This window comes from Chenopodium album, chromosome 11, assembly GCF_948465745.1.
Source record: "Chenopodium album chromosome 11, dcCheAlbu1.1, whole genome shotgun sequence".
NCBI classification, from domain to species: Eukaryota; Viridiplantae; Streptophyta; class Magnoliopsida; order Caryophyllales; family Amaranthaceae; genus Chenopodium; species Chenopodium album.
The window spans coordinates 8,389,649-8,461,251 of NC_137844.1; the positions used below are offsets into that span (position 1 = coordinate 8,389,649).

Consider the following 71,603-nt stretch of genomic DNA (forward strand, 5'->3'; position numbering starts at 1 on the left):
CAGTTAAGGAAGTATGTGCCTAGTGAAACCCATGTTTTGCAACCGGAGACAATTTAACTAGATGAGTCCCTAACTTATGAAGAAAGACCAGTTAAGATACTAGATCACAAGGTGCGGAGTACTAGAACCAAAGATGTGAAGATAGTGAAAGTCCTTTGGTCGAACTAAGAATACGAAGAGGCTACTTGGGAAGCCGAGGAAGAGATGAGGACCAAGTATCCGGAGTTATTTGACGAGGTGAGTTACGAGGGCGTAACTCTTTTCTTTTGAGGGGGGTAGAATGCGATGTGATTTCGCGTTTTTACCTCAATTATACCATTTATTTCTTGATTTTGCATGTTTTTGATTATTATTATGCATTAGTATTGCGTTTACACACAATAAAAGTATGTAAACTTTGGCCAAATATGAGTTTACTGAGTACAAAGTTCAGTTTGTTGAGTATACATGTTGAGGATCAAGCAATTTACAGCAATACAAAACACAAAAAGTTTGAATGATTTTGGAAAATTATGGTTTTTGGGTTAAGTTTCGAGGGCGAAACATCTTTTAAGAGGGGTAGATTGTAATCCCCCATAATTATGTGAATACAAAAAAAAAATTATATTTATTTGAATACTTAACTATGATTATTTATTAATATGATTTATTCTACCATTTCAAAAAAAAAATATTATTATTATTAGATGATTATTTATTTTACTATTTTAAAAGTTGATAAAACTATTTCATAAAAATTATTTCATTACTTATATTTTAATTATTATACAAGTCCAACCCGTTGTTCATTAAGCCTATTTTTTTTAAAAAAAAACTCACTCACTTTAAGCCCAAGTATCAATCCTAGTTTTATTAGAACTAGGAAACTAAACCACTCTAATAATAAAACCCCTCAAGCTTTCCCCTCCTCCAATTAAACGACCAAAAAAAAAAAAAAAAGAGAAAGAGGCTGCCGCCAGCCAGCACCACCGCCGCCTGCTGTCGTTCGCCCCTCTTCTCCCTCTCTTCCTTTATTTTTTTTATTGCTTTATTATCTTAATTAAAATTGTTTAAAGTTTCAACCTTTAATTAAAATTTTGTTCTAAATTTTATTATTATGATTTGATAATATGTTTGGATTCTAAAAGATTATAAATTTATAAGTTTTGACATGTTTAATTTATTAAATAAAATTTCAGATTATGTATTTTGTATATTTTAGGGTTTAAAGCATTGATTTTTCATGTTTTAGGGCTTGATAACGTGTTAATCAAACTATCTAATCATATTATGTTTAAATTACATTAAAGTATAATTATTTTAATCATATATAAATTTTCAGATTTATTAAAGTTTCAATTTTTATGAACAAGTAGTGTTAATTTCATGTTTTTAGGCTTCTAAACCTATAAAATAATTATGGTGAGTATTTTGTGATTGAAAAAGCTTTGAACTTTACATTCTAACTTTAAAAATAATTTTCAGATTTCATACCTTTTATTTTGAAGCCTCTAATTGCATTGAATTGATATATTTTTGGGTTTTTAACACACTAACATGCTATATAATGACTATTTCAAGTAATTATGCTTATGGGGTTATTTTATATACTTAAAACAAATTTCCAGATTTATTTACCCACTTTAAAGTTGCTGTAATTTGATATAAAAACATTATATTTTCATAAATCTAACATATAAACTTGAAGTTGGGATGTTATATTACTAACTTTGATTTTGGGGACAATTTAAAGGCTTTATTTTGATGATTTAAGAGGTTTTAAAGTAGTTTAGTATTGCTGTAATTTTAATTGCTTTGGTATTGATTTATTTCTAATTGTTTGGTTTAGGAGAGGACTTTGTAGAAGGCGACTTCTAGTTTTAAAGTGGCCAATCGAATTGTTTACTCAAGGTACGTACAAGTTACGAAACCTTGCTTGTAGGTGCATGTTTAAGGACGGATCGAGAACTTAGTATCATGTATAGGATTGACTGGGTTAAATTGTCTGGTTATACATTGCGAATTTCAAATGATGTGCACTAGTTTATAATGCAAGCATTATTTGTGCTCTAATTATGCAAGGTGCGCTTAAAGGCAAAGGTATGTGATTGGTGTAAAGATCAAATTATTACTCATTTATGATTATGTAAACAGGATGAGTAAAGGAGAAACTCGAGTCTTGTAAGATAAGGTTAAGGTTTTGGGGTGCCTTATGCACTCAAGGTGTTTATACACCGAGGTAGTAATGGAATAATTAATAAATGTTGTTTATCACTAATAAATCAAGAATCTAAATTGAGAATTTGCCATGTTTGATTGAATTGTTTGGGATGTTTGTATTGAAATGTATATGAGTCATCACCAAGTCTAAACCTGTAAATCACGTAAAGTGTAAGATGGATGAGCAATAAAACTCTGGAATGGTGCACATTTGGAGTAATGACAATCAGGGGTTGGGGTACATGGGGTATTAGCCGTGTACTTTTATCGAGGCCGTCTGATCTACGAGTCTCCTCTTTCAAATATTATTTTTCTAAAACTAGGAGTTAGGTGAGATCTCATACTAACTACGGTCACGGAGTCGCACCCGTGGTCGTTGGATGTTTATTGATGTTTCCGAAAGGATGCATGAGGTTTTTCTTTATTGATGTTCCAAATGGGACATGGGTTGGACAACCTTGTCTATTGCTAAATCCAATGAACTAATTAAATGAGTCAGTCAGTATCCATTAGTGAGGTCTTAATAAATTTAATAGTCGATTCATGAATTGAGTCTATATTTAATGATGCTTGTGCTTGATTATTAGTAGCATGTTAGGTATTTTCTTAATTTGATTTCGCAGCTTGTATGTACTCAGCTTTGCTGACTGCGTGCTTTTGTGTGTGTCCTTCTTTGGTCATGGCCTTCGCCTTTCAATGACCCTGTGACGATCCAATTTTTACACTTGTAATATTGGGGAGCAGAATAACCAGAGGTTCTTACACATGCAGCATTCATCAGGGTTGTGGGATCTTGAGTGGAGAGTTGGTTTGCATTTTATTTCTTTGGCAAGTTTGAATTTATTTTAATTCGATTTTATTTGACACTAATTCTTTTGGGTTTGAATTTATTTGAACACTGAATTTAATCACTGACTACTTTTATTGGGTTTTAAATAAGGGCCTTAATGGTTCCAACTTGTAATACTTATTTTGATTTAATTCCTTTGTTTTGAGGTTTATTTAAAACTGTTTTGGTTTTCCGCTGCTAATTTCTGAGATAGCCTTAACGTTTGAACACGTGGCGGTAGCACGCCAGTAATTCTCTTGAAATTGTTCAGGTTATGTACAGGTTTCTCACAGGTTTTTAAGAGAGAATTATTGGGGTGTTACACTGGCAGACCAGTATCCTTCTCTTTGGGAACTTGTACTTGATACTCACCCTTGATGTAGGTAGAATCGTGTGGTGAGTGGACTTGATCAACTTTGGCATCAACATAGGCGTTTTCCTTTTCATTCACGAATGACGACTTGTTTTGATTGGTTTCATCATCCTCAACATCACTCGAAGACGGCTTCGAGTGGGAGACCACTGCTTCCCTCAAACTAAGTTTGTGGGGGGTCTCCATCATGATATGATTTTTCGGGGTTAAGGTACGCACCTTCATCAAAGACATAAAATGTGGTTGGTAGAGCCACAACTCTTTCCCTTGCCTCAATTTATGTAAGTCTGTACGGGCAATTTTCAAACAAGAAGATGATTTTTTTCGATTGACAAAAGCCACCTTAGCCTCTGGAGAGCTCGAACAACATCTAAGATTCAATCCTTTCAAGTTATCAACATCCATGGGGACTCCATCGTCCTTCATATAAGACCCCTGGCCACTACTTAGCAAATCATTGGAAGCTTCTAGCTTAGAAGCAGTAGACTCCAACATATTCTTCTCCACCTTGAACCCATCAAGCCTAGAGCCACAGTCTATTACTATTTCATTGACCTAGCTTCTTTGATCTTCACCCATTTAAAGACGCATACTCTCCTCAATCTTTGTCTCATTACTAATAACAACAAGTTCTCTGAACATAACTTTCCTCAATCTTATCATTTCTCTCCCAATTTCCTTGTTATTAGGTTCAACCTCATTAGCTGATTTCAAATCATCATAAGCCTTATCCAAAGACCCCAACTTCTCCAATGCTACTCCTCTTCTAAACAAAGCCTTCACATTTCTCTTATTAGACTCCAAAATCAAAGAGCAAGAATTAATAGCATCATTAAACTTGTTGAGCTTAATTGCGCTACCGCAATATTCAAATGCAGACTAAAAGCTAATTCCTTCAACTCGAGGCTAACCTCACACATCTGAGTATCATCACTAACGGCACACATAATAACACACAAGCATTTGATACTCTTATTGTACAACACAAAGGCAATATTAAAATCTCTTAATTTGAACAGGGCATTTGCTTCTTCCTTAAGAGCAGCCACATACGAGATAGCCCCTTTCGGACTGCTGGTTTTCGTAAACATTTCCTCAACATCAGAATCATCCTCCCTCAAATGGTCTAGATGGTGCAACATGATAGGACCTAAGCTAAAAGAATTTTTCCCCATCCCATGAAAACCACCCAAAAAGCAAGATCCAATAAACTACTAAACAAACACCGCACAAAACACTAGCAACAACCCAAGTAAAATGAAGAAGCAGACCAAAGACAAGAAGAGCTAGAACTTGTTAAATGAAGGAGACTTACAACTTGAGCCGAAACGCCCCCGAAAGAAACCCACGAATCTTCCAATTTCCACAAATTAATTGAGATAACGGCGAAATGGCTCTTTTAGGGAAGCTCGTCGGCGACCATAGGAAGGGAAATGGCCGCCGGCGAGCTTGGTAGCGTTAGGAAGACAGTGAGTTAGGGGAGAGAGAAGTTGCGGAGTTTACAAAGTACTAGAATGAGATAATATTTAGATTTGTCTAATTAAGTTTGACTAAGTTTATAAGATTTGTGAAATACAAGGGTTGATTCCTATTCCATTATATATATCAATTTTATTTTATTTTATTTTTTTAAAAGGGTAAGACGAAGGATCCTACTGAACCGACACCTCTCACAGGTTTAACCAGCCCAACTTCGTAGGTCAGCGCTTAAGAGTAGAGGGGGGAAGGTAAGGGAATCCCCTTACTCCCAAGCAATTTGTAGTTAGTGGGGCACCTCTCACATTATATGTGTATCAATTGCCTAATAGCCTTATGGGAGACTTAGATTTAGTATAGACTTGTACAATATACGGTACATCAGACCATCAGTTGTAAAACTGCAATTAATACTAACCTTGGAACAGTTTAAATTAAAGGTGTGTGGTAATGTAGCCAACTATTTTTCTCAAAATTCATATCCCTATTGTAATTATGTATATAATACATCACTTTCTCCCTCTTCAAATTATTGTCATCACAAGTTTGGACGTACATATTAAGAGTAAATAGAGGATAATGTACATTTATTTATAGTTATACTGTTATAGTTAAGTGTAAAATAAGTAGGAGGACCTCACATCGATCACATGAAATACAAAGAGAGTGAGAGTGAGAGTGAGAGTGAGATAGTTAATGGTAGATGGAGTTCACATCACATGAGATAGATGAGTTGGTAAGATAAAATTTTCATTTAAATCCTGTTTGGTTTAATGTAAAATGTTTTCATAAAAAATTATTTTCAATTTATTTTATTTTGCTTGGTTGTAAAGGGGTGGTTAACAATCAGCAGAAAACATTTTTCTAACTAAATAAAAGAAGTCATATTTTCCTCCTTCCTCCTTATCTCCATTGTATTTTCTTCTCATCCATCCTTATATTATTTCCATATTCCTATTTTTAAGTTCTCTTAACTCTCCTTGTAAAAACCAAACAAAGGAAAACTGATTTACAAATGTGGTTTTTCTCGAAAATATGTTTTCTATGAAATCTAATTTTTCAATGAAAATGTTTTACATCTAATCATTTAGGGCATAAATCATAAGGTAAGGTTAAATATAGTTATTTCAGGATTGAGTAAAATACTTCGCAACTCACAAGACACTTATTTGAGGATGGAGGGACTAATTAGTAGACTAATTAACTTTTGGCAATATTTGGTGTTGCTGAATGCACATGTTCTATTGCGTCTCTCACACAAAAGCTCTTTGGGCTTGAATTGTGAAAATACTACTCTCATATGAATGCAACATGAGACTCCTTACACATAGCACCATATATTCCACTTATAAAGAAGAGTCACAAGGGCTAATAATGAAAATTAATCTCATAATCAAATCTTCTAAGGCCCCGTTCTTTAGAGCTGCTCTGCTCTGCTTTGCTCTGTTCTGCTCTGCTGAGCCCTGCTCTGCTCTATTCAAATCAAATCTGCTCTGCGCTGCTCTACTTAAAAGAAATTTGCTCTGCTCTGCTCTGCACTGCTTTGCTCTGCTCTACTCTATTTTCAAATAATAATTAATAATAACAATAATAATAATTAATATTCAATAATAATAATTAATATTGTATTGATGATAATAATTTATTATTTTGAATAATTATAATAATTATTAATAAAATAATTTTAATAATTATTAATATTAATGATAATTAATATTTATTAATCATAATAATAATTAATAATGACAGTTATCATTATTAATATTTAATAATTCAAACTATTAAGAATTAATATTTAATAATATTATTAATTAATAATTTCTAATAATTATAACAATTCTTTCAAAAAAACAAATAATAATAATAACAATTAATAACAATTTCTTTTATAAACATTTGATATTAGAATCACAATGTGTAGAAACATTATATGTATGTGGGTATTGATTGTTAGTTCATTGAGTTGAATTATTTTTCAAATCTTTCCATACAATTTAAGAATTAAAAAAAAGAGGTTGTTTTCAAGTAGTACGTTGTATATCATTATTATATTTGGGGTATAAAATATATAATTAAGACAAATTTATAAGTAAAATCATTATTACTCATTAAATCATTTTATTTTAAAATTTTTGTGAAATAAATATAAGTAAACCGTTGTCTTTTATCTTTCTACTATTAACATATGTTAAATATGGTATACATATATTTATGCTTTCACTCACCTAAATCAATGGTATATGCACTTAGTAATAGTAATAATAATAATAACATTAATAATAATAACATTAATAATAGTATTAATAATAATAATAATAATAACAACATTAATAATAATAACATTAATAATAATATTAATAATAGTAATAATAATAATAGTAATAATAATAATAATAGTAATAATAATAATAATAATAACAACAACAACAACATTAATAATAATAACATTAATAATAGTATTAATAATAATGTTGAAATCTGCTCTGCTTGGCTCGGCTCTGTTCTGCTCTGCTATCCTGAAATCTGCTCTGCTCCACTGACCCCTGCTCTGCTCTGTCCAGAAGCTCAAAAGAACAGGGTCTGAAATCGGAAAGAAAACTCTTACCGATAAAATTATACATCACTCAAATTATGTCAACTATTCATTTATCCCGATACCTAAATGGATAGAATATAGTCTTTCCATAGGTGCAATTGCATCAACAAAAGGACGACACGCAATGCAAAATAAGAAATGATCTTAAAGAAGAATTTGATTTTGCAATACTATCCTTAAAATCTTTTTACAAAGGAAAAATAGAAAAAATCTAAAAAAAAATCTAAGGAAATAATAGATCTAGAAATGACGTGGCCAGCCCCCTATCTCCAATAGACTATCCTATTTTCATATTGTCCCTTTTTCCTTCACTTTTCTTTCCTCCGTGTCCTTTCTCTTTCATCCACGTCCTTCTACTTTGCTAAAATGCGCCTTTCACCCTTTCACTTCAATCTATTATATAAATTCTAAATTAATCTTAATCGTCCACGTACCCCATTATACTTGTAAGCATCACCCACTTGACCATTAAATAAATTTTGTACTGCAAATTGAAAATTAATTAGGCTATGTTCTTTTCGCATTATTTAATAATAAAAACTTATTCTTATTAAGATTAAGTAAGTACAGAAAAGTTCTTACAAGTATTAATATAAATATCGAGGTATATGAGTTCGGGTAAATATAACATAATATTAACTCGTTTATGTTTATTTTTAAGTAAGATTTCACATACTTTAACTATATTATTATTTTAACTATATCAAATTTTATGTTCATAGTCCTGTTTATTCCTTGATGTTTGCTATCAATACCTGGATCAATTGGACAAGGTTGTATTGCAATTAGGGTGTTGATTTAGCTCGATCATAGTCCAAAAATACGATAACAGGCGAACAACTACACAAAATGAATTTAAACATCATTTTGTGCTCAACTAAAAGTAAAAAATTTTAGGAGTAACATTCAATATTTACCTAATGGCTGCAATTAAAAAAAAATACAAATTACGTCATGACTAGTTCAATTTTTTTGGCTTCATTAAACAAAATTAATTTTATTTAAATGTAAATAAATTGTAAAACACAAATATATGTTAATACAATAAAAATACACACTTGCGTTACATATTACCTCCGTTTCATATTAATTATAATAATTTGATAAAAATATAAATTAAATTATCTATTAGTTGCAAATAATATGAGACGGAGTTAGTCGAAACAAAGTAATTGTCGAGTTGTCGTAATATAATTGGACGCCAATAGACAATTTACTTTATTTATTTATTTATTTATTTTTGACACGAGGATACTCTATTTGAACTTGATAATTGGAGAAGAAAGAGAAAAAAAAAGCGAAAAAAGAAAAATTGTTTGGTCGGGGAGAGGGCCCCACAACCTACTAACATACGCCGTGTAGGTCCCACTATCTCTCAATCTAGCCGTCCATTCTCCATTGAACCTCAATCTCAACCGTTCAATTTTGTTTGTTCTCAAATATCATGATTGATATTTATTTACCCTCTTCTTTCTCTCTCTCCTGAAAAACTCTGGAGAATTAGGTGATGATGAAAATGGCGTCTTCAATTAAAATCTTCACCGTTCCACTTTCTCTCTCCTCTGCTTTTAGCAATTCTGCTGCTCTAATGGAAGTTCTATAGTTATGAATTAATTTCTTATTAGTTCTCAAAATCAATTGAAATTTTCTTCCATTTTATGGCGAAAATCATGAGATAACAAAATTAGGGATTTTATTTTTCGATTTTTGATTTTAGGGTTTTATTTTTTGGGGAAAATGGAGATTGATGAAGTTGGGCCTAGTAACGTGAAGAATACTACTGATCAGTTTATTGATCGAAGCAAAGTTAGGATTTTGTTGTGTGATAATGATTCGAAAAGCTCTCAAGAGGTTTTCTCTCTTCTTTGCAAGTGTTCTTATCAGGGTAATTTTATTTAATTTCATTTAATTTCATGTTTTCAGTGTTGTTTAAATCTTTTAATTGCTCTTTTTATTTAATTAGTTGTACTTTTATTGTGGAAATATCTGTTAGATATTTATGTTGGATATTTTTCTATGATATTTTTAGTACTTTAAGATTGTCTAATTTACATATAGTACTATACTATTCTAGTTATAGAAATATTTCTTATATTGTTCCGACCCGTCATAATTAAGGATTAGCAATGATTTCGATTTCTATGAAATCCTGTAGTAAACTATAATTGTACCTTGTCTAAAAAAAAAACTATAATTGTACCTTTGAGATCTTTTTGAAGTAGTTTTTTTGGATGTTAGGAGATATACGGAGTAATTTTTTTTACGGACATCTTAAAATAGTATATGTAACTATAATTTCTGGACGGATGTAGTACTTTTTACAGAAATTAGAGTACTGACATGAAAAAGGATATGTTAATGTTTGGTTAGGCAAAAAATGCTGTTGTGGGATTAGCTGTACTTTAAACTGATATTTTGATGATAAGAGTATTGAGAAGTTATGCTGAATGTTGGAAATTCGAGTTTGTGGAGTAATGTAAAGGTGATACACGATGTGATTAGATGAGATTGAGTTTAGGGATAGGAAGGGTACTTCTATGATTGAAGGGTTGCAATAAGGTTTTGGGTTCCCATTTAGTTGGTGGTTTTTGCGGATTTGAATTTTAAATATTGAAAGATGCTCGATGGATAAGAGATATGCTGAATGTTGGAAAACCGAGCTTGTGGAGTAATGTAAAGGTTATCAATTATGTGGTTAGATGAGACTGAATTTGGTGATAGGAGGGTACTTCATATGATTGAGGGGTTGCAAAGGTGGTTATTGGTTCTAAGTTTCCTATTTAGTTTGTGGTTTGTGCGGATTTGAGTTTTTACTATTGAAAGATGCTTGATGGATTGGAGATAGTTAAGGCTGTCAAGCTTCTCCTTAATCATGGTACTAAAAGTGTGTTCATACTTCATAGTTGGTTTAGCTGCATGTTTGTTTTTTTGGAAAGCTATATCATCTCACTCCTTGGGCTACTTAATGTTTGCACCTGACATGACCAAAAATTTCAATGATTCGGTGAGATATAAAGAAAGTTTATGCTGGGACTATCGGATAACTTGGTTCTTGTAATACCAAAATAAATTACTGATGAGAGACTAAGGTGAGTGATGGTTTTTTTTTTTTTTTTTTTTTTTTTTTTTTTTTTTTTTTTTGGTCATACTTTGTGTCCTTGTATGCAACTCACTAAATTCAGGGGAGGTTCTGTTTTGCACTGTAATTATCTGTTTGTCCTCTATATGATGTATTGTTTTTGGAACACTTGTCATGTTTTTAGTTGATTATTAATGTTATGAATAGCCAACCAGCTTTGGTCCTTCATGGATCTGCCACTGACTTGTGACTAATTTGACAAATTGTGGAGGTGATATTTTTAGTAAAATGTCGCACTGTCTCTTAAGGCCTGTTCACTTCAGCTTCAGCTTTGGTCCTTCATGGATCTGCGTCTGACTTGTGACTAATTTGACAAATTGTGGAGGTGATATTTTTAGTAAAACGTTGTGTTCTAACTGTCTCTTAGGGCCTGTTCACTTCAGCTTTTTCAGTTCAGTTTAGCTCAGCTCCAATTAGTTCAGTTCAGCTCCTAATTTCCTTCTCTCATAAAATATTCATTTCAGCTCTATTCAGTTTAGTTCAGCTCAGCTCCAATCAGCTCAGTTCAGTTAATGTGAACAGGCCCTTACTCTCTCTTATTGCCATCTCCCATCCATCTAGCTTCCAAGCCACCTTTTCTACATCCAATTCCTAAAACCATTCCTTTAGACTATCCCTTAACGGTAGGTCTAAGTAAGTAAAGGATAAATTAAGGATGATGCACCTTGCAATCGAAGAAAGCTTATTTATAATATTTGGATGGTCATTAATACCAGTAATACGAGACTAAGACTTAAGAGTCCTATTAACAAATGTGGATTGCCTTTGTATGTGCTGACATGTCAAGTATCATCTGACAGAATTTGATAACTTGTCAAGCTACATGCCAATTCAGTATATTTATCTCTTCGTTTTACTTTTAATTAATTATTGTGAGGTAATGGTCTTGCATTTTTGCACTTTTTCCTTTTAATTTGTGTGGCTTCCATTCTTTAATGGAAGTAATTGTGTAGATGTGACCCATGTGGGGAGGCCTAGTTTTCTTGTTTGCATATATTTAACGATCTTCTAGCCTTTCACTAATGAATTTACTTGTTCCTATGTGTGTTTGTATGCTACAGTGACATCAGTCAAGTCTGCTAGGCAGGTTGTTGATGCACTTAATGCAGAGAGTTCTGACATTGATATTATACTTTCTGAGGTTGATCTTCCTACAAAAAAGGGGTTCAAGCTGTTAAAGTACATAATGCGGGACAAACAGTTGCAACGAATACCTGTGATTAGTATGTTTGCTGCTATTTCCAATTTTTTTGTTTGTAACTTAATTGTAAATTTGTTATTTATTTTTATTCTTCATATTTTTGTTAGTGATGTCAACACAAGACGAAGTTACTCTTGTTGTGAAGTGCTTGAGGCTGGGAGCAGCAGACTTCCTTGTGAAGCCATTACGGACGAATGAACTGTTAAACTTGTGGACTCACATGTGGAGGAGACGACGAATGGTAAGTGTCAAGTAGTTTACATGCCAAATTGCTTGTTAGTGATTTTGTGTGATCCTATGTATATACACCCTACAAATATATTTGAGGTGAAATAATTGTTCTTTGCTTGTGAAATTTAGAAACCTCAGTCTGCTCATGCTTCATTTTCCAACTAAGGAATATTTTTTATCAGTAAGAGACATCTAATTATTTGGGCTCCTTACTATATTGGCAGCTTGGCCTTGCGGAGAAGAATATAGTGAGTTATGACCTCGAAATAGCTGCATCAGATCCCAGTGATGCTAATACTAACAGCACAACACTGTTCTCCGATGACACAGATGATAAGTCCCGGAGAAGTGTTAATCCAGAAATGAGCATTGCAATACAACAGGAGGAGGAGGTCAGTGTGTAGGCAGGCATAACATTTCCCCTGAGATTTTTTTTATTTGTGTGTTAAGAGGATTTTTACATATACTCCTCTGCTTTTGTCCTTCATCAGTGCAAGCCATTTTTATCAGTTTGAGCTTTTCTTTATTTGTGCTTTGCTTTTGTTTAAAAATTGTCCTATTAATTCTCAGTGCCTATAGAATATTTGCTTGCATGAAGTGTGAATTCCTAGCATACAATAAAAACTAGTGATTGAGAAGCCTGGGGGAGTCTCATTGGATAAATTTGTTTGGCATGTCCAATAATGTCAACTGTCAATAACAAATTATAATGTTGTATATGTGAGAAACACAAATGCACAATGCAAGCTACTATTTGCAGCCTTTTAGTTTGTTTTTATTTGGAGGATGGGGAGGATTATTGGGAACAACTGATTTTATGGCCTCTATCTTGCTATTATGAAATGATTGTTGTGCTACCTTTCTGTAATGCATTAGATATAAATTGTTTTGCGAGGTACAAATTTAGTCTGTCCCCTCTCCTAACAAAATTTAAAAAAAAAAAAAAACAACCATGCTTGAAATTGCAAATCACTTTACTAGTGTAACAAAACTATTTACTGAGTACCAAGCTACATCCTTTAGTGATTTTATGTACAAAAATGTATGTTGTTTTACTATAACACTGGATTAGAAGGAGAGGCCGAGAGGGGAGAATATGTACTGGGCATGAGACCTTGTGTGTGTAAATTTGAAGGGGGTTTGGTTTTTGGGGTTTGTGACTTAAATTTGGTGGGTGAGGAAATGGACTTGGTCACTCATATTGGAACTTCGATTTCTTTGGCACATAGTGAAGAAACAAGTTATGAACTTTAGTGGAATGGATCAGATATTTACCTTGGTTACTGACAAAGGTGGATGGTCACAATCCTGGATTTTACACTTTACATGAGAATCTTGTAAAATGATGAAACTGACTGTTTATGGGTTCTTGATTGTTTATATGAAGTATATTAATAATTTCTGATCAAAATAAAAATTCTGATCTAAGTGTTTGTGTAAGGGGGCTTTTCAATTTTCAAGTGGAGTTCATATATATATATATTGTAATTTCTTGTATAAACGCAAAAGTTACTGCCTAATATAACTCTTTAATTGTGTCAATTCATCTTGCCAAGTGAAAACACTTTATTCTTTTTGTGTTTTACACTTTTACATGTTCGGGGGTAGAGAGGATGGAAGCTGTCTATGTTTGCATTGTGACATGACTCAATTTTTGTTTTATATTTTATTTGACACTCTGAGAATGGTGTGAATTAAATGTCTCCTCTTTAAATGAGAAAAATATTTTAGCATCAGGCTTGCGGGGCTATGTTTTTTAAATTTTTAGGGGGGGGGGGGGGGGAGGTTGTTATGGATATTTAGGAATGACATAATATTTAGATGCTGTACTCTCTCTCGGGGATTAAACTCCCTCCATTTTATAATGTTAACTCACATGAAGTACTAGATCTCCTCTTTGTAATTATTCTCTGTCTATTTCATAATTTTGACTCACTAATAGTAGACTCTTAGCTCCTAGAAAATTTGGAAATAGTAAGTGGGTTTAAGTTAAAGTGTTAATAGCAAGAGAGTTGGAGTAACAAGGAGGGTTAATGTAAGAAAAAGTTGGCAACAGTAGGAGAAAGTGAAGTGAGTGGAAATGTGTAAATATTTTGGGATAGAGGAGGGGGGGGGGGGGGGGGGGGGGGGGAGAGTAAAAGTGAGATGAACTTTCTACAACACAGCAAAACAGAATGTGAGTTGAACATTATGTAACGAAGGGTGTTAAGGAGTATGATATGCTTTTATTTTACCCTTGAAGATCACATCTTGCCTCACTGCTTCCTTCTCCAGTTTACTGCTCCTATTTTCCTCATTTTTTTCTTCTTCCTGTTTTTGCAGTGTAACAAAGCCACTTCTGATGCTGTGCCTGCAAATTTATATGACTGTCGGTCTGCTATATCAGCTCCAAGTGACCGCCGGACAGGCAAGCTGCTTTGCATTTATAATTCTTTCTTTCTTTCTTATGGTTATTTATAAGCTTTGTTTCCAATCTGGTTTTAGTTTAATTGTGCTGCCATTCTAAGTCTTGTAATTACTGTCATTGAAATATGACTCCAGAACATATATAGAATCCCATGTGACTCGATTAAAACTTACTTCTTAGGTTTTTGTTTTTTTTCCCTTTCAGTGAACAGTGCTGTAGTTTCTGAATTACAGATATGCTGTTGGTCGTTCAAGTGAGTATTGTTTAATATAAAGGGGTTGAGAATTTGAAAACTAAATCAGTTTTGTTACAGATGTACAATTTTTTTCTTTTTTTATTTGGGTCAAGTGTGCAAGTCTTTTTTGTCATTTGTCTGTGGTGATCATTTTGAGAATCTTTATGTTTGGTCAGGTTTTGTGCCATTTTCCAAAAAGAGTGAGCCATTTTTGAGAAAGAGTGACCTTTTTCCTAAGAAGAGTGAACTGAAGATCGGTGAATGTTCTGCTTTCTTCACTTACGTCAAATCCGGCGCAGTTGAGAGCAATTGTCGAACAATTGTTGATGTTGAAGCTAATGCTGCTCAACCTTCCAGACCAGATGATAAAACAGATACTTGGAATGGGCATGTAATCAATGGCAATATGAGATGTGAAAATGTTGACGTGTGGGAAAATAACTCACATGGAGAAGACTTCCCCAGCAGTACCAGTGTACCTGATTCCACTTCCATGGAAAGGTCGTGCACCCCTCCTGTAACTATGGAATTAATGCGAAATAAATCTAATGATGAAGGCTTGTCCGAGGTGCACATGCAGCCGAAAAATGGGATGCAGTTTGATACCTCAACTTTGGCAGCACATACTGCTTATCCTTACTTCATGTCCGGAGTCATGAACCAGTTTATGATGCCATCATCAGCACATACTCAACAGAAGGATCTTCAAAATCATGGGCAATCAACTATGATGCCTCATTATAATCACCTTTCACATTGTCCATCGCATGTACCTGGGATGACACCATTTTCTTATTACCCAATGGGTGTATGCTTGCCACAGGGTCAGTCACCTGCTAACCACCTAGTGACATCATTCGGTAATTTACCTTCTAGTGAAACAAAATTAAGCAAAGTTGACAGGAGAGAGGCAGCTCTGATCAAATTTAGGCAGAAAAGGAAGGAGAGGTGTTTTGATAAAAAAATAAGGTATGTGAATCGCAAAAAACTTGCTGAGAGAAGGCCACGTGTACGTGGGCAGTTTGTGAGGAATGTGAATGGCATGACTGTAGATCTTAATGGAGATCCATCTCCTGACCTTTATGAGGAAGATGAAGAGGATCCTAATTCATCTCCAGAAGATGACACTTCTTGACTACATATTTGAAGAAAACCATTTTTCTGATGGATCACTGCTGTTGCCGCCATAATTGTTTTTTTCCAAATCTGTCTGAGCTCCATTTTTCATGTCCTTTACGAAAAAATATGGCATGGATTTGTTATTGCTCTCTAGAGCTTGCAGGCCTGTACCTTTGACTTTGTAAGCATCTCTGTTGTGGGGTGATTTATGCAATCATGGGAAATTTTCATCTCCAACATCTGCAGTCCCATGAAGCTCCTTTTAGAGGGAGCTGCCTGAAGCTTTCATCTGGATGTGGGTGGTTCACATGGCATTTATATGGATCATCTTTATCCTTCATTCTGCAAGTGCCTGCCGCGTGAAGTTGGGAATCCAACTTTATTGGTTAAATGAAGGGTTTTTCTTTATTTATTTTTCCTTCATGTTTTACCCATTATTGTAAAGAGGCGCATAGTGATCAGATGTATCTATAGAAAAGCTGAAGAATTTAACTTCATTCTTATCTTGTTATAATTGTTGTGAAACCTGTTTATTTCAGTCTATGTTTATACTTAAATCAGGTGGTGGCTTCTTGATGTGCATCTTACTTGTGCTGGGCGTGGCCTGCCAGAGAACTTGGAGATCTGCTTGACTCTATTTAGTTGGTTTGTAATTGCACTCAACCACATTTGTATATCCTTTTTCTCTTTTCAGGCTAGTTGAAATGCACACCATTATCTACCATCTTTAATTAACCGTCTTGGTTTCCTATTTTCAAGACTTCAACCATGTCCATGTATGATGAGAGTATGAGTTCAGTACATCTTCAAGGTCTCGAAACAGGACCTGTGGAAAAGTACTCGAAATAGGACCTGTGGAAGTTATCCTCTATATTTGATAAGCTTGCCTTTGGGCAAATTCTTACCCTTGCCTAGCACAACATATACCGTCTATGTTCGATAAAGTATAGTTAGTTTTTATTTCTGATTTTGACAGGAAAATTATAGTCTTGGTTAAAATAGTAGTCTTTTAATTTAAGCTTCTGAAATTAATAGATATTAACTGAAAAAGTTTTATTAGCTCCCTTTCTTTGATGAGTTATACGTAGTACATGACAAAGAAATAAGATTAACACGTTGATTTAGGCTATCTTGATATTAAGGAAATTTTAGATTTTAACACCACACAAAAACCCGAAAATGGTTTTTAACACTCTTATAAAAAAAAAAAAATTATTTTATCACCAGATAAATTTTCAAAAAATGGGTATTACCACCATTTAACTGATTTCGTTTAGGAATTTGTTAAGTAGGGCCATATAGACACGTGTTGCTTTATTATTGGCCAAAAAAAGAAAAAAAATAAAAAAAGAAAAATTTAAAAATTAAAAAACCTAAAACTACCCCAACCACCCCAGCCCCACCACACCGCCACCACTGCCCTCCCCTAACCCACCCCCTGCCGGCGTCCAACATCCCAAAGAAACGCCCGGTGCCGGCAACCCCATCCCAACCACCCTTTCCCCCCACCTACGCACCCCAGCCCCTCCCTTTCCCCATTTTCGTTTTCCGACCACCACTCCCAAAACCACCCTAAACGGGTTTTAGGGTTTCGTTTGGGGTGGAAGGAATCGATTAAGGGAGGGGGAAAGGAGAGGGAGGGCGTTTCCGGGGGAGGAGGAAGGGGAGGAGGGGCGTTTTCGGGGGAGGGGGGTGTTTAGGGGGTGGTTTTGGGGTGGGGGTCGGGAAACGAAAGTGAGGAAAGGGAGGGGGTGGGGTGCATAGGTAAGGGAAAGGGGTGTAGGGGTGGGGTCGCCGGCACCGACCGATTCTCTTGGCCGCCGGACACTAGCAGGGGGAGGGCGGTGGTGAGGCTGGGGTAGTTTTAGGTTTTTTTTTTTAATTTTTTTAAAACAAATAAAATAGTGACACGTGTCACTGTGGACCACACTGAACAGAATTTTTAGACGGAAACCATTAAGTGGTGGTAATACCCATTTTTTGGAAATTTGTGTAGTGTTAAAATAAATTTTTTTATTTTTTATTTTTTATTTTTTATTTTTAGGGGGGTGTTAAAAACCATTTTTGGATATTTTTCAAGTGTTAAAATCTAAAATTTCCTGATATTAATTCTTAAAGTTGTTAACAGAACCATATTAGCTCAAATGTCAAGAGTACAGGGAATTCAGTATTTCTGTGAAAAAAAACACACCTCTTTGTAATTTTTCACATGTTCTTCGCCCATATCATTTTTAAGCAGCATGTTAATTTCAGTTGACACACAATGACACGAAGTATATATTCATCTCTGGATTTCTGCATAGTCTAATGACTTCGAGCTTCCCACAGCAGATAGATACAAGCAACAAGTACCAGAGGCAATTACCCAAATTAGTATGTTTAGAAAAATAAATTACTGTAAAACAAAGTACAAGTACTTGAAGTAGTTGTTAACTCCAAAACAAAAATTTCAAGTGCAAACCTTTACACAATAGCTGATGATTGACAAAGATGGGACTTAAGGGCAAACATTGACACACCAGGCTATATTAAACTTGGCCAAAAGAATGTGAAGTGGCATAACATAATATGAATTGACGAACAAAGAAACTTAGCAACAGCAAAATGATACAATGATTAATCACACTGAAGATCATGGACATCAGACTGCCAACAAGGCAAGTTGCCAAAAACTATATATCTTTGAAGACATAGTAGACAAACTAATGGATCAACTTGAAGTAAATGATCAACACAACCACAAGGACCAGTACTGCGATGATAGTACCAATAATCCATTTGTTCCGGTTCATTCTCCTTGACATTGCAGTCAGAATTTTCTTGCTTCTGCCAACATTCTCATCAACGCCATGAAGCTGGGCACAATAATTAGCAGAAAATTTGATTAGCAAACAGGCTTGACAAAAACCTCAAAATGTATGCAAAAACTGAAGATTACCTTCAATGTTTAAAGGTTTCCAAGGAAATAAAAAAGATACATGCCAACTCAAAAGGAAGCACTGCTTACTGTATTATGAGCATGCAAAAGTGACTGGCGTTGTGAATGCAAATCTTCAAGTATAGAAACCCCAATAGCTTCAGTTTCCTGCATGGTCATTCTGCTCTGCCTGACTCTATCAGTGGACTGATTCAATCTCTCTGTTGACATCAATAGCCGCCCTCTTTGATCAGCAGAAGCCTGAACCGCGTATAAACAAACACAAAACAGTTAAATGATCAGCAAGATTCATATAAGCAGTCACGTTTAATAATATAATACATTATAATTTACAAACAATTCACAAGTTTCTCTTCAATTTTCGGATGAAAAAAATATATAACAAGTCAAGTAATTGACTAGAGTTGTTCACCATACAGATAATGAGATAGGTTATAATAAACAAATTATACAACACTAACCATCAGCGCATCAGCCATGCCAGATTCCAGTAACGCATCTCGGGCAGCTTGACTCTCTGTAGAAGAGAGCCTTTTGATCTCAGATTTCAGGTTGCTTAGGTCATTTTTATACTCTCTAAGCTTGGTAAGCACCATAGCTTTCACATTCGGCTGCAATGCTCTTGCCTCCAGGTCCATTTTCCGGATCTGCATATGTTCAAAGAACAAACATATTTGTAACCACAACTTGCAAAGATATGACCTTAAGCTTAATGTTGATCAAGAAAAATTGCAACAGAAAAGATCTAATACAATACCAGTGCTTCTGCTTCCTCCAACCCACTTTTAATTTCAGAGACTTTCTGTTTCTTCTGTTCTGCAAAGCAGCGCTGGATAAATTAGACAAAAAAAAACAAAAAAAAAAAAAAAAAGGAAATAGCCATAACAACGAATTATGATTCAATTAAAATATTATGATTAGCAAAGAGAAGTGCCATACAACATCTTGAGGAATGTAAAAGTTCGTTATAAAGCAGTATACAATTCTGTCTAAGTATGTAGACTTGCAGAGGTTTTCAGGTTGTGAAGCTCCAGCCTCCAACTACACTCACTAGTCAAAGTGAAATCAAAATTTGTCTAGTAGAGACTGCCATCAAATTGCCAGACGAGGAAAACAAATATTGCAGAAAAACACTGGATATATCTCTATACAAAACATTAAAAATTACAAATTAGATGCTGCACCTTAAAGTGTCTATATATTTTTATCTTGACATATTTAGCTGGATTAAAAGATTAAATTCTGTCCTAGGATCAAAAATGTCAAAATAATGCATCTTCATAAACTGTACTTTATGTCCCATGAAAAAAAAGTTGACCAATAACCTTCCAATCATCCAACTACTCCACAGAAACAAAATCTTGATACTTGTAGTTGCTGGGGTAAGCTTGCGGATGTGCTTCCCCTGCTTGACTGACCCACACCCCTGCGACACTGAGGAATACGTATCCCCAAAAGTTGTATTTTACATCATTATTAACTCCAAGCTCTCTATATTAGAAGTAAAAAGTGCTCCCATCACTCAGTACTCCCCATAAAGAAATATACATCAAGGATCAAATTGAGTGTAACACAGAAAACATAGCCCTTTTCTCAAATAACAACATAAAGACCCCCTTACTTTGGTATGTAAAACCAATGAAACTTGTTTCTTCAAAAGTTTATGCCACCAGATAAACAAGTAGGTCAAGTCTTGGTCAAAACAGACCAAATAAAAATTAGATCCCTAGACGCAAGTTTGGAGGATTTTGAAGTGCACAAGCAACAAGAAAAAGGGTTTATTATTCGCTCTGGGACCCTTAAAAAATAAGCATAAAGACTCAACACAATAATAAATACAATTTACCCTTAAATTGGGAAGCTCAATAGAAACTTGTAGAATTAATCTCTAAAACCCAATTGAAATATTAGAACTCCTAAGGAAATACTTACCATATTATTAATACCAAACTCATCTGAAGCTAACCAAATACTCCGTACTAACTAAATTGGGGCTAAATTGGGACATGCTGGCTTGGGCAAGAAACTGTAGCTCCATTTCTCAAAACCCAAAAACAACTTTAAATCACTAAGTATACCAATCACAGCTTTGATATACAAGATAATTAAAATCTCATTAGAAATATGTAATTTTGAGTAGACCCTTTGCTCCTGCAGTCCTGCATCACATATAGGGAGATCCTACCAACATCACCTCTTATTCTCCCAAAGCTAAAGGGGTCAATATGCCCACTTTCCCCAGCCCCAGTCCAACTACGATAAGCAAGCAAAGCTAGCAAAACAACTTCAACCTAAAAAATGGCCATGCTACGAATGATGATAGATTCAATATTAGGAGTATTGTCTTCCACGCTCGAGTATTCGATATTCCTCAACTTTTGAGTCCTTTCTGAAAAAGGGAGGGTATACAATGCTGCCATGATCAATTCCTATTCTAACGATTTCGACCCAACTCCCCTCCAACTCATCCGAGTTCAATCAACCTATAGGAATTAACCCAAGACTATTATTCCAAATTATGAAATTACAAACCATCTAATCTTTCAAAACATTTCTTTTCACCCACTTAATTATAACTGAAACCCTCATTCTACATAAACAAAGAATTTGCCGCCATTATAACACAAATTGATTCAGCAAAACAATAAAAAAATTCAGAAAAATTGGGAATCACCTCCATTGAGAGCAGCAGCAGCAGAACATTTCCGAGTCAAATTCGCTGAAGTTTCACAATATTGACGCTCGTACCCTTCAAAAACCTGACTCATTTTTCCGAATTTCTTCTTTGATGACTAACTCTGAAATTTGGTCTCTCTCTACCCTGATTCCAACTAATTAAAGGGAAATTCAATGAACATCAATTTCAATTCGTAATGAAAACCCTAGATTAATGATTTGGGTTCAATCAAAGAAAAAATTAACTACATAATTAGGGGGAAAGAAGGCGGTTACCGGAAAATTGATCGGAAATTGACGCCGGTGATCGAAGGTCGTAATTTGATCTTTTGAAAAAGGAGAGATCCGGGAATTTCCAGCGAAAGAAGTATGCAGCAATTATTTGCGTTGGGGATGATCTTGGCAATGGCAAAAATGTAACTTTTTCAACACTGTTTTATACGAAGGAACTTTCTTTATCTTGTTTTATGATCGACAGCTATTTTGTTTGAGAGTATGATTTATGCGGTCTTAAGGGTTAACTAGTGAATATCGAGTATTGTTTTGTTTTCTTTGGGTGTGCACGGTGTAGTGAGTATTGTGCACATGTAGTCATGTAGATGTGTTCATACCCTCCTCCGCCTCCAGTTTTGGCTGTGATCCGAATATTGAACTAGATGATATGAAAAAAAAAGGGTGGTTTAAGTGTGTTTAGGTTAAGAAACCAGCATTTTAGAAGTAAAATATGCTTGACTATTTATAAATTCTCAAGCTGGTGTTACATGCCGGTCTACATAGGTATCTTGTCAAGTGGGTGGTAAGTGTCGGAAGTAGGTCTCCACGTGGCTGGCGAAATAGGATGATATGGGTAATGAGCCTGTATTAGAAATGACCCAGATGTTAAGGCTCGACCAGCTAACCTGATCCATATCGATGCCGATATCATTTCGCACACCTCCATGTTTCACAAACATAGAGACATTCCTTTGAACTATCCGCATTTTGGTTAAGAAGACATGAATTGCCGTTATTTATAATGGTTACTGACACCGTGTCAAACATTTTAGTTAACACCTACCTATATTAACACATATACCCTTGATAAGCATTCTATAAAATCTCTAATTATTAGTCAAATAGCCTAATAATATTTCCTATAAGTTATATTTACACCATGCTCTCAAGTGTAAGATTTGATTTTCATTGTGATATGAGTCATATGACTAATGAGTACGAATATATACTGATAAAAAAATCGGGTCGTGCTGGGCCTTAGCATCATATCTCATGCCCAAATCCGCAAAAAATAACGGACTTGTTGGGCCAAAGTACACTTTCAGTCTTTTTTCAGTCGGGTTTGAATTTTTAACTAAAAATGTATTTTTAAATTTGTTCAAACCCACCCTTTTTTTATTTGGATCAGGCCAGACTGATGTTGATCAACTCTAAAACACATGTTCATTTTATCAGAGTATAACCAGCCCAGTTTGCTCTTCTTACAAAATTTCAATTTTCCAGAAGTCCAATTCTTCATAACTTGAAATGGTCACCAATTCACCATCCATCTCTAACATAAATACGAAGTACATAATTAGAGATTTAGAGCTATCTCGTATCTCATCTAATTCTTAATTGCAAAGTTCCCGCGCTTCTCAAATTCGACCATCAAACCTCAGATAATCACGTTATTTTCATTTCAGCTTCAAATTCAATATCGTACAATTGTAAAAAGATGCGATTTTTATTGTAATTTATGCCAACCAATCTTCAGCAATAATTTGGAATTTGAGGTCTTTTTACTCTTATTCCTGAATTTGCGTATATTTCTGTTGCTCACCAAGTGTTCGATGAATTGCGTAAGAGAACGTAATGCTAAAAAGAATATATACCCAGAAGCTGAAAGGCTTTCGTTTTTCTCTGTATACCACATTGGTAACACCTCCTCCTACTACTGCTCTACAAAAGCTTCCTGGGTTTCAAGAGCTATGCAACCTTGTTTCGACTCCTATCGGTGGCCTAAATGAATTGGAATTGAGTCTTAAGAAATGTGAAGTGAACATAACCCCTTCAATTGTAGTGGAAGTGGTGAATCATTGTAAAGAGGAAGCATCCACGAGGCGGTTGCTTCGTTTCTTCACATGGTCATGCAAGAGTTTGGGAACGGCTTTGGGGGATAAGGACTTTAACCATGCCATTCGGGTATTCGCTGAGAAGAAGGATCACTGGGCAGTTGATATTTTGCTGGCAGATCTTCGTAAGGATCAGAGGGTTTTGGAAGCACAAACTTTCGGAAGTGTGGCTGAAATTTTTGTTAAGATGGGGAGAGAAGACGATGCTTTGGGAATCTTTAAAAATCTGGACCTGTTCAAGTGTCCACAGGACAGAATCACTGTCACTGCTATTGTAAACGCGCTTTGTGCAAAAGGGCATGCAAGAAGGGCAGAAGGGGTTGTGTATCATCATAGGGATAAGATATCCGGTGCAGAGTCTTGTGTTTATAGGAGTATATTATATGGTTGGTCTGTGCAGGGAAATGTCAAGGAGACTCGCAGACTTCTCCAGGAGATGAAGTCGAGGAAAATTACCCTGGATCTTTTTTGCTTCAACACGTACCTAAGGTGCCTTTGTGAGCATAAACTTAAGAAAAATCCGTCTGGGCTTGTGCCAGAAGCTCTTAACGTGTTCATGGAAATGAAAACATACAAGATCATTCCAAATTCAATAAGTTACAATGTGTTGCTTTCTTGTTTGGGTAGAACAAGAAGAGTAAAGGAGTCACTCAGAATCTTTGATTTGATGAGGAAATCAGGCTGTGCTCCTGATTGGGTGACCTATTATCTTATAATTCGGGTTTTATACTTGACAGGAAGGTTTGGAAAAGGTAATCAAATACTGGAATTGATGGCAGAAGATGGGCTCGAGCCACCAGCAAAGTTTTATCATGACCTAGTTGGTGTTCTTTGTGGGGTTGAGAGAGTAAACTATGCATTGGAGCTGTTTGGTCGCATGAAGAAAAGGTCAGCTGGTGATTATGGTCCGGTGTATGATGTATTGATTCCAAAATTCTGTAAGTGTGGTGAATTTGACATGGGCAAAGAGCTTTGGGATGAGGCAGAGAGAATGGGTATTGCTCTACAATGCTCAAGAGATGTGTTGGATCCTTCAATAACCGAGGTTTTTCCGCCCAAGAGGAAGGAGCACTCTCTGAAAGTCAAGGATACATCAATACTAAATACTAGAGTTACCAAGGGCAAACGTCCTTTACAGATCACAAAGAAGCCAAAATTTCATAACAAGAGAAGGCAGAAAAAGAAAAAGCCTAAGAAGAAAGCAGCATCAACTTGATTTGGTTCATATGATAAACTTCATTTGTTTTCTGTTTCTACCAGTATCTGATCTAGTATAACATTTGTCTGACAAAAAATGAGCCTTCTTATGTAATTCTTGAAAGAGGCACACAGCGGTCGCATATGATTTTCACAAAAGTCTATACAACGAATCTCATTTCTGTCTGCAACTACAAAAATTTAGACTTTCAGTGTCCTTGATTCCTTGAAAACATGTCTTCTGATGCTCATTTGAAGTTTTGGTTTACTCCTTTACTTATCAAACTGCCAGGTTTTTCAGGTTTCTATTCAAGAGAGGTCTGGCATTCATAATTTAATCTTTTTGTCAACGTAAAGACTGCCATGAAAACAATTTTAAGCTGTATGTTGTCATGTCGATTCAAAATTAGAAAGAATGCTCATTGCAAAATCCAGAAGGGTTTACTGTGGATTGTGATATTAATAATTTATACATTAAGACAATTTAACAAAATTCCACGAGATTATATTATCTTTTAAAGATTAAAGAGAACTTACGCCCAAAATTTTCATAGTTTAAACTAAATATTAGCAACAAGGCAACAACGTCAGGTAGAGTATGACTCCGTATATTTCCTCAAAAAAAAAAAAAAAAAAAAAAAAAAGTATGACTCCGTATATTACTACGTGAGTACGTGCATACAAACAATTGTGGCATTGTTCAAATACGTATCCGATCGGTTTCAAAAAAAAAAAAAAAAAAAAAAGTATCTGATCTTACCCCCATATTATATTTACTCGCCCCAAAATTAAATTATTTATATATACATGATCACTTCTTATAATAATATTTTATCTATTACTCCATCTGTCCCTTTTTTTTTGCTCCATTGGACTTTTTACGGTTTTCGAGACGCATGTTAAAATGTATATATTTCAAGATTTATTTATAAGTGTAAAAATTATAAAAACTTGATATTAATAAAATATATAATTCGACGAATCCAGCAAGATCTCACTTGACTATGTTATCTCTTATACATTAATGAGAATTTGCAGTCAAATTAATTAAAAGTTGACTCAAAAATTAGCTATGGGGCAAAAAAATAGGGACAGAGGGAGTATAAACTAATTGTCATCTATATTAAACAGAATACGGTGAAAGTAACATCGATCGTTGAGCTCCAAAATTGAATGTATAAGCTAATGATCGACCGCTCTGAGTTACTTGCATTGTATTTATATATTTGTGGTAAGACTAAACAAACAATACAGAAATCTGAAATCTCTCTTACCAAAATCATGGAAGATAATAAGAAGCTCAACATAGTAATGTTCCCATGGCTAGCATTCGGTCATATGCTACCTTTCCTAGAGCTCTCCATACGTTTAGCTACAAAGGGACACCATATTTTCTTTGTTTCAACCCCTCGAAATCTCGAACCTTCCAAACATCCCTGAAAACTTAGCCCCTTGATCACTCTAGTCCCTCTTCCCTGGCCTCGAGTTGAAAACTTACCACCAAATGCTGAAGCCACAACCGACGTAGGCTTTAGTATGGGGTTCGATCTTCTAAAGAAGGCCTATGAAGGTTTACAAGAACCTATGAAACATTTTCTAGAAAATTCTGTTTCTACTTATTCATTAGACTGGATCATCTATGATATCAGTTGTTACTGGCTACCTCCTATTGCGGAAAAACTCGGAATTCGAAAAGCCTTCTTCTCCATATTAGGTGCAAAAATGCTTACAATCTTAGGTCCATTAAGTCAGGATAATGGTCCTGCTGCTGATTCACGTACCAATGCTGAGTTTCTAACCACCCCTCCACCATGGATCCCCTTTCTGAAAAGCACCGTCTAATGTCTACCTTACGAAGCAAGGAGATTTCACAAGAACTTAACAGCAAAGACTTCTTCAGGTGTTCCTGATTTATTCCGTTTTAAGACTGTCTGTAACAGCAGTGATTTGGTCGTTGTACGTGGTTGCTTGGAGCTCGAAGCTGAATACCTTCAACTTGTAGCCTTCAACTTGTAGATGAACTTATTGCTGAGAAACCAGTGCTTCCTGTGGGGTTGATACCACCCTCTATGGAGGTAAGCCCTAAAGATGAAGTGCATAACTCGATTTTTGGTTGGCTGGAGAAACAAAGAAGTGGTTCAATAGTGTATGTAGCGCTAGGGAGTGAGGTTGAACCAAGTCAAGAACAGCTAACTGAATTAGCACTTGGTTTGGAGCTATCTAACTTGCCTTTCCTTTGGGCATTTAGGAGATCAATTGGTTCTTCTGCAGACCTGCCTGACGGTTTTGTTGAGTGTACTCAAGACCGTGGGTTGCTTTGGGCGAGCTGGGCACCTCAGCTCAAAATACTGCAACATGATTCAGTGGGAGGGTTCTTGACACATGCTGGGTTTAGCTCTATCGTCGAGACACTTATGTTCGGAAAGCCATCAATAATGCTGCCATTGATGCTGGATCAAGGGATAAATGCAAGATTTATGGAGGAGATTGCTGGGAATTAGTTCAGAACAGAGAATTCAGAGCAAAAAAAAAAACAGAGAGGCAATAGTAGCAAGGAGATAATTGTATTGCTAAATCAAAAGAGTTCACAATACAGGCCTTCTTTCGAGAGGAAGGAGCTCTCCCAAACAACTTTACTTGATTAATTTTTTGCATGCATTCCCCCTCACCATTTCTCCTAGGACTAGCTAACAGACTCTAGAAGCTGCCAGCAAAAGAGAATAAAATAACAAACTCCATAACTAATTTTATTCCAAAATTACTTCTTAACCCTTTCCCCCCAAAACTGATTTCTAACAACCTCCAGCTCACCAAGTCGTTCTGCTCTAGCTTATTTCTTGGGCCTTCTAGCATAAGTGAAACGGACCTCTAGCCTGGGCTGGTTCCTTGCAATACCCCCCACCCAAAGTTTCACCTTGTCCTCAAGGTGGAAACTAGGAAACCTTAAGTGAACCTCATCAAAGTGCTCCCATGTAGCCTCAAAATCCTACAATCCTTTCCATCGAATCAAGACCTCCTTAGAACTTCGCACCCCAAGTACTGCTTCAGGTTCGACTTCAAGCACCATCTCTGCTGATAATTGTGCTGGAAGTGAGGTTGGTCAATGCCCTGCCCCAACAGCCTTCTTCAGTTGCGGGATATGGAAGACAGGATCAGTGGCGGAGCCAGGAATATACAACCGGGGGGACGACAACTAAACGTCGCATCATTTGACAAAAATATATTAAAAAAAAAATTAAACACAACGATAGGTTTATAGTTAAAATTTTACAAATAAAAAAACGACCACCACCATTTTCATTGATTTGGGGGATAATCCATTATATTCATTCTTTTTCCCGGATCATGGGGAAGTAGTTCAACATCATATATCAATTCTTCCTCCTCCAGTGGTACATTACTAGTAATTGTACCACCACCATTTTCTACAACATTTTCTTGAGTTTCGGGGGAGGTAAATGAAGTGGGTTCATTTCCTTAAGATTTCATTCTTTTAAACATAAATTGTCGAAGATCGGATTGTTTTGACATGGCCTAATTTAACCAATAAGAATGTAAACAATGAATCAATAATAATTCAATTACCATCGTATATTCATAATTGCATATCATACAATCCAAATAACCAAACAATTAAACACAAATAACAAGTTATAAAGTGAACTATTTGACAACCCTAACTAAACATTGGAATTCAAACAATTAACCATTAGAAAATTAGGATTTAAACAATTAACACTTTAAAAAAATTGGCACTTAAACAATTAAAAAAATAATAAGATTTAGGGTTTAGAGGGTTAATTTATAATTAGAAGTTACTTACTTTAAATTTGGGGAAAAATCAAAGACAAATTAATTGTTGGTGTGCCGTCGGTGGGGTGTCAGCAATCAGCGTCGCCGGCGTCAGATCGTCAGTCAGTGACGTCACTCGTGTCGCGTGCCTTGAGCCTCGTGGTCCACTGGTCCGTGGAGTACAATTTTGGTGAATTGGTGGAATTGTAAAAGTCTTAATATTTTTTTTTTTAACTTTTTATGTTTGTCTTTTAGTATTTTTTATTCTTTATATTTTTTGTCTTTATATGTGATGTGACTTAACTTCCTTACTTTTGCTCTCTTTTTGTTTGTGGATCAGTACAACTTGTACCTTGTGCGTGACTTGCAAGGCTTTTTTCTTTTTTTTTTTTTTAAATAATAAAAAACTGATTTTTTTTTTTCCAAAGTGGGGGGACAGCTGTCCCCCCTTGTACCCCTCTCCCTCCGCCACTGGACAGGATGGATTTTGGTGCCTGGTGGAAGCTGCAATTTGTAAGCAACCATGCCAATTTTCTGAAGAATTTGGTAAGGGCCATAAAAGCGAGGGGAAAGTTTGTCATTAGACCTCCTCACTAATGAGCGTTGTCTGTAAGGTTGGAGTTTGAGGTACACCAGATCCCCACCTCAAAAGCCCCGTCACGTCTACTCTTATTTTCATACTGCTGCATATACACCTGAGCCTGCACCAAGTGAAATTTCAGGTCATCCAAAATAGCATCCCTCTCCCGTAGCTGCTCTTCCACCGAAGACACAGCAGTACTGCCTGCTGAAAATCTGATCAGGTGCGGGGGTTCTCTACCATAAAGGGCCTTAAATGGTGTGTAATTGGTGGCGGTATGGAAAGAAGTGTTGTACCAGTATTCGGCCCATGGCAGCCAACGAGCCCAAGTATGGGGTTTCCCATTCACAAAGCACCGCAAATAGGATTCAATACCTTTATTCACGACCTCTGTCTGACCATCAGTCTGTGGGTGATAAGCCGTGCTGCGCATGAGCTGAGTGCCCTGCAGCTTGAACAACTCCGACCAAAAAATACTAAGAAAGACCTTGTCCCGGTCTGAGACGATAGAACCAGGTATGCCATGTAACCTAACCACCTCAGTCAAGAAGCTGTGAGCCACACTCTGAGCTGTAAAGGGGTGTTTCAGGGGAATGAAGTGCCCATACTTTGTGAGGCGATCCACCACCACAAGAAAAGTGTCCCAACCCATGGATTTAGGCAAACCCTCTACGAAATCCATGGATATATCCTCCCATACCCTCTCGGGAATGGGTAAGGGTTGAAGGAGACCCAGGGGAGATAAAGTGGAATTCTTATTTTGCTGGCAAATGTGGCATTGCTGCACATACTTTGCCACATCTTTTCGCATGCCAAACCAAAACCACTCTCCAGCTAAACGGTGGTACGTCTTGAGATCCCCTGCATGCCCACCTACCAAGGAATCGTGATATTCCTTAAGCAACTTGAGTGTCAGCTCACTGTGTTTTGGAATCACCACCCTCCCTTTATATTTCAACACTCCATTATCCAAAGTGAACCACTTGGGAGTGTACTCCCCTTTTTTCAACTGAGAAATCAAACGTTGCAAAGCACCATCCTTCTCAATAAATGACTGCACATAATCCCAACGGAGGCTACAAGAAGTGACCAGAGAAGAGCACTCAATCTCAGGGCTGTACTGGCGCGATAAGGCATCTGCCACTTTGTTTGTAGGGCCAGGTTTGTAGTGGATATCAAACGTATAGCCCATAAGCTTGCTAATCCACTTTTGATAAGACTGACCCACCTCCCGTTGCTCTAAGAGATATTTAAGGCTTCGTTGATCTGAACGAACAATGAAATGGCGTCCTAGCAAGTAATGTCGCCATTTCTCAATGGCAAACACTATAGCCATTAATTCCTTCTCGTAAATGGGCTTATCACGACTTCTAACACCCAAAATCCTGCTGAAATACGCAATTGGATGGTCTGCTTGCAAGAGAACCGCCCCTAGACCATGCCCCGAAGCATCGGTCTCCACCACAAAAGGCAAGGAAAAATTAGGGGCAGCCAAGATAGGAGCGTTGATCATGGCAGATTTGAGAGAATTGAAGGCTGTGGTTGCCTCCTCGGTCCAGCCAAAATTATCCTTGCGTAACTGATCAGTCAACGGTTGAGCAATTTGTGCATAGCCCTGAATAAACTTGTGATAATAACCTGTGAGACCGAGAAACCCTCTGAGTTGCTTCAAGTTTGTAGGGGGAGGCCAATCTAACATTGCCTGCACCTTGGTTGAATCCACTTCTACCCCTGCTGCCGAGATAATGTGACCCAAGTAAGCAACCCTTGCCTTGCCCACCTCACATTTCTTGAAATTTGCGTAGAGCTGATGCTCTGCCAGAGTCTGCAAAACCCTTCTCAAGTGCACCAGATGAGACTCGGCACAGGGGCTATATACTAATATATCATCGAAAAACAACAACACAAATTTGCGTAGGAACGGCTTGAAGATTTCATTCATAAGAGACTGAAAGGTGGCTGGGGCATTGGTAAGGCCAAACGGCATTACGAGAAATTCGTAATGGCCATCATGGGTTCGAAAGGCCGTTTTATGGACATCGGCAGGGCACACCCGAATCTGATGGTAACCTGACTTTAAGTCAAGTTTAGTAAAGACCGCCGACCCTCCCAACTCATCAATGATGGGAATTGGAAACTTGTCTGGGATAGTCTCCTTATTGAGCGCCCTATAATCCACACAGAAACGCCATGAACCGTCTTTCTTTTTAACTAGCAAAACCGGACTCGAATAAGCACTTGTTGAGGACTGAATAATCCCAGCACTGAGCATGTCAGCAACCAGCCTCTCAATCTCAGTCTTCTGAGATTGTGGGTAGCGGTACGACCTAACTCTGATGGGATTAGTGCCGTTGCGTAACACTATGGAGTGCTCAATGTGACGGTGTGGGGGCAGGCCACTAAGCAAGTTAAACACATGCTGAAATTCCTGAATTAGAGGTTGAAAGGCAGCTGGTACTACTGGCTCTTCTTCCTCCATTGTCTCCAAGTGGTTCAACTCCAACAAAAACCCCTGCCCCCCCTTCTGCAAATTCTTAAACACGGACTTAAGGGAAATTCCAGTTCGTCCCAAATGAGGATCTCCAGTCAAGGTCACCGTGTCTCCTCCCAACTGAAATTTAATGGTCTGCGTTTTCCAGTTGGTGGTGATCGTTCCCAACTTCTCAAGCCACTGTATACCGAGTATTATGTCAGAGCTACCAAGGGGAAGGATGAGAAAATCCTCCACTATTGTAACTCCCTGGAGGTCCAACACCACGCTCTTACACACGCCCTCCCCTTGCACCGCCTCTCCGGTGCCAAGGGTTACCCCAAAACGCTTGGATTCTGAAGGTTGAATATCCAATTTCTGGGCAGCCACGGTGGAAATAAAGTTATGCGTTGCACCTGGATCTATCATCACCACCACAGACTCCCCGTTGACCGTCCCAGCCAAGCGCATAGTCTTCGGGCTTGTTAACCCCATTACAGAGCTTAGGGAAACTTCTGGGGTAGAATTCGGGTCTGGGTAAGGTATGACCATGTCATCTGGGTTCGATTCCACCAAGGAAAAATCACCAGCGTCTTCCTCTTCATCATCGCCCACCATGAGCAACACGCTCAGGCCGCGGTGCTGGCAGCGGTGGTTAATTGTCCATTTCTCATCACAACGGAAACACAAACCTTGCTCCCTCTTATGCTGAAGCTCCTTCTCCGATAGCCGCCTTATATCGCCGGAAATTTTGTGGTTGGAGGTGTTGCGGTTAGGGACAGGTTGGGTGGTGGTAGATTGGTGGTTCGGGTTTGTGTTTAAGGTTGTGGTGTTTTGGGAGAATTGATTTGGGTGAGATCGCAGGTTTGGAAAAGGAGGACGCCACGTGGGTAAATTACCAGACGGCTTGGATCGCGGGCCAACCCGAATTTTTTCTTCGATCCGCATGGATAAGTCCATGGCCTGATCCAGAGTGATCGGGTCTAGGATTCGGACCTCGACCCGAATTTCTCCCTTCAACCCCTTAATATACTGGCCTTTTGCGATTTCTTCTGGAACATTATCAATCGGAGCTAAAAGCTCAATAAAACGCCGCCTATAATCGGTCACCGTGCCGGTCTGCTCGTGGGCCAGCCACTGTTCATGCAGAGTGCCGGAGGAGCAATTTCTTCAACGCTTCCCATGAAAGCAAAGGGTGGCGCCTATGCTCCCATTGATACCAGAGCAAGGCGTCGCCATCAAGCGCGACGACGGCCGCCTCTAGCTTATCTTCTTCACTTAATCGATAAAAATGAAAGAAACGCTCGGCTCTAAGAATCCAACCATCCGGATTGGTTCCATCAAACAAGGGTAAATCGAGTTCCCTCAACTTCCAGTTTGATTGCCCGCCCTGAAAACCACCGTCACCATCACCAAGGTGGTGTTGCGAGGAGAATGGGTTATCCCAGGGACCACCGTTGGGGTCACGAGTGATTGGTCCAGTCACCATGGCCGAGTGAACCTCAGAACGGATCGCATTGAGGTCGGTTTTGACGGCTGCAAGAGCAGCAGTTATCTCCTGAGCCACCTTTGCCGGAATCCCAGCAAGCTCCTGCTCCATCAAATCCATTCGTTGCGCATTTGTGAGGCGTGCCATTGTCATCTCCGGCTCGGATCGTCACTGCTCTGATACCAATTTTGCTGGGAATTAGTTCAGAACAGAGAATTCAGAGAAAAAAAAAAAACAAAGAAGCAATAGTAGCAAGGAGATAATTGTATTGCTAAATCAAAAGAGTTCACAATACAGGCCTTCTTTCGAGAGGAAGGAGCTCTCCCAAACAACTTTACTTGATTAATTTTTTGCATGCATTCCCCCTCACCATTTCTCCTATTAATACTGAAAATTGAACTAGCTAACAGACTCTAGAAGCTGCCAGCAAAAGAGAATAAAATAACAAACTCCATAACTAATTTTATTCCAAAATTACTTCTTAACCCTTTCCCCCCAAAACTGATTTCTGACAACCTCCAGCTCACCAAGTCGTTCTGCTCTAGCTTATTTCTTGGGCCTTCTAGCATAAGTGAAACGGACCTCTGGCCTGGGCTGGTTCCTTGCAGAGATAAGAGTTGGAATAGAAATACCAAGGAATAAGGAAGATGGATCATTTACTAGAAGCTCAGTGGCTCAGTCACTTGTATTGGTGCTCCAGGATGAAGCTGGTAAGATGTACAGAAATGAGGCTAAGAAATATAGTCCAGTTATTGCTGATGAAGGCTTACAAAATCAATATATAGATAAATTTACTTATCATCTTCATGACTACAAATCTGAAACATAGCAATCAATGAATTTGCTTGTAGATCTATATTAAGCTCATATATTTTAGCACAAGAATAAAATGTAATCTTTTATTTCCTCCTTTTCATTTTAATTGAAGCGGTTGAATTTTACACTGTGTTAGTATTGTATCTAGCATTATCAATACCATGTAAATGGTGAATAATAATCATGATTTCTCAACTTAATCTTTCAAACATACATACATTGTAATCATACAGTAACAGAAATCAACAAGTATACTCAGAAAGAGTAGTGAATTATTTGGACTCCTTTAACATAAAAATGTGATAAGCTTGAACTGATAACAGGCCAAAACCTGATAACTCAACACGTAAATGAGTCTGCCTTAATGTTATTGCCGAATTATCTGCTGCAACTTAAGGACTTGATGTCTTTGCTCTGGAGGCAAAAGATTGATCTGCTGCAGCGTGAGACTCATAACTTGCTAAAGCAATTGCTGCTCGACCTCAGATATTAACTGCAAAATCAAACACATATTACTAGGTGCAAACTTCAAAATTTCTTTAGCTGAATGCCAGAATCATAAAGGAGACAAGTTGCATCTCCAATGTTCTTCTGCAATTGAATCAAGCGAATAAAATCTGAAATTCATGCATCTCATAAGACAGTGATAAACAAAAACTAAGAACTGAACTTCAGAAACTTCCCTGAGGCTAGTTTGGTAAATTACTCCCTCTATATTTTAATAAGTGCTCCATTTCTCTTGAGCAAGTAAGGTGATGCAAATCTTTGACCAATAATATCTTTAATTATCAATTCCATGATAATGGTGAAGAATAATCATAATTTCTCAACTAAATCTTTCAAACATACATACATTGTAATCATACAGTAACAGAAATCAACAGGTATACTCAGAAAAATTGGCGAATTAATAGGACCCTAAAATAAACATGAACCTATCAAAAGGTACATGCTTGAACTAATAACAGGGAAAAACCTAATAACTCACCCGTAAATGAGTCTATGTTATTGCCGAATCATTTGTTGCAAACTGATAAACTAACAATCATGATTTTCTTGCAAATTTATAATTATTGCCGCCAAAAAGAGTTTCTTGTTCACAGCAATCATGATATTGTTCCATTTTCAAATTTGGATTTGTCCAAATTTGCTTCATGTCATTAATGACAACAGAAGATCACTGTGTTATTCTCACAAACAATATTTATCTCATCAAGCTTCACAATCATCAAAACTTAATAAACATACTACTTAGTACTTACTATGGATAGGAGCAAATAAAATGGAACCAAGGCAGCAATTTACAAGTCACAAATCGGCAACTACAGTATCACATGTTAACACATTGACCTGTCATCATCTGACTTTTAATTCTACAAACTTAATAATTTAGTATGGTTGTTAATATGGTGAGCCTGGGAGCACCACATCCACATGCATTATGCATTTATATGTACAAGTCCTTTTGTATACATAATGCTTGTTAGTTGGGCACTACCATGAAAGCAAAGTCCGGAACGTATGGATGATAATACTCCACTTTGGACCCTGATTTAGATTGCGAGTAATCATCTCAACTACTCTTTAGAATTATCCCATAAGAGAATTGTTACTTTTCAAAGTTTTTGTCTGCAAAGTTGATGAGATAGAAAGATTGTGAGTTTAAAACAGTGTATGTGAGAGTAAATGAGTAGTGATCTGACCTATATGAAACAAACTCAATGGACATCTAAAAGAGAAATATGGTGTAATGCCAAAGAGAGCACAGTATTAAACTCTATGTTACATGGACTCTTCGTTTCACCTCAAATATCCATGTTAGACTCTCGATACTCGGACATGAGTATGACATTTAGACACTTCACTTTTTATCAAAAAAATTAAAAAAAAAATAAAAAAATCATGAAACTTTTTCATAAAATAGTCAAGTCGGACACTTGAGCACATATCCATATCGGACATGGGTACTCAAGTCTGTGTAACATAGGTATTAATATTGCCAACCTCTAGAAATGAAAGTACACAGTACAATATATACTAACAACCAACCTCTCTCAGTTATTTGGGGTGTATAAAGTATAAACACAGAACAACAAGCAATACAGCATTCTATCTCTTTCAAAAACCATGGAAGATACCAAAAAGCTCAACATAGTTATGTTTCCATGGCTAGCATTTGGTCACATATTACCTTTCCTAGAGCTCTCCAAACGCTTAGCTACAAAGGGACATCACATTTTCTTTGTTTCAACCCCTCGAAACCTCGAATGTCTTCCAAAAATCTCTGAAAACTTAGCCCATTTGATCACTCTAGTCCCTCTTCTGTTGCCTCAAGTTGAAAACCTACCACCAAATGGTGAAGCAACCACCGACGTAGGCTTTAGTATGGGATTTGATCTCCTAAAGAAGGCCTACGACGGTTTACAAGATCCTATGAAATTTTTTCTAGAAACTTCTGCTGCTACTTATCCATTAGACTGGATTTTCTATGATTTCAGTTGTTACTGGCTACCACCTATTGCTGAAAAACTCGGCATTCGAAAAGTATTTTTCTCCATATTTGGTGCAAGGACACTTACAATGGTAGGTCCATTATTTCAGGATAATGGTACTGCTGATGAATTCTTTACCAATGCTGAATTTCTAACTAGCCCTCCACCATGGATCCCCTTTCGGAAAAGCACCGTCTACTTTCTGCCTTACGAAGCAAGGATTTTTCACACACACACAACAATATAAACTTCTTCAGGTGTTAATGATTTTTTTCGTTGTAAGACTACTTTTAACAGCAGTGATTTGATCGCTGTACGTGGCTGCTTCGAGCTAGAAGGTGAATACCTTCAACTTTTAGATAAACTTGTTGCAGAGAAGACAGTGTTACCTGTAGGGTTGCTACCACCTTCTATACAGGAAAGCCGCGAAAATGATGGTGTGCAGAACTCAATCTTTGGTTGGCTGGAGAAACAAAGAAGTGGTTCAGTGGTGTATGTAGCTTTAGGGAGTGAGGTTGAACTAAGTCAAGAACAGCTCACCGAGTTGGCACTTGGTTTGGAGCTATCTAAGTTGCCTTTCTTATGGGTATATCGGAGATCAATTGGTTCTTCTGTGGAATTGCCTGATGGGTTTGTGGAGCATACTCGAGACCATGGGTTGGTTTGGACAAGCTGGGCACCTCAGCTCAAGATACTGCAGCATGATTCAGTGGGAGGGTTCTTGAATCATGCTGGGTCTAGCTCTATCGTTGAGACACTTATGTTCGGAAAGCCACTAATAATGCTGCCACTGGTGATTGATCAAGGAATCAATGCAAGATTGATGGAGGAGAAAAAAGTTGGAATAGAAATACCAAGGAATAAAGAAGATGGGTCATTTACTAGAATCTCAGTGGCTCAGTCACTTGCATTGAAGTTGGTAAGATCTACAGAAATGAGGCTAAGAAATATATTCCAGTTATTGCTAATGAAAGCTTGCACAACCAATATATGGACAAATTTATTGATCAACTATATGACTACAAATCTGAAACATAGCAATCGATGAATTCGCTTGTAGATCTATGTTAAGCTCATATTTTCAGCACAAGAATAAAATGTTATCTTTTATTTCGTCCATTCAATTTAATTGAAGTGGCTTGCATTTTACACTGTGTTAGTATTGTATCTAGCTTAAACAATACCATGTTAATGGTGAAGAATAATCATGATTTCTCAACCCGATCTTTCAAACATACATACATTCTAAGTTTCTAACCATACAGTAACAGAAATCAACAAGTACACTCAGAGTGGTGGACTTGTGGATTATTAGGACTCTTAACATAAAAAGGTAATATGCTTAACTGATAACAGGGCAAAACCTGATAACTCAGGCGTAAATGTGTCTGTCTATGTTATTGCCGAATCATCTGCTGCAGAAGGACTTGATGTCTTTGCTCTGGAGGCAAAGAATGATCTGCTCCAGCGTGAGACTCATAGCTTGCTGAAGCAATTGCTGCTCGACTGCAGATATTAACTGCAAAATCAAACATGTATATTCTTTAGCTAAATGCCTAAATCATACTTGTATATCCTGGCATTTTCATCGATTATTGACTAATCGTTCCCTTAGCTCAAACTAAACTCTGGACTTTTTCATCTTAAACTTAGGTCATACATCATAAACAATCGATTTTTTTTCTATTCATTGTTGAACTGAAAGTTACATTGTTGTATACTACTCACTTAATCTGTCAATGCCTACCTACCGAATTGATAATCTAAATTATCTTGAAACTAAAATTCAGGTCATATATGATAATTTAATCATCAAATAATTCAAAATAATGCAACAAAATTCGAGCAAATCAGCAAAATAAAAAAGAATTCGAGCATTTATGAATTTGTCATCTAATTAATCACCTTAATCGTTCTTTCTGTAGATAACCAGCAAAAAAAACGCAAACATAATTCAACAAAATTTATGATTCCAGATTAATTAGCTACTACCAGAAAATTGAATCAATTACTTCGTAAAATCCTGAATCAACAAACAATTAGCACAAATGCACGATTCCTGAGAAAATATAGCCGAATACCATTAAAAAAAGGCAAAAAATGATCAAACTTTAGCAGCGAATTAGTGAATTACGCAAAAAAATACCAGTAATTTTGCGATCGTTTGACCACAGAATTCGAGCAGCACATTAATTGTGCAGCGAACCAAATTTTGTGTAGATTAGGGTTTTTAAGAAAAATTAGAAATAATAATCTCAACTTTGATGAATTTTGCTAGAATAATCTCAACTTTAAATTATTCTGGAATAATCCGAACTTTGGAAGTTCTTTTTTTTTCTTCAATCCCTAACCGGTCAACAAAAGTCAATGACCTCTGTATCAGGTCACTTGACATGTGTCAAGCCCTGATTGGTCTAAAAAAAATTAAATTTAAAAAAAAAACCCTAAAAATCACCAAACCATCGGTTAGCCTCCCCTTCCCCCACCGGACAACCCTAACCACCACCCAACTACCCCGCCCACCGCCCCTTTCTTGCCGGGGAAACGCGCGAAACACCCTCCGCTGCGTCATCGCCTTCCTCCTTCCCCGAAACACCCCACATTCTCCACGAAACCACCACCGCGAAACTCCGAATCCACCAATGAAACCCCTCCCCACTGCCAAAAACCCCAAATCGTTCCTCCCACCACCCCGAAACCCTAAGCGTTTAGGGTTTTCAACGCTAGGGAGGAGATTTTGGGGTTTTCAAGAGTGGGAGATGTGGTTTTAAGTGGCGATTTTCAAGTGGAGGAGATTGGGGGAAAAGGAGAACCGGCGAGTGGGGGGAGGGGGAAGGGGAAACTGACGCAGGGGGAGGGGAATTAACGCCGCCGTTTTAGGTTAGATCGGTGGTTTTTGGGATTAGGCTGGTGGTTTTTGGGGTTGGTTGGTGTCTGGGATTTTGGGGGATTATTATTATTATTTTTTGTTTATATGTTGTTTTAGCCAATTCACTTGTGACACGTGTTAATTTAAAAAAAAAAAACAAAAATTTAACTCATTCATGTAACACCTCCAAATCTCCCTCTACAGAAATACTAGTATAATACGTATAATTATACCGTAGAGATAGACTTGAGAGTATTACCACCGCGTGATTACGCAAGGCTACTCAAAATACTTAACTCAATAACAAAACTTGCAGTGGAAACTCAACTTTCTTTTATTAATACTTATAAAAATAGTAACATTGTTATGAGTACTCAAAATAAAGACAAGACCAACATTCCTAAACTAGGTGAAGCAAATCCCGGGACTCCATATGCTCAATTATTGACTCCACCTGAAAATAGTCAACACTGCTTACCATTATGGTAAACAGGGCGAACCAAAACAAATAGGAAATACGGATTAGCAAAATATGCTAAGTACGATAAGTGCAAGATAATGTAAACTCAATTTATTTGCAAACATGCTTTAAAAATCAATTCCAATAATTAATCCAATAAATTCCAAACTCATTATTCCAAAACCGATTCCAATGATTCAATAATTAAAATAATAGTTAATAAAACCAATTCCTTTATTAAGAACCAATTTCTTTTAATCCAATTTCTCACCTAAGTGTGCATACCCCCCAAGCTAGTCTCCTTATATTACAAGGCTATTCTTGAGGAAAGACTCGGTCATACAAAGTCCAAGGCCTTATCAACAAACCAAATCTGCATAGTGGGATTACCAACATGCTTATAAAGCATTAATAATAATAATCCAATGGTTCAATAAATCCTTTTACTATCCAATAAATTCCAATATAATTCAAAATCCTTTTTAATAATTCCACATACTTTCAAAATCAAAACCTTTTAAATAGATACTTGAGAATAAAATCTCATATTAATAACTTTTCAAAATCAATAACTCTTCCTTGAAAAACCTTTTATTTAATTCAACAAACCTTTTAAAATCAATTATTTTATTTAAACACGATAAGTAATCCAAACCATTCAAAACATGATTTAAAAATCAATCATTCAAAATAGTTTTATTAAAATCAATACCTTAAAACATAATTTATTTCAAAATCATAATTCAAATCAATTTAATTCAATCACCAATCAAATCATGTAAAACATATTATTCAAACCAATCACTTTTAAAGGTATCTAGTCACCTAAACGTACCTTGATCCTTGCTAGAAAAACCACACAAAAGGAACCTCAAGAACTTTGATTCCGAATATCAATCAACACTTCGCACTTTCAAAGTTCAATCACAAATACACCTTGCAAATAACATAACCATAAGGTTATCACAACATAAACTCAAATCTAATGTGCATGAACTATAAAACTCTTTTAAAATAATACTTTAATATAAAATTATAGCTTTGAAACAGGTATTTGTATTTTAAAAAACTAACCATGAAGAAAATAAAGGAATATGATTAAAGAGAATTGAATTTTCATTGGAAATAATAGGCAAAACTTGCAAAGGTCATAACTCCTTCAATATAACTCCAAATTGGGTGATTCTTGAGCCTAACCTCAAGTATTTTTTGAGAGGAACAATCTTCTGTAACGTTAATACCCCAAAAACTGACCAGAAATGCCCGAAAACTAGTTTCAAAGATAAACGGGATGATTTGTGTAAATAGAGGAAAAGAAAGTATGAAAAGGTTTAGGGAAAAGAAGAAGAATAAGAGAGAAGAAGATTGGGTTTTTGGTGTGAAGAATATGAGAGGTATGAAGGGGTATTTATAGGCTCATGAATGAAAGAGTTATGGTAGGAGAATGTAGGAAGAATTATGGTAAAAAGAATTAAGGAAATTACTTGGAGAAGTGAACAAAGAAATATGGAAACTTTTGATATTAAGGTGATTAAGAATAATAGAATTTTGGAAAGTGTGTTTGTCATGAAAATAATATGACAAAAGAGATTATTTGGGGATAATCAAAGATGAAATAAGGTAAGAAAATAAGATGATCAAATCTTTGTGAGATGGAAAAATAAAATTAAGGAAAATAAGAGATTTTGAGAAAATAATTGAAAATACTATTTACCAAAATAAATCACCCAAAAATCCATCATGGTGGCCGAAAATTTGAGCTTTCCTAAGCTCATATTTTCGGACCTCCCTTTAGATATTTAGGGAATTAATTTGCTAGTTTTAAGGAATTAAAAATAATTGTGTAAATAATATTTATTGTATAAAATAACTAATTAAGAAAAACCAATTATTCACTAAATAAATTCACTAAGAAAATCAGATTTTCTACACTTAGAAAATCCAAAAATCATAGCTTATTATTTAGGAAATTCGGACCTCCTAATTAAATAATTAAAATATAATTTTAATTATTTAAAATATCCGAAATATATATAAATAATCCGGTTTTTAAAATAAAATAAATGGATAATAAATCTTATCCAAAATCCAAAAATAATTATTAATTTTTTAAAATACTTTTGGCGCCAAAATTCAATTATCATTTTAGCTCCAAAATCCAAATAATAAAATAAATTACTAAAATACCCTTTTTAAGAGAATACTAATTAATTAAATAATTAGAAATACGTTTCAAAAATACGGGGTATTACAATTCAACCGGTCACTGATTTATGGGATTGAAGAAAAAAAGGAACCCAAAAAGTTCGGATTATTCCAGAATACTCCAAAGTTGGGATTATTCTAGCAAAATTCATCAAAGTTGGGATTATTATTTCTAATTTTTCCTATTAGATATCCAATTTATTGTTAATTAAGATTTTCGAGGAGATTTTAAGAGAAGAGGAAATTCGTATTGAGAGGATTGTCAGTTTACTTCAACTTATCTTTGAAGAAATGAAATTATTTTTATTAAACTAAAATTATTTTTGCCGAATTTAAATTATTTTCATTAACTAAAATTAATTTTATTGAACTGAAATTATTTTTGCTGAAATGAAATTAATTTTACTGAATTGAAATTGATTATACCGAACTGAAATTCTTTTCTGGTTATATTTCTTATTTATAGTTACTGATTTTTACTGAATTGAAATTAGTTTTGCTAAACTGAAATTATTTTTCCTGAACTAAAATTATTTTTACTGAATATTATTTTTTAGGTGGAGTAAACAGGGTCGAAGGAGATAAAATTAAGCGTGTAAATATAATATTATCTCCGTACCAACTACCGTATTTTGTTTCTTAAAAAAAAAAAACCAATTTGATAATTACTCTATTCAAGTTTCTTTTGGAGATAAATCTATAAATATATCTCCTCTCACAATTTAATCTGTTTCTTTTATTTTTTAAATGATATACTATAAGTAAAATACTAAAGTAACACATAAATAAATGCATAAAGTTGTGAAATGAGATAATATGGAATGTTAATCTCTAAGATTAACTTGGACTCCCTCTTTTTTTTTTTAGAATTATAATAATCGGGGCTCTTGCTCTGATCTACTCTAACAATTAGATACGTTCCTTTAGTTTTGCTTCATTTTTCTTTATAAATTGTCCAAATTTGCTTCATGTTATACATGATCATAAAGGACCATTGCTTTACTATCAGAGTTAAATTTACTAGTCCCACTAATATTTTATCTTATCAAAGCTTAAAGAAGAGCGCATTTTCATATGAGGCAAATTAAAAGAAGACGAACAGAGGAGTCTTAATAGCCACAAATCTGCAAACTAACCTGTCATCATCTGTCTGTAAATTGATGCTACATGCCAGATAATTTTTGCAAGTATGGTGAGCCCGTGAGCACCTACCACCACCATAACATATCTTTTATCTTTCTACTATTAACATATGTTAAATATGGAACACATTTATTTATGTTTTCACTCACCTAAATCAATGATATATACACTTAATAATAATAATAATAATAATAATAATAATAATAATAATAATGTTGAAATCTGCTCTGCTCGGCTCGACTCTGCTCTACTCTTTTCTGCTTTGCTCAGCTGACCCCTGCTCTGCCCAGAAGCTCAAAAGAACAGGGCCTTACTTGTATATATTTGGGGTAAAGACTAAACAAGCAATACATCATTCTTTTTTCCAAAACCATGGAAGACAGTAAGAAGCTCAACATAGTTATGTTCCCATGGCTAGCATTTGGTCACATATTACCTTTCCTTGAGCTCTCCAAACGCTTAGCTGCAAAGGGACACCACATTTTCTTTGTTTCAACCCCTCGAAACCTCAAACGTCTTCCAAACATACCTGAAAACATAGCCCCTTTGATCACTCTAGTCCCTCTTCCGTTGCCTCGAGTTGAAAACCTTCCACCAAATGCTGAAGCCACCACGGACGTAGGCTTTAGTATGGGATTCGATCTCCTAAAGAAAGCCTACGACGGTTTACAAGATCCTATGAAAACTTTTCTCGAAACTTCTGCTGCTACTTATCCATTACACTGGATCTTCTACGACTTCAGTTGCTACTGGCTACCTCCTATAGCTGAAAAACTTGGCATTCGAAAAGTCTTCTTCTCCATATTTAGTGCGAGGATGCTTACAATGTTAGGTCCATTATTTCAGGATGATGGTACTTCTGATGATTTCTTTACAAATGCTGAATTTCTAACTAGCCCTCCACCGTGGATCCCCTTTCCGAAAAGCACCGTCTACTTTCTGCCTTACGAGGCGAGGATGTTTCACAAAAACACAACAACAAAAACTTCTTCGGATGTTACTGATTTTTTTCGTTTTAAGACTGCTTTTAACAGCAGTGATTTGATCGCAGTACGTGGCTGCTTCGAGCTAGAAGCTGAATACCTTCATCTTGTAGATAAACTTGTTGCAGAGAAGACGGTGCTTCCTGTGGGATTGCTACCACCTTCTTTAGAGGAAAGCCGGGAAGATGCTGATGATGCGCAGAACTCAATCTTTGGTTGGCTGGAGAAACAGAGAAGTGCTTCAGTGGTGTATGTAGCACTAGGGAGTGAGGTTGAACTAAGCCAAGAACAGCTCACCGAGTTGGCACTTGGTTTGGAGTTATCTAAGTTGCCTTTCTTATGGGCACTTCGGAGATCAGTTGGTTCTTCTGTGGAATTACCAGACGGGTTTGTGGAGCGTACTCGAGATCGTGGGTTGGTTTGGACGAGCTGGGCACCTCAGCTCAAGATACTGCAACATGATTCAGTGGGAGGGTTCTTGAATCATGCTGGGTTTAGCTCAATTGTTGAGACACTTATGTTTGGAAAGGCGCTAATAATGCTGCCATTGGTGGTGGATCAAGGGATAAATGCGAGATTAGCAGAGGAGAAAAGAGTCGGAATAGAAATACCGAGGAATAAGGAAGATGGGTCATTTACTAGAAGCTCAGTGGCTCAGTCACTGGCATTGGTGCTCCAGGATGAAGCTGGTAAGATGTACAGAAATGAAGCTAAGAAATATAGTCCAATTATTGCTAATGAAAGCTTGCACGACAAATATATAGATGAACTTATTGATCATCTTTATGACTACAAATCTGAAACATAATGATTAGCGATCAATTAATTCGCTCGTAGATCTATGTTAAAGGTCAAATGTAGTCTTTTATTGCTTCAATTTAATTTTATTTGATGTATTTGCTTATATATCTTTGTTAAGGTCATACTTTTCAATAAAACAATAAAATACACTCTTTCCTTAGTTTATTTTTAGTTAAAACGTTTCGCCCCTACACTATATTAGAGCAATCTTGAATGAGTTTCTCAACTCAATCTTTTCAAACATACTTTGCAATCAACAACGGTAGTATTCCAAGTAGTAGTAAGGTGGGGTGCTTGAATTGAAATGCACAAAAGAGGAAAAATAGAGATGTTCTTAATGGCTCTTCCTGGATATACACACTTTGCAATGTACCTAGAGGTGTCAATTCGGATAACCGGATGGAGTTTGGGTCGGGTCTGATCGGGTCGGGTCTGCTCGGGTCGGATATGTTCGGATCAAAATTATCCTTTTAACTCGGATCGGGTCGGATCGGGTCAAATTTGGGTCGGGTCAAATTCGGGTCATGGTCTATCGAGTCCGGGTCGGATATGGGTCGGGTCAACTCCAGATCGGTTCACTTTCGGTTCGGATAAATTTGGATCGGGTTTAAAACGGGTTTAACCGGATAACTTCGGGTCGGATGAATTTGGGTCGGGTTGATTTCGGTTCGGATGATTTCAGTTCGGTCAAGTTCGGTTCGATTCAGATAAGGTTGATCCGTTGATTCATTAAATGGCCAGTTTCAATTCAATTCCTTTTTGTGTTTGGCTGGATTTTGGTCGAGCTGACCAAATTCATATCCAAATAAGGTTATTTTTAATCTAGAGATATTATTGAGTTTTTACCTTATTATTGGTTCAATATGATTATTAATTATGAAGCACGAAGTTTTAGTTTTCTCATTTGATCAAGTTATGTATAATTTTTATCTTAAAGGAAAATTGAGATTGAATAATTATCGATAACTTATCGTACCTATATAAGTGAGACCGAGCTAGTGATTGATGAGTAATAATAGTTACATATGGTGATGTATACAAAATAGAATATCAATTTTTTAAGGTTATTACAAGGGTACAACTCTTCATCAATTGTACAATCTTGCGAGGTTATGAGTTCTGTACTATTAGTTTAGTTTATTACTAATTCAATTTGTATAAGATATTTGTTAGAGTTGTTAGAATTACTTTATCACTAATTCAATTGTTATATTAAAAACTTGACATTATACATAGTGATGGTTAATTGTTACTATGTACATTCTTTTTATTTGAGCATAAATTATTGCATATGTAGGGTGTGTATATAACCGTATGATGTATAATGCCTATAATTCTAGGATAATGCACAGTTGTAGAGGAAGTAGTAATGAAGGAATGTTATGTATTTGTAAATACATAACAACGATTAAAATATTCTAAAAACACATGGTAGAGAGAGAAAAAAGGAGAGATATAGGAAGAGAGGGCTCTTTATATGGACCCCACCTACTTTTTGGTCAGATTGTCTCACGTGATGGTTTGTAGTAAACTTAAGACTCCAGACTATTTCTTTGTAGTAAAAAAGTTAACTTATTAATAATTAGTAAATATATAATATAAGAACTTGAATAAAAAGGTCAATAATCAATCATGGTCGGGTTAAATTCGGATCGGGTAAAAATCAAATCGAGTTAAAATCGGGTCGGGTTAATATCAGTTCGGGTCAAAACAGATCGGATCTGATCGGTTATTTGTCGGGTCAATTTCGGATCGGGTTGAGCTTGGGTCGGGTCAAATCGGTTCGGTTTGAGTTCAGGTCGGGTCAAATCGGATTCGGGTTGAGTTCAGGTCGGATCAAATCGGTGTCGGGTTGAGTTCAAATCGGGTCAAGTTCAGATTCGGGTTGAGTTCGGTTCGGTTACAGATCGGGTTTGGGTCTTGAATTTCTCGGATCAAATCGGATCGGTTACAGTTCGAAACGGATAATTTTTTTCGGGTCGGTTCGGGTTTGACACCTCTAAATGTACCTCAACCAACATCCTTTTATAACTCGATTGAACTGCTGTCTCTTTCAATGTGGGCGTGAGTGTGTGACAGTATTTATGGGCGAAATGGAACAACTTAAAAGCGGAAAAAGGTATGAATAGTCATTTGTCGAGCTAGGCACCTTGCTACCATTGTTGGGCATTTTTAGGTAGGACCTTGGACGGAAAAGCAAAGAAAAGCAAGAGCAGAGAGCTCATAATTGTACAACCTTTCAAATTGAGCCCATAATTCTATAAGTTGAAACTTGAGCGAGGTTATCAAGAGTCGTGATAGCTAGAGCTTAATCTTGAGCTAAACTGGTAGCCAAGAGTTCAAATTGAAGCAAACTTTAGGCTTCATTTTAAATTGGAAAAAGGTCAATAGAAAGTCCTATAGCTAAGCAAATCTAGTAAAACAATCTTCATCAAAGACTAACATGGATTACATAAGTGACATTAGCCATATATTTTACCATTACTTGTATAATTGGGCAAAACCTGAAAACCCACATGTAAATTAGTCCAAGTTATTGCCGAAGCATCTGCTGCAACTGAAGGACTTGATGCCTTTGCTCTGGAGGCAAAAGATTAATCTGCTCTGGCGTGAGACTCATAACTTGCTGAAGCAATTGCTGCTCTACCTCAGGGGTTAACTGCAAAACCAAACACGATTTACTAGGTGCAAGCTTCAAGAATCTACAGGTTAATGCTAAAATCAACAAACTTTGGTAGCTGTAAAATGCATAGGTTGCAAATGACTTACTGGAGGTGGACGAGGAGGCAGGTTGCCAACAGGCTGTGGTCCTGGACCCAATGATGGTGCAGGAAGCTGTGCCCCAGATGTGTTTTCACGAGAAACAGGTGGCCAAGAGGATGGCCTTTCCATCTGCATTTTGTTAGCGCTCTGGTGATTAAAGTCAACGTTAATATGTGAGCCTCCTGACTGGGAGGGGGGGGGGGGGGGGGGGGGAGACAAATAAAGAGGTTTAATAATATAGAGCCACTTTGCCCTAACCTCAGTACAGAATTTTTTACTACTTTAAAAGGTTATCTAGGGAAAATGGAAAGCTGCTCATAAAGGCAAATCAGTCAAGCAGCTCACATTGTAAATCGAACGTCTAAATATTTTCTACACAAATTGACAAACAGGCAAGTTTTACAATTTTAGAAAGATTATGCTCAGATGGGTTGCATGATTGTGTCAGATGCTCAGATTAGAATGTTCTCGGGCAACAACATATTCGAATTTAAAAAAATAAAATAAAAAAATCTAAACCTAACTTGGCAAAAAAAAAAAAAAGTCTATATAAAAGGCAAAACAGTATATTGGATTAATGTTCTTCATTAACCCAAGAAGAAAAGATAATTATAAAGAAAGCTTCAAAGGAAATATAAAATTTCAGCAGAAGGAATGCATCACTTATTATACATATATCTCTTTGCTTATTATTTATTCTTTCAACATCAAATCAGTCCAGAAAAAATTTAGACTAGATCCCACATGATTATGTATTTTCTTATATTAGTAATACGGTCAAAGTTATCATTCTATCAAACCCGGAGTTTCTATTCTTTATTTACTGTTAGGATGATGGTTCACATAATAGTAGATACTCCTACAACTGTCCCCTAAGCCCCAAAATATATCTTCAAACAATCTATCTTTGCTTTCATCTTCAACCACAGCCTTTGTTCGTGTCACCGCCCTTGCTCTAGCTGTCTTTGTTGCATTTACTGCAACTCTTAAGTGAATTCCAATTCCACGACTTCTCTCAACAAATGGCAAGTGTATCACTTACTGAAAAGTAATCGCTCTCAAGTTCCAAATATTGAATATCAAGGGCCTAGGCCTTGACATTTGATGTTCAGATTAGACCACCGAGGAATGATATGACCACCAAACAGAAATATTTCATTTACCGGCAAGAGAGAGAAAAAGGCATGCACACTTGCCCTTGTTTTCACAGGTCTACTTATTTGGCCTTAAGAGGTGGTGTTGGGACTTAACTAGGCAGACTAAAAGAGGTGGAGTTGGGCAGGGTGTGTGGCTGTAGTCTAAAGTGGTAAACTTGGGTGACGAGATCACTGAATTGACAGGGTCTTGTCTCGAGGAAACAAATGTGGGTTGTAGGCAGTGTTTAAAGGAGGTGATTGCACTGGATAAGGGATAACAAAGACGAACCTTGGCAAATTTGGCCGCCTGGTGGAGGTATTGGGAAAATAATGGGGATGGCAAGGTGGGATGTGGATTTGCATATGGCCAAGGAGAATCCATACAGTCCCCCTCCCCCTTTTGGTAAGGGAGAAGGCAAAAGGGGTAAGGGTAATTCTATTAGGAGGCATTTGGTTCACAAGGTGGCATGGGTTTGGAATCAGAAATGATATTGGGGTGGCAAGGGTTTGAAAACTTGATTTTTCAAACAATGTGTTTAGTTTTGTACAGGAGCCACACCCACCTATCCTCTCAGGTTTCTAAAACCCTATACCTTGTGGACTTGAGGTATGAGTTTACAAATTAAAAAATTTCTAAACGAAACACTTGGCCTAGGTTTTAGCCATTCCAAAACGATAAATTATACCCCTTTCATCCCATAATATAGCACTTTTTTTTTTTTAAATCCTTTTAGTCAAACTTTTAAACTTCGGCTAAAAAACCCCATTAACAACATACAAAAAACATAATCATGTGAGATGTCCTATTCGTCTCAATGTGTAGTGTTATAATACTTACTCTGTTTTTTAATTATTGCACCACTTGCCTTTTAGGGAAGTTTTACAAATATTGCACCATATCTATTTTCGGAAACAAAATATCTTTATTGACACTACAAATACCTAATATACCTTTACTTTTAAACTTGATTCTTAAGTTTATGTTTACATCACATGGATAATTTTGTGATTTTAACCCTTTCTCTCTTCCTTCTTCCCAATACCAAAAAAAGTGTGTCTAACCTCTATAGTACAATAATAAAATAACATAGGAAGTATAATTTTTTTTGTTTGCGCAATTAAAGATATTGAAGGTTAAAGGTACTTCTTGAAGACCGCGCAAAATAAATGAAATGGGCACTATATTATGGGATGAGGGATTACCTTATTTGTGTGAACCCAAAAACCCTTAAGGTTGCTGGGAAATTGAAGAAATACAGCAACAGGTTTCATAATTCCCTTTCCAATTACTTGAAACCAAACAAACCCTTAACTTGGTTCTACAGCTTCTACCACTATAAAGTTTTAAATTAGTAATGAAAAATGCTTGGACACCAAACCACTCTTTATAACACCATCCAAATTATGCTTCTCTACACAATACACACACACACACACACACAAAAAGCACTCCACTCTACACCCAAGTTCAGTACCTTACATGTCAATATACATGCCACCCAGCAACTCCTCAGTGCACCAACATCACTTCCTGACCCCAAAAAAGCAGAGAGGGAAAAGGGACACATCGCTAGACAATAGAGCTTAAAAAAGGCCACAGGTGTAGTTGATAATATAACTTAAGACCAAAAAGATTGAATTGTAATTTTATGGGCTCAATCAAGGTTGTTGTAGAAAACTTATATCCAAATACAAGTAGAAGCCAAGAAAAAGCAAGATAAACACGATTAATTGCAACACGACAATCACTTGCTTAGTAGCAAGCAATATTGAATATTATTGAATATTTGAGCATTACAAATACCTGATAGAGTGACTGATGAGGTGGCTGATGAGGGAGAGGAGGCGGTTGCCCTTGAGTAAATGGTCCAGTTCCAGCAGGAGGCCTGCTACTTGTCTAGATATGTCAACAGAAAGCGATTAAAATGGAGTAGAATCATAACAACATTGAAATATGCTAGAAAATAATAAAGGCCAGCCCAAGCCCAAGCCATCCCCACCCCTCCACCAAGAAAACAAAAAATTAGAACACAAGATGAAGACATAGTAACCAAAAGTTAAATTACAGCTTACATGATACATAGGCTGAGAATGGTGCATTTGAGGGATGCCAGCATTCTGAAAGTTGACATTTGTTCCAATTGGTGGTTGATACTGCATCTGTATTGGAGGCCTAGGCTGTGGAGGTAGTGGAGGTTGAAGCTGATGATGAGAAACACCAGTTGTTTGCATTGGTTGCTGTACATGGCCAGGAACAAGTGGCATGGGGGGTTGATGAACAGGAGGAGGCTGTGATCCAGAATGCATCGGTAGTGGGGGCATATTAGGAACTTGAGAAGACTGCGGATGTGGCACTTGGCTTGCCTGGGTATTCAAGGGACCCCTAAGCTGCTCAACTGCTTGTGGTGGTATGGACTGAGAATGCATACCCTGCACAGGAGTTGACGGGATTGGCAATGAAGGCTGATTATGTTGTTGCTTTCTCACAGGAACTTGAGCCTGGGATATATTTGCTTGGTCAGCCAAACTAACTTGCTTAGGTGCTGAGTGAGCTGCATGGATATTTGTTTGCTGAACAGGAGGCGATGGTTGCGGTGCTGCCTGAGGCTGATTGCTCTGAACCTGGGTCATAGTCTATTAGCTATGCTAAACTTAGTTGCTAAAGGTGGAAGAAAATATACACAGAAAAAGTGTTACCGATTGTGGCGCTTGCACCATACCAAGCATGATTTGTGCCTGTGGGGCATGCAACGGAAATTTAGAATCAACAACCAAACAAAGGTTGCAAATAAAAACTACTTCAAGTAAAAAGCTATTCCAAGACATAAGATCAGTGTGCGTAATTCCACTTATATGAAATTCTTAAAAGAGCAAACATGATACCTTTAGAAACTAAACCCTGTCACTCAAATTCTTAAATACAATAAAAGCAAGACTCTCCAATACAGAAAGAAATAACAGTATCAATATAGAAGACAATTACAATGCATGAAAATGCAGAATCGTTTGGAGTTTATACCTACACTGAAATTAACTCAATTGGCAGCCACAAAATCTAATGGCCATACATCATCAAATCATCACATACCAAACAACTAAAGTTTCATAGCAAGTATATCAAAGAGTGAAATAAGATATAATGTAGAGGTTACACAGTCAAATACCATTTCATAACTTATAAAAGAAAGAAAATAAATTTACCATCTTAGTGTGGAATTAGAGAGTTAACTGAAAGAGTATTATAGATCAAGAAACTTTCAAACCAGCATATCAGCAGAAACTCAGAAAGTATTGGTGCCAGATTAAAATTCCTGCAGCACTTGCTTGGCATTGTAAACTTCCTTAACTTACAGCTTCCCACTAAATAAATACTTCCTCTGTTCTTTATTAGTTGACACTTTTTTTTTGGCACACAAATAAAGAAGTAAGAAAGAAAGGCTAAAGACAAAAATTCCCTTATTCATCCCCACCAACACTCCAACCTTTGGATTAAAAGTATGCAACCATGATACCTCACTCAGTACATTTGGTGCTCGAAAAAAGTTTCAATATCAGTTGATTATTACAGGGATTGGGGAAGTGTATGTATATGTAAATGTTTAAAACAAAGAAGATAAATAGGAGCAGAAAAGAATGTAGTTCAGCTAGCTAAAGAAAAGCCATTATTCAAGAACAGGTTGGAGAATATGATAGACAACAATTGTAAAAGCTTCCACTCTCATTCCACCTCATCGAATCATTTTCTCCAATCAAATCACTTACCCAATCCTCTTTCCAGTGACCAAAAGCCTTAAACTGTTGTCAATTCCTATGTATCAATTAATGCTTTCAATTCATTCAACTGGATTCCCTGCTGCCAGTTGCATCTTTTCTCCCCTTGATCTGTCTCCTCACATTTTCAAAGGATTGCTGGTGAAGACTTCTAAGACTTCTTAGAGTTTGACCCCCCCCCCCCCCCCCCCCTCCGGTAATAAAAAGATAAAAAGGTCACTTAGTGAACCCCAAAAAGGGAGCGATATTGATAATTTTTTGGGCTCTTTATATTTGATTCTCCACAGAAATGTACCCAAGTTTTTTTGTTCCTTGGAGATACAGTGAATCAGAAAGGATATAACATAGATTAGAGTGTAATTTCAAAAGGGATGGAGGCATTTAATTACATGCTTAAGATTACATGATCCCATCATCTACAAATGACATTTGCCAATAGCAATGCACTATGAAAGATCTGTACCATTTCGATAATTTTCACAAGTGAAGGCCTCCATATGAATGTGGAAGTTGTTTCCTCTCATGACAAAGGAGAATTTAGTAAGATTATACGGAGTACAATAAGGTGTTGTATTTCTTACTTCCTTAAATCCTTAGGCACTTCAACATGTGACATAAACATCGAATATAATCCTAATATCCTAAGGTAACACGTTTAAGATAGAAAAAGCTATCTCTACCGTTAAGTACCACATTCCTTGCTATTTAAACATCTCAAAGAAGTAATACCAAATACAATTAGATGAGCTAATAAGAAAGACTAATTCCTTAATGGAGAGAGGCGCGTTGATGATGTATTGAGTAAAAGTACACTAATTCATCCAATTGCATAGTAATATGTCCCCAAAACAGTCAAAACCTTGCCAGACAATTCAGATACTCCAATAATCAAATTCAAAAAACATAAATTCACCAAGTTGCAAAGAAATGTCTCGTAGCAATGGAAAAAACCTTCCCAGAATTCAAATAATCTCGTATTCAACTCCAAAATTCAGTTCACACTAAATTGAACATTAATATTTATACCCTCATAACCAGATAAATCAGAATTTTATGCAATGATAACAAGCTCATAAATTGGTGACAAACAACATAAAATTTTATAAAATCCCAAAAAAAAAACTAATAAAAACCTAATTCAAACCTGAAATAGGGCTCTTGTTAAAAGAGGGTTTTGAATCAAAATCTTTCGCGCTTGATGCTGATTTTGCTCAATTAGCGACTGTAAAATAACAAAATCAACACAATCATCATCAAATTTCGCAAAAAATTCACTAATAAAGAGTGTTAATTGATTAGTTTAGTATTAATCTAGCAATGAAAATAAAGAAAAATTGAAAAGAAAAAGAGAAGAAGAGAGAGAAAATTGCCTTCATTTGACACATGATTTCGTAAAGTTGGTTCTTTGACATTCCGGCGAGGTTTGACGCTAGACCGTCGCCGGAAATTTGATTTCCCGCCATTGCGTTTCCGATGAGAGAGAAAGTTGATGCTGTTGAGAGTCGACTTCTGTAATTATGGTTTTTTTTTCCGCAACTAATAAGAGCTCTGTAATTGAGATGTTAGGGGAAGTATTTTCTCAAAAAAAAATAATGTTGGGAAGTAAAAATAAAAACAATCCCTCCTAAAATTAAACACAAATTGTTTTTGAAAAAAAATAAATAAATAAATAAATTAAACACAAATCTAGATCTACTTACTTAGCATCTTAGCCAATAACAATTGATGTCATCTATACATATAAATATAACTATAAATGACATGCATAAATTAAAAAGGAAATACGAGATAAGCAGTTGACAAAAAAAAAAAAAAAAAAAAAAAGGAATAAAATCAACATTTCACAAACAATAGAGTGTTAAAAAATATCTTTCTATACTCTTTATCAATTAGTAACATAATTTTTAACATTTATGCATAAAATACATAATCGATGATAATATATTTCAATTTGTCAAAAAAAGATGATAATATATTTCATAAATAAACAATTTAATCAAAGTGGTAACCCGGTGCAACACACGGGCCACACACTAGTTCGTATATAAAAACCCTAGCCTCTCTTTCCTCTCTCCTCTCTCTAAAACCTTAGCCTTCATTGTTGAATTTTGGAGGGGCTTTCATCGGCTTTTACCGGTGGAAAGCCCAATCTTGTTTTGTGTGCCTTTTCTCTGATTTAAGTTTATAATAATTCTTCCACTTTTAGGAAAAATATTTCTCCCTTAAAAGACAGGGTTTTTCTTTTTCTTTAGAAGGGTTTGGCTCCTTCGAAAGACCGGGTTTCTTTTCTCTTTTGAGGGAAGATTTTTTTTTTTTTTGTTTCATGGATTACTATAGAGTTGTTTCATGGGTAAAAATTTGTGCAGGATCGAAAAAGAAGTTAATTTTTCGATTACAATCTAACGAATTAAATAGAAATTTTCTGCACAGCTAAACAGATCGATAGACCCCCTTGTCGAAAAAGGTTGTAAATCACAGCGATATGAAAAGAGGGTATGAACAATGTACGATTTGCAACAACGATCGTAGCTTTGCTTACGAAATGTTTTTATTTGATTCAATTATGATGTATTTGTTAGATCTAATTCTCTTTGTAGATGTCGTATGACATTTATGTATGACATTTATTTATGAATCAATTTTATTTAAAAAAAACACAAATTTTTTATATTTACTCAATCGGTGTTATATTAATTAATCGGTCAGCGTAATAGGATAACTTCTTTTTCAAAGGGTCACATGGTGTGATCAAACGCACACAAAACATATTATTCACCTTTTAATTACCTTATATGGAGTACCATTCAATTCCTACTAAATACGGTTAATTCTTGGGAGGGGATTTCCTTAACCATCCCCTCCCCTAAATTTCTAAGAACTTGGTTTTCTGTTGGATAATTATTCGAGAAAAATTATAGCCTATCAAAAGAGATTCATGCTTCTTACAAAAAAATATGTACAGAATGTATAAAAAGCCGTATGGATGTATAATAACATAGCCAAAAGACGAAACATCTTGATCAATGATCATGCAAGTATGCAACTACATCAAACACTACTTGGTTTAGAGCATTATTTTCCCTTTTTATTCACAGCTAAAGTAAGTAATCAACATTAATTTTGTCTTTGAAGTTTGAATCAATCCCTTATTATTATTATTATTATTATTTTATATATATATATATATATATATATATATATATATATATATATATATATATATATATATATATATATATATATATTATATATATAACAAAAGAGCTATTAAAGAAAAAAACAAACTACGACAGAAAGAAACAAACTAAAACTGAAAAATAACAACTGTCGTTGCCGAGCACAACCAGCTAACTAGTGAGCCGGAGAAACCCAGGACCGAGGAACCTTACGAATTTGACGTACCAAAAAAGACTCAACAGCTGCTCCTGGTTGTGTTTCCTGTCTTCCCTTCAATCCCTTTTCATTACTTTGCTACTGTTTTCGTATTTCTAAGTGTTACCCAGTTTTCGTAGCTACGCAAACCTATGAATAGTAAAATGAGAACCGTACATATGACTATATGAGTATATAAGATGAGAGTAAGAGATTTATTAAATGAAATTGGGTCTCACAAAGTGGGGTTGTAGATGAGAAAAATAAATAAAAAGTTGTCATAAGGAATAAAGTAAAAGTGAATAGAACTTAGAAAATAAAAAGCGAGTAAGATTTGAAAAACGAAAATAGTATACTTCCTCCGTTTTTCTTTTATTGCACCATAAGGTCTTTTACACTATTCATCTAATCTTCTCTGATTATCTTTTGTGATTTATCCATTAAGAAAAACATAATCATGTGAGATCTAGTTAGATTCGTCTCGAAATCTATTTTTCAAATATCAATTTTTTATAATTTTTACAAAACTATAATTAAAGATATTAATAACCAAAGTAATGCATTGATAAGCGTAAAACCCCTCATGATGCAATAAAAAAAGAACGGAGAAAGTACTATACATGAATCTTGCTAACGAACACCAACGTTTTTTGTGGAAGAGAGGGGCGAAGCCCCAAATCAACAACCAAACACACCTAAAGACAAAGACAAGCAAAAGAAAAGAAAACGAAACAAAGAGTACAGCAAACTAAAGAACTAGGAAAGCTAAAGCCATAAGGGCCTACACTCCATTATTAAAACCTCCCAGCCCAGCGCAAATCTTGGCTAAGCAACCCCACTCAGATCCCGGACGCGATTACTCCATAATTAATTAATATATTACTCTTATTAAGTAAGGAATGCTGACAAAATCACACATCGATCCGTAGTTTAAATATTAATTTTACTTTAACATTTCTACTTTCATTTTTCTGATCTAATATTTCGGCCGCTCATTATCTGTTGCCTTTATACATATAAGTTTATTAACAATATAGTGTGTGGTTCCTACAGGCGTGGGTACCTTGCATCATACAGCTATTTCGCGGAAAGAACATACAGTATAAATGTAAAGAACGTACAACTGTAATGAAAAGTATATACTATTAAAATATAATGAACATATACCTAAAGTAAAAAGAACATATTTGCACCAAAAAAGAGTGAAAAGAACATATGTTCATGTTCTTTGATTGTCAATATAATATACTTTTGTTTGTGATATAATGTTCATTGCTTATTGTGTATTGTTTTTGAATTTTGTTTTAAAATTATGGTGGGTATGTATAAATAATGTTCATTGCATAATATTTTCATGTTCTTTATTAATATTACAAATGTTCTTTAGATATTAAAAAAAAATGGATGTTCTTTACAAAACAGTTATATGTTCTTTATAAAATAACTATATGTTCTTTATAAAGTAGCTACATGTTATTTCCACTTTTTTGTCTGTACCAAGCAAGGTACATGCTGCTGTACCTTAAAATTTTTAATCTTAATGTCTTTCTTGTAATCAATCCTTAGTACTTCACTAATTTTATTGTTAATAACAAAATTATTGTCTTTTTGAGTAATCATCAATAAGTTATTGTAGCAAGATTTTTTATTTTATTTTTTTCCAACTTTAATTCAAACAGTCTAGTGGACCTCTTTTTCGAGAATCTATCTATACTTAGTATTTAAAAATACAAACCACAAATTTTTCATGTGACACATGGCATCACAAATCACTCAATACCCCCATATGCCACATGTCACCTCCCTTAATATTTATGTTTGAGTCTTTATACATGTACAACTTGCAAATTCAAGTAAGAAAATAAAGTGTTTTATTTCCACCATAATAAAATAAAGTTCAATTAATTAGTACACATTACATATTCATATGAATTATAATAAAAATTGTCTTTTAATCTCATAGACTTTAAATATAATTTAAACTAATATGTCATTTCATATCCCACAATGTTCATGTATATGTATTCTAGTAATACTAGTGGGGAAAAAAAAAAGGTTCAGCTTTTGTTGGTTTGTTTATTTACAGTGTATTCTGAAGTTCTTGTAATGTCTGTAAACTTTCCCCGACATATCTTATACTCCTTTGATCCTATCAGTATGCAGGATCCATATGAAAGGAATATGTCATTTGACATGATTAAGATATCTCAAACGATGTCATCATACAATACCTGTCAAACATATACACGCGGGATATACTATCTATATGGAGTGTCCGTGCAACCTACATAACCATCTTAATATGTAATTATGTATTTTTTTTTTAATCAAGGAAGGTACATGATGCTAATTGTCTCTTACTACAAAGATAGGCCAAAAGTGGCATATAATATAACCATATAGATACTGAATATACCGAAAACACATGATGAGTTAATGTTTGGTTCCATTTCTATACTGAAACGAAGTGTTATGACAGCAAAAAGTCAATATGAAGTTGACAAGGATTCTGAATGCAACTACCCAACAGAAAATAAGACAATACAACATCATAGAAATCAACATCTTAGAAAAAGACTGGCTTCTTTCAAAAAAAAAAAAAAAAAAAGAAAAAGACTGGCTAAATAATCCCATATTTCATGCGACGGACTATATACTACCTGTATAATCATGCTCAAATGAAAATTGATATTGGTAGCCCACTTTCTTACAACTTATATCATAAGATTCCATAAATAGAAAACACAATCAACAAATTAAGTATGGATACAATCAATTGAAAAATCAAACATTTGATACATACCCCCTACTCGGCAAAGCCAGCACAAAGAAATAAAATAAAAATCAATATCGATTTATTCCATTAAATAAGTGCTTTACAAAACCCCTATTAATAATCATCAAACCTTAGTTTTTCATAAGTATTGCAACAAGTTCAAAAGAGAGAGAAGGGGGTTGAAAATAAAATTTATTCAACCATCCATTTATTCATTCAATTAGTGTATTGTATCATTTTGTTGAATGGGTCATGCAGACACAGAGAACGGGAAACCGAGCCCAGGGTTCCTGCGAGGGCGACAACAGACGGTGAAGACTGTCAATAACATAAAGATCACCGTCTTATGTGGGCTCATAACCATCCTTGTGCTTAGAGGCACTATTGGAGTTGGTGATCTCATTGGTTCCTCATCTGAAGCCAAAAAAGACCGAGCCCTCATTGAGGAGACTAATAGGATACTTGCTGAAATCCGTTCAGGGAAGGACTCGTCTGACCCTGATGGTCAAGACGAGCCACCCTTCAACCCCAACGTGACCTACACATTGGGGCCGAGGATTGACACTTGGGATGTCCAGCGGCAGAGTTGGCTTAAGCAAAATCCGGATTTTCCAAGTGTTGTTGGTGGGAAAGGCCGGATTTTGCTTGTGACAGGTTCACCTCCTAATCCATGTGATAACTCAATTGGGGATCACTACTTGTTAAAGGGGGTGAAGAATAAGATTGATTACTGTAGGTTGCATGGGATTGAGATTATGTATAACATGGCTCATTTAGACAGGGAGATGGCAGGGTATTGGGCAAAATTGCCGTTAATTAGGAAGCTGATGCTTTCTCACCCTGAGGTAGAGTGGATTTGGTGGTTGGATAGTGATGCACTTTTCACAGATATGGTGTTTGAGGTTCCATTAGAAAAGTACAAAGGTCATAACCTTGTGATCCATGGGTACCCTGATTTGTTATTCGAGCAGAAATCATGGATTGCACTCAACACCGGAAGCTTTCTACTACGAAATTGTCAATGGTCTCTGGACTTGCTTGATGTTTGGGCACCTATGGGTCCTAAGGGCGTGGTAAGGGATGATGGCGGGAAGCTCCTAACAGCAAATTTGAAGGGAAGACCAGCTTTTGAGGCGGATGATCAATCCGCTTTGATATACTTGCTGATTTCCCAAAAGGAGAAGTGGATGTCTAAGGTGTTTGTTGAGAATTCTTACTACTTGCATGGATTTTGGTTGGGTTTAGTGGACAAATATGAAGAAATGGCTGAGAAGCACCATCCTGGGTTAGGGGATGAGAGATGGCCATTTGTGACTCATTTTGTCGGGTGCAAGCCTTGTGGTAGTTACGGGGATTATCCAGCTGAGAAATGCTTGAAGAGCATGGAGAGGGCATTCAACTTCGCTGACAATCAAGTTCTTAAGCTCTATGGGTTCAGGCATAGGGGCTTATTGAGTCCTAACATCAAGAGACTCAGAAACGAAACAGACAAACCTCTCAAGGTTGTGGATGAACTTGATATCCGAAGACATATCGTCATTGGATCATAAAAGAGTTAGTATCACCATTTTTGGCTAATGAACACCAAATTTTGGCTGATCAACATCGTTTCAATGGAATTTTTATATTGTAATTTGTAAGGTTTAGTTAAACAGGAAATTTTTGGTCTAAATACATAATTGTCCATAGTTTTATACGCAGTACTAATGTTTCATGTATACTTACAATCAATATACGTCAATGAAGAATTCGAAAATTATGCTTGTGGATCTTGTTTAAATCATCAAAATGTTGCTAAAGAAGCACTCTTTTTCATGTCTAGAAACAATGGCCCATAATATCATTCAAATTGTAAAAATAATTTGTCAACTACTGGACTCCAATACGTGCAATTTCGTGCATATAAAAATGCCAATTCAAACATGGTTGTTTGATGTAAATTCTGAAATAAACAAAGTATGTGGATAAATAGTGACATTCCTGTACAAGCACGATTGCCAGCTCCAACCACCCGACGAATTGCATCATTTTGCTCCAATCACAATTTAGCTAAACTGTCAACTATTGTAAAGAACTTGTCTGATGCAAGTAGGGAAAATCTCCTGACAAGATTAATCTGACTCAGCCGTAATGTTGTATGCAACTTTACGCAACAAAGGAAGTTTGTTTTGGATAATACTTCCTCCATTCTTTTTTACTTAACCTGTTTCTTTTATCACAATTGCCAACACAAAACTTTAACGATCAACAACTTTAATTCTCCATAGGTAACAATTATAAAAGTTATACTACCTCCGTTAAATGTTAGTTGCAACTTTGGAATATTTTATATCTCACAAATAATACTCCAAAGTTGCAACTAATATTTAACGGAGGTAGTATATTATGATAGTACTTATTGATAAAAATTTAAAAAGATTCTACGTGAATATATTTTTCCTTTTATATTATTCACAAAAGATAGACAAAGGAGGGGTGGTGAATTATATAAAAGTCAAAGCGGGTCAAGTAAAAAAAGAACGGAGGAAATAGGCATCAGCCAAGGTAATAAAGGACAGTGATCTACTAACAAGTTCAAATCAGATTCCATTGCAAAAGCAGGTAGCAGTTGTTCGGCAACTACCAAGTATAAGGCGCCTGATGTCTCTTCTTGGATGTTAGGCAACTAATAACAGTAATGTGGTCTGTTAAATTATGCCAAAAAACAGCCAGATAGTAGCCAAAAGCGGTAGCTCCATCAAAACTACAAGTCTCTGACTCCAAAATCCATCAACACAAAAGAATTGAGCTAAGATTGATTACAATGAAGAAACTACAAGGAATCACTACAATAAATAATAATGGTATTGCCATTTACATGCATAGGCACATTAAGAGCTTTAAACTAAACAGTAAAACAAAACTTATATACATATTAGCCTAATGATGTACTAGGCCAATTTGTACTTTACACATAAGATATATACTAAATATGAATACATATAACACAATTGCAAACCTGATTGATGGTTCCAATGAGCCAGCCACGTTCCTAAACACATTCATGGGTATATTCTCAATCAGCTAGATCTTATAACAGGAATTTTGTACCGTGCTAGCAATACCTTATTCATAAGAGCAATCTGCTCTAAGAGCTGAATAATCTTCTGCATAAGAAAGGCATAACACTTTTAGTACAATTAAAAATCAATACAACAAAATGACTGATAATTGTATCAAACGAGTGATCTATTCCACAATAGGAATAACGTAAACATAGATTAAAAACATGCAGACATGATAGCACAAACAAGGCAATAAACATAAAACGAAAAGATTCAGTGATAGCAGTAGAAAGTCAGAACAATGGGATAAGTGTCATAATCAAAAGAAAAAACGATGTCATCTCTTATTCGCTTAATTAATTGAGTTGTGGAACAAAATCAAATTTCAGGTCCAAGGCATACCACGATGCACAAAGAATATTAATTGACCGGTTTAAAAATTTGATGCATAGTTTGTGCCCTTCCTCCAAATTCCACAAAAAAAGTTACTCAGTAAAAAACTTCCATAATAAAACTAAGAGGGCAACAATTGCATCATAAACCAAGAAAACAGAAGCATTGAAAACAAGGTTAAAACCCACTATGAAGAGTTGTGGATACCAAAGGCGACATTTGCCCTGGATAACTCAGTCTAAAAAATAAAGAAACCATGCTTTTTGCAATTGTTCATTGGAACAAGTTGTGGTTCATTATATACATTGCCAAAAACAGTCGAACTTATTAATTCCACATAAGTTACAAATAAGAACAAGAAGCTAGAATAATAATTTTATTTTCAAGCTTAATTTACCAGTATCACATATCAGTTATTTCATATATACACTTTTTCCTCTGAATAACTTGTTCCCATGTCTATTCTTTCCTCACTCACACTCACCCCCTAAATTTATAAACATTGACAAACAGTGGACCGTGTTAATTGTAAATTAAATACATACAAGAGCAAGAAAACTAGAATGATGTAATACTTACAAGAAGATTAGTTTACCAGTTTCACGTATCAGATGCTCAATATATAAACTGTTGTAGATAATTTTTTGATACAAAGTACAAAAACACAAATCTTTCTACCTTAAATGACTCAATTATGCAATAGAACGCTGAGCTTATTGCAACATCTCAGTAAACTCTCTCTATTCCATATTCCATTTCAAGATGTCCCATAATAACTCTCAATAGTCTATTGCCATACACTTCTGAATATAAAACTTCCACAAATTTGAATGGAGGTTAAGTGCAAATAACCTCTATTCAAATTTAGATAGTGTTCCTTTTCCCCTTAATTTCATAGCTAATGCCTAATATAGAAGGGAGTAACATATCGTGTTGATTGTTAAATGAACTTTTTAACCAGAGAGCATAGAAGGAATGGATTCTGCGCCTTTTGTAATCTTCATGAAGAAGTTCAGGTTGAACAGTTTGCAAATGGTGACAAAATCCATCACCAATAAAATTCCTTTGAAAAAGAGCCCTAACAGGACTTCTTATACAATATACTCCCCTCAAAAAAAAAGTCCTCGCCTGAAAGTCCTACATTTTACAACTATATAAGAGATCACATGATGTCAAAGTTCCATATGAAGTAAATCTCTACCAGCTAGGCTTTCAAATAAGTTCTACAAGCAAGTGAGCAAGACGGGGAACACATGTTGATGCTTTGCTTCACACAAAGAGTGACCTCAGAAAAAAATAATCCAAGCATGCAATTTATGACCCATCTGAGATGATAGCATTTTGCCTTAAAAGAATAAAATGAACAGCCAAATCCACTTAATTCATCCAAGACAGAGCCTGCTCAATCATATTTTAAAAGGCACACAAGAATTCTGGAATAAATGGCCACTAGAGTCATCGAAACCACAGGAACAATTTACAGCATGAAAGAATGGCTAAATGAAATTTTTTCAGGCTTCTAAAACAATTCATGGCTGCCTCCAACACTAAAAGCAATAAACAGCCACCCTATTACTGAAGTGTTTCATACATAGGTTGACTACAATGTTGTATCTGTAGCATTATGCTATAGCATAACATGTTCAAATGTAGCCCGCAGAGATATCTCATAATAACAAGTCCATTGTAGCAAACTAACAATAGCTATTATAAAAAAAGTGTGAATCAATAAACAATCACAACTAAGCCAGAATCCATTTTTTCAAAGTTAACCTTGTCATTAGGGTTTAGGAGTACTTACAGATATGAATATGTTCAGAGCTAATCCTGAAGCTAGGTTTTTTTTTTTTTTTTTTTTTTTTTTTTTTTTTTTTTTTTTTTTTTTAATAATAATAATTATTATTATTACTATAATTTCACACCAGTATAATCCTAAATCCTGAAAGTACGACTACATGTCCATTGCTTCCAAAAACAAAGACTTATCTGGAATCTACTGAGTATTTCACCTAAGTTGAGAAGCATTGCATGAAAACTTGTATAAAGTAGAACTCTGACCATTCTTTCATAGTTTCATGTCAAATTCTAGAGCTGAAAGTTATGCAAAATATCATCCTTGACACAATACTAGCCATAAATCTTGCCAGCATAATCAAGTAGAAGGGGCTTATTGTTATATCTGCAAATTGGCAAGCAGCTTCGTACACAAAAAGGTCTTATGACTGACACTGATCAAAAATTATTCTCACCCATTTTACATTAGCATACAATAACTCAAAATTTCTACCCCCTCCTTCATAACAATCAGCTAACCTAGTGAAAATGTTTATAAATATGCACTAAAATGCCACCAGATCACCTGCCAAAATGCAGAACATACATGACTTCCTTAATTTATTTTTATAGAACCCGCATAACTTCTTAGACTAAAGCCTTGTTATATTCACCTTCCCCTAATCTAAGCTTAACATCCTTAACTTGAATTAACCTTTTCCAACAAGCTGAACATATACACTAGTATAGTAGTATGTAAGCACACAATTACAATTTTGCAATCTGAAATGCCAACACAAAACACTCCTTACATCCCTTATCATCCCTCCTCCTCCTTAGGCAAGAGGGCGAAACTCTCTTTATGATTTAACAATGTTTACAAGTCCGGCTCCATTGTATCATACATGATGTGATATCTACATGTTGAGCTGAATTACAACAAGTAGAGTAGGAATAGTACATTGTGAAAAGTTCAATCATTTTTTCAAAATTCCATCATACACTTCATGAAAAGTAGAGAAAGTCCAAAAATTACAGTAATAAACAAACAAATGCAGCACTCAATGTCATAGCATGATTGCTCCACAATTCATACAAAATTGACAGAGGCATTTCAACAAACACAAAACAAGCATTCCAAATTCAAACAAATCAATGAAAAATCAAAAACCAAAACACCCACCTCATCTTTTTCCTTAATCAAAACCTTCAAATGCTCAACACTCTCCTTCCCACCATCCCTCCTTAACCTCTGCCGCCACCTCCGCCGCCGAACCCAATACCACAAAAAACCCAAAACCCAGACCGTAGAAGCCGCCGGAAAAACCAAGGAAAAAAACCCACGAGAGCAAACAATAGCAAGACAAGACCGAAGCTTAGAATTCCAAAGATGAAGAACAAAATCAACCCATTTATTAATCAACAGAGAATTCCTGGGTTTTGGCGGGGGAGGAGGAGAAGAAGGGGAGGGAGAATCAGAGTCTGAAGCGAAAGTAGAGAGAGTAAGCGGCGCGTGCGGCGGAGGTGGTGGTGGTGGTGGGATAGGAAGACCTTCATGGTTGATCGGCGGGAAGACGGAAAGATGGTGGTTGTTGTGGTGGTGGCGGTGATGGGTGGTGCGAAGAGGAAGAGGGTTGTGCGAGGAGGAATGGTGGTGGTTGTTGCGGTGGTTGTGGTTGTGGTTCTGGGTGGAAGGGAGTGATTCCCAGTCGTTGAATTTGAATCGATTTGAGGTTTCTTCTTCGGGGTCATCCATGTTCTATAATTTGTGTTTATTCTCTCTCTTCTGTAATCACTATACAAGTGATAGTCAAACCACACAAATGGGTCATGATCCTAATTTCAAGTAGGGGGATTAGGGGTTGAGAGGTAAAGATTGATGGGGAAATGTTTGATGGAGGGTTTGGTATGTGCCTATGTGGTAATAAATTGGCGATAATTTTGTTAATTAGATGAATATAAACACCGAACAATTATATTTAAAGAATATCATGAAAAGTTTAACGAATGGAAAGTATGTAGGAGCGTTTAGCATTAAAATAAACATTAATAAAAATAATAAACATTTTAATCCACTTTAATGGATCGATATAATTTTTGAAAGATGAGGAAGCAAGTTCTAGTATACCATAATCCATTAATCTCTCGTGAGTCAACCTAACCTAAGCCTTTGAGATTAATGAAGAAAGGATAAGGGAAATTCTTCTTTATAAAGTAGTACAGAAATATTTTAAAATGTTACCCTATCGAAAGAGAACTCCTACTCATGAACCAAGTTAACTTAGTGCAAGCTAATCAAACTTGGCTCTACCAAAGTACCAAAGATGTATTCAAGTAAGTTGTATTTGAGTTCAAACTCGACCAAGACATTAAGAAGTCAAGTTGAGCCCAACACATATAAGCTTGGCTAGAAAACTCCAAGATCCATCGTATTCGAACACGTAAGTTAAATAAAACGAATAGAGTTATGATTTTATGAATTAAAGAATGTTATAGCTCATAATTTGAGGAAGTGCTGTTGAATTGTATATACTTCATATTATTATATTTGATTAAGGCATGCCGCACGCATGATTATTGTGTAAAATATATTTAGTCCGTATTTGTTTGTCAATAGTAAATTTCTCTTTTGCCCAAAAGAAAAATCGAATAAACTTCATTGGATAATAGGGTGTAATAATAGAAGCAGATCCCAATATATAAATTATATAGCATTGAGATTATCCTCAACATAATAAGGAGTGCTAGCAAATAACTTCTTCAATGGAGCATAATGTGTATAAATTAATTGTTTTACAAAGACAAGAAGTCATTTACTGACTTACTGTACATTCGTAACAAACACATGAATGTAGTATATAAAGATTAAAGAATAAATATACAACTAGTACTATGAATGACCAAAAAATATTCCTCTGCCATCAACCATTCAACCATACCTTACAATAACTTACATACAAGTAGAATGAATAATTGTAAATGAAGCCTATAATTACTAACTCTTTAAAGAATCAATGACTTTGTGCCTTCGAATATCAAGTTCATCCACAAACTTGAGAGGTTTATCACTTTCATTTCTAAATCTCTTAACATTAGGATTCAACAAACTCCCATGCCTTAATCCGTAGAGCTTAAGAATTTGATCATCGGCGAAATTAAATGCTCTCTCCATACTCTTGAAACATTTCTCAAATGGGTAATCTCGAAAACTATTACAAGGCTTACAACCCACAAAATGAGTCACAAAAGGCCACCTTTCATCCCCTAATCCAGGATGATATTTTTCCTCCAATTCTTCATATGTGTCTACTAAACCCAACCAAAATCCATGCAAATAGTAAGAGTTTTCAATGTACACCTTCTCCATCCATTTCTCCTTTTGGTTGATCAACAAGTATATCAATGCGGATTGATCATCTGCCTCGAAAACAGGCCTTCCTTTTAAATTCGCGGTTAGGAGCTTCCCTGCCTCATCCCTCACCGCGCCCTTAGGACCCATAGGTGCCCAAGCATCTACCAAGTCTAATGACCATTGACAATTTCGTAGGAGAAAACTTCCGGTGTTAAGTGAAATCCATGATTTCTCCTCTAACAAACTCGGGTACCCGTGAATTACAAGGTTATGATCTTTGTATTTTTCTAATGGAATTTCAAACACCATATCAGTGAAAAGTGCATCACTATCTAACCACCAAAACCACTCAACTTCTAGGTGAGAAAGCATCAACTTTCTAATTAAGGGTAATTTTGACCAAAATCCTGTCATTTCTTCATCTAGGTAAACCATATTGTACACAATCTCAATACCATGTAACCTACAATAGTCAATCTTGTTCTTGATCCCCTTTACCAAATAATGATCCCCAAATGGGGTTTCACAAGGGTCAGGGGATGAACCCGTCACAAGCAAAACTCGGGCTTTCCCATTAACAATGTTGGGAAAGTCCGGGTTTTGCTCAATCCATTTTTGGCGCTGTGAATCCCAATTGGTTATCTTTGGCCCCAATGTGTAGGTCACTTTGGGATCGATGGATGGTTTTTCTAGATTATTAGAGTCGGATTTATATGTCATGTTGGGGTTAATGGGTGACTTTTCTAGACTATTGGAGTTGGATGTATAAGTCACATTAGGGTTAAAGGGGGGATCGTCTATACTATTGCAATCAGATGTATAGGTTACATTGGGGTTGACGGGTGTGTTATCTAGACTATTGGAATCAATCGTGTAGGTCACATTGGGGTCAATAGATGGCTTAATCAAACTATTAGGGTCGGATATATTTTTGTCCGATTGAAGTTCAACAAGTACCTGATTCGTCTCGTTATTGAGGGCTTGATTTCCAATTTCAGCTGATGATCGATTGAGGCTTCCAATTCCAATAGTGCCCCTAAGCACAATGATGACAACAAAACTACATAATATGATGATCTTTATGCTATTTGACGTGGTCACATAACCCATCTAACAATTGCAATAGTGGATAAAAAAATGAACGACTGAATAAATGAACGGAAACTATGAAAGATTGTCTCTTTAATTTGAAGTTTGAGAAGAAAGTGAGATAAAAGTGGAGTGGGTGCCTAGTTTATGCGTGCTCATTAATATATAACAAAATTCGTACAATTATCCAATAAAATAGTTATTAACAAAGATTATTAAATGAAGTAAACAAGAAATATCTAAACATAAGATTCGTGTTCAATTAATAAATAAACAAAAGGCCGAAAAAGATCTTGAGCATATTGAAATTTGGGAGGCAGAAGTACCACATGCAAAAACATGGGGGCGAAGGTGAACACTTCATCTAGGTAAGCTGAAAAAGTCAAGGTTTAGTACTTAATTTTGAATAATCAGTAATGTTCTTCATCTATGATACACATGAAACGTTGGCATGAGATTAAAAGTTCAAACCTCTTTCTATATATTTTTAGTTAATATTGGCATGAGCTATTGAGTAGTGATGTGGTAATATGCTACTATGCTAATGCAGGAAGGATACAATACACATGTAGCGTTTGCATGGGTTATTGAGTAGTGATGTGCCACGATAATATTGCAAGAAAGATACACGTGATACATTAAAATATTTTTTATAATATAAAAAAAAGCTAGTGTGTAGATTGAGCGTTGCATCGGATTGCTATACTACTTTAATTAAACCTTATGATTATATGTATTTAATCTTTTTGGTATTTTTTTTCCCTTTTTTTATTAGTACTTGTGATTTGCAATTATATGCCTTTATTTTCATATTTATAATATGGTTGCTAATTGACTTATTAACCATCTTTCCTACAAGAAGTTAGGTGATTGAAGCTCCTTATCCTTATGTTTTTATATGGAATAATAATGACATGGCATAATGATTTAAGGTTGATTGAGTGGTGATGCGGCATAATGAGAGGTTGAATAGGTAACGTGGCGTAAGTGAAAGGGTCTACGTAACACATAGACTTTCTTAAGAACGTCTTTTAATAGATTAGTATAGATTATAGATATATTCACATCCAATCTTTTTGTATTCCTTTTTAGGATAGTTATAAAAACATCTTTTGATTAAAATGAATAAATTTTTACACTCAACCCCTCTCTAGAGGTGTCAAATCGGGTACCCAGATGGAGTTTGGGTTGACCCACGACGGGTCGGGATGTTTGGATCGGGTATTGATGGGTCATTTTAACTTAACAAACCAAATCAAATCAGGTTGAGCTTAATCAGATTCGGGTTAAAGATGAGTTCAAGCATGGTCGGATACAAATCAAACTTAGCCCATATCAAATTCGGGTCGAGTCATACCGAGTTCAGAAGAACTCGAGTCTGGATTTTATCGGGTTTATTTGGGTTAAAATGGATTTATTTAGCTTTGGGTCGGGTCATTTCGTATTCGATTAGATCTCGGTTCAAATCAATTCACTTCCAGCAAAAAATTGAATCTCGTTACTTCGATAGTTAGCTCATTCTTTTGGGTCGAATAATTTGAATTCGGGTTAATCTCGGTTCAACTCGGCTTTTAGCTATATTAGAATAGTCATGTCATTTTTGTTGTTGGAGATTTTATTCATATAGTTCAGATCATTTTTTGGGTTTCGTTTAAGTTTTTGTATTGGCTTATCAGAATTGATATAAGATTGACAACTCAAGTTATTAAAGAAATTAAAATGATTATTTATCTCCTTGATCAGGTGATTATCACATATTATAAAATGTTTCCTTACGTTTTGGTTTATCATCGTCTTTGTGGCTATTTATCATTGCCAATTCATTGGCTACTCGATTATTAGAAGTATCAAGATTGTCTATTGTATATTAGCAACTAACTCGTGACTAAGAATACAAGATTTTTCATATTTTAGTAACGTTTGATTTTGTTATTGTTAATGAAGTTATACCCCTCCATTTCATAATAATCGCAACACATATTTACTTTACGTTGGTTTCATAATAATTCTAACATCTTATTTAGTAATTAAGGACACGTTACTACGAATATTTTATTATTTCTCCTCATTAATCCTACCAACAAAAATATTTTATTATTTCTTACTCATATTAACAATTAATTATATTTCCACTAACTACACTTTATATTATAAAATTCTCAATTTGGACCATACCTTGTAATTTTCTTACAACTTTATGCAATGCAAACCCTAAACTAGGACAATATGGAAATAAGATAAGATTAATGACAATCAGATGAAATATACAAGACTATAAATTCAGCAGCCCATCTTGTGTGTGGCCAGCCACACCAAGTAACCACTTATTAAAAAAAAAGTAACCCATATAAAACGAACTGACCAAATAACCCCTGTAATACAAACTTAGTAACCCCTATAACACTGAGTAACCCTATAGCACTGACGAAGTAACCCCTTTAACACTGATCAAGTAACCTCTTTAACACTGATCAAGTAACCGCGATTACACTAATAAAGTAACCCCTGTCACACGATGTGACCAGCCACATATATAAGACTTTGTGTAATAAGTTCAGATTATATCATATAAGTTTAGATAAGTTTTAATTTATTAAGATTAGTTAAGATAAATTCAAATAATTAAATTCAGATTATTTCAGATTCATTCAGATAAATCCATATATGTAACATGTGTTGAAATAAATTCAGATAAGTTCAATTAAGTTGAAATAAATTCAGATAAATTCAGATTCATCAAAATCGTGAATATAATACACCTAATCACATTAATATAACATATATACATATTTAATGTCATAAACTTCAAATTTTATACATTTTAGGAAGTATATTTCATGGTATAATGATAATATTGGATTGTTTGACTTTAGAGTGCAAAATCATAGACTAATTGTCTAAATATATCAATCAATGATCATTGTACCGTCCCTAATCCATGCAATAATATCAATCAATGACAATTTGTACATTTTTATTGTCCCTAATATGTTGACTCCATTCAACATTGCTGAAGTGTTGATGCCGCTGCGTGATGAATCAGATTACATTCCCAGATTTTTAGTTTTTGTTATTGTGTGCAATGGTTTTTATAACTCTAAATAAATGTAATTTGATTTCGGTAGCGGTAGTGGACATCAGAAATAAAATTACATAATAATTTTTACTCCATGTTTTTCAATGCAGTATTAATTTTATTTTTTTTTATCAAATTTTAAATTCTAGCTTTTCAATACAATAATTTATTGATCATTTAGATGAAAGCAGTCAAGCAGATGATAAGTATTAGATCTATTGATGAATGCACAGG

General features: G+C 35.6%; 4 protein-coding genes, 1 long non-coding RNA gene and 6 pseudogenes across 13 annotated transcripts; 6 read left to right on the forward strand and 5 right to left on the reverse strand.

The window, feature by feature from the left end:
* The first annotated feature begins 8,964 nt into the window (after window positions 1-8,964).
* On the forward strand, window positions 8,965-16,310 carry LOC145568463 (two-component response regulator-like APRR1). Its single transcript, XM_081627883.1, has 6 exons — window positions 8,965-9,358; window positions 11,674-11,835; window positions 11,921-12,054; window positions 12,269-12,436; window positions 14,367-14,451; window positions 14,863-16,310. Exons 1-6 carry the CDS (start codon window positions 9,211-9,213, stop codon window positions 15,819-15,821), a joined length of 1,656 nt encoding a protein of 551 aa, XP_081484009.1. The 5' UTR covers window positions 8,965-9,210; the 3' UTR covers window positions 15,822-16,310.
* A 1,992-nt stretch (window positions 16,311-18,302) lies between these two features.
* LOC145568464 (vesicle transport v-SNARE 13-like) lies at window positions 18,303-21,901 on the reverse strand. Of its 2 annotated transcripts, none has more exons than XM_081627884.1 (6): window positions 21,696-21,901; window positions 21,418-21,564; window positions 19,501-19,559; window positions 19,205-19,390; window positions 18,813-18,983; window positions 18,303-18,660 (listed from the first exon to the last, which is right to left on the reverse strand). In XM_081627884.1, exons 2-6 carry the CDS (start codon window positions 21,509-21,511, stop codon window positions 18,508-18,510), a joined length of 663 nt encoding a protein of 220 aa, XP_081484010.1. In that variant the 5' UTR covers window positions 21,512-21,564; window positions 21,696-21,901; the 3' UTR covers window positions 18,303-18,507. The 2 variants fall into 2 exon arrangements, with proteins under 2 accessions (XP_081484010.1, XP_081484012.1); XM_081627886.1 differs by having other exon boundaries at window positions 21,418-21,574; window positions 21,696-21,900.
* Window positions 21,902-23,245: 1,344 nt separating this feature from the next.
* Window positions 23,246-24,929, forward strand: LOC145568465 (pentatricopeptide repeat-containing protein At5g61370, mitochondrial pseudogene; annotated as a pseudogene).
* A 1,076-nt stretch (window positions 24,930-26,005) lies between these two features.
* On the forward strand, window positions 26,006-33,884 carry LOC145566217 (putative UDP-rhamnose:rhamnosyltransferase 1; annotated as a pseudogene).
* Window positions 33,885-33,967: 83 nt separating this feature from the next.
* LOC145567331 (uncharacterized) lies at window positions 33,968-39,287 on the reverse strand. Of its 4 annotated transcripts, none has more exons than XR_014095555.1 (3): window positions 38,510-39,287; window positions 37,728-37,882; window positions 33,968-34,364 (listed from the first exon to the last, which is right to left on the reverse strand). It is a non-coding gene; the product is annotated as an uncharacterized LOC145567331 (long non-coding RNA). The 4 variants fall into 4 exon arrangements; XR_014095552.1 differs by having other exon boundaries at window positions 37,711-37,882; XR_014095554.1 differs by having other exon boundaries at window positions 37,711-37,882; window positions 38,376-39,287.
* LOC145567330 (putative UDP-rhamnose:rhamnosyltransferase 1 pseudogene) lies at window positions 35,766-37,603 on the forward strand (annotated as a pseudogene).
* A 4,074-nt stretch (window positions 39,288-43,361) lies between the features above and the next one.
* LOC145568466 (putative UDP-rhamnose:rhamnosyltransferase 1 pseudogene) lies at window positions 43,362-45,706 on the forward strand (annotated as a pseudogene).
* Window positions 45,707-47,126: 1,420 nt separating this feature from the next.
* LOC145568467 (cleavage stimulating factor 64-like) lies at window positions 47,127-54,047 on the reverse strand. 4 transcript variants are annotated; one of them, XM_081627888.1, is made up of 7 exons: window positions 53,865-54,047; window positions 53,639-53,716; window positions 51,421-51,459; window positions 50,797-51,339; window positions 50,528-50,620; window positions 47,594-47,773; window positions 47,127-47,483 (listed from the first exon to the last, which is right to left on the reverse strand). In XM_081627888.1, exons 1-7 carry the CDS (start codon window positions 53,955-53,957, stop codon window positions 47,358-47,360), a joined length of 1,152 nt encoding a protein of 383 aa, XP_081484014.1. In that variant the 5' UTR covers window positions 53,958-54,047; the 3' UTR covers window positions 47,127-47,357. The 4 variants fall into 4 exon arrangements, with proteins under 4 accessions (XP_081484014.1, XP_081484016.1, XP_081484015.1 ...); XM_081627890.1 differs by having other exon boundaries at window positions 47,594-47,716; window positions 50,797-51,345; XM_081627889.1 differs by having other exon boundaries at window positions 47,594-47,734; window positions 50,797-51,345.
* Window positions 54,048-58,640: 4,593 nt separating this feature from the next.
* LOC145568468 (putative xyloglucan 6-xylosyltransferase 5 pseudogene) lies at window positions 58,641-60,192 on the forward strand (annotated as a pseudogene).
* A 918-nt stretch (window positions 60,193-61,110) lies between these two features.
* Window positions 61,111-65,722, reverse strand: LOC145568469 (uncharacterized). 2 transcript variants are annotated; one of them, XM_081627892.1, is made up of 2 exons: window positions 65,036-65,722; window positions 61,111-61,785 (listed from the first exon to the last, which is right to left on the reverse strand). In XM_081627892.1, exons 1-2 carry the CDS (start codon window positions 65,606-65,608, stop codon window positions 61,702-61,704), a joined length of 657 nt encoding a protein of 218 aa, XP_081484018.1. In that variant the 5' UTR covers window positions 65,609-65,722; the 3' UTR covers window positions 61,111-61,701. The 2 variants fall into 2 exon arrangements, with proteins under 2 accessions (XP_081484018.1, XP_081484017.1); XM_081627891.1 differs by having other exon boundaries at window positions 61,123-61,788; window positions 65,036-65,706.
* Window positions 65,723-66,847: 1,125 nt separating this feature from the next.
* LOC145566219 (putative xyloglucan 6-xylosyltransferase 5 pseudogene) lies at window positions 66,848-68,314 on the reverse strand (annotated as a pseudogene).
* Between the last annotated feature and the right edge of the window lie 3,289 nt (window positions 68,315-71,603).

Coding starts and splice junctions, on each gene's coding strand:
- LOC145568463 (XM_081627883.1), top strand. CDS start 9,211: ATGGAGATTGATGAAGTTGGGCCTAGTAACGTGAAGAATACTACTGAT. Junction 9,359..11,673: donor TTGCAAGTGTTCTTATCAGG/GTAATTTTATTT, acceptor TGTATGCTACAG/TGACATCAGTCAAGTCTGCT. Junction 14,452..14,862: donor TCCAAGTGACCGCCGGACAG/GCAAGCTGCTTT, acceptor ATGTTTGGTCAG/GTTTTGTGCCATTTTCCAAA.
- LOC145568464 (XM_081627884.1), bottom strand. CDS start 21,511: ATGAGTCAGGTTTTTGAAGGGTACGAGCGTCAATATTGTGAAACTTCA. Junction 19,391..19,500: donor TGGAGGAAGCAGAAGCACTG/GTATTGTATTAG, acceptor GAACATATGCAG/ATCCGGAAAATGGACCTGGA. Junction 18,661..18,812: donor TTTTGCATGCTCATAATACA/GTAAGCAGTGCT, acceptor TATTGTGCCCAG/CTTCATGGCGTTGATGAGAA.
- LOC145568467 (XM_081627887.1), bottom strand. CDS start 53,957: ATGGCGGGAAATCAAATTTCCGGCGACGGTCTAGCGTCAAACCTCGCC. Junction 51,460..53,638: donor TAACAAGAGCCCTATTTCAG/GTTTGAATTAGG, acceptor CATGCCCCACAG/GCACAAATCATGCTTGGTAT. Junction 47,484..47,593: donor TGCCTCCTCGTCCACCTCCA/GTAAGTCATTTG, acceptor TTGGTTTTGCAG/TTAACCCCTGAGGTAGAGCA.
- LOC145568469 (XM_081627891.1), bottom strand. CDS start 65,608: ATGGATGACCCCGAAGAAGAAACCTCAAATCGATTCAAATTCAACGAC. Junction 61,789..65,035: donor TGATTAAGGAAAAAGATGAG/GTGGGTGTTTTG, acceptor TTTCTTATGCAG/AAGATTATTCAGCTCTTAGA.